Source organism: Lolium rigidum, chromosome 7 (assembly GCF_022539505.1).
Source record: "Lolium rigidum isolate FL_2022 chromosome 7, APGP_CSIRO_Lrig_0.1, whole genome shotgun sequence".
NCBI lineage: Eukaryota > Viridiplantae > Streptophyta > Magnoliopsida > Poales > Poaceae > Lolium > Lolium rigidum.
This window is the reverse complement of record NC_061514.1, coordinates 329,957,067-330,029,155: the sequence shown is the minus strand read 5'-3', so window position 1 is coordinate 330,029,155 and position 72,089 is coordinate 329,957,067. Positions and strand designations below refer to the sequence as shown.

The following is a 72,089-nucleotide window of genomic DNA, read 5'->3' as shown; positions in this document are numbered from 1 at the left end:
CTTGTTGAGTACGCTCGTACTCATCCCACTCTTAAATCCCTCGCTTAGATATGGAGGCATCGAAGGAGGATCTACAAGTGCAACTCGAAGGCCGAGGAGTCAACAACTACTTCACGAGACAGGACCCTGTCAGAGAAGTCAGATACCACATCCAACAAGGAGAAAACCTAGTTTAGCCATAGAAGGGAACTAGCTTCCCAAACCTAGCTCCTATTTAGCTAGAGTCTCTTAGCCTCTGTAGTTAGTGAAATACTCTACAAATAGAGTTCGTGATAAGACTAAACTACGAGTCGTTCTTCTGGAGTTTATTTGCAGTTTTACCTCATTGTAAAGTAGGAGGCTGTGATGATCTTATGTAACAGAGTCGATGTTGTAATTCTATAGACATGCCTTGGACCCGCATATGTTTCTTTTGTACCACTCTGAGCGATATAATACTCGTGGAACGGTGTTTCATTGGTGTTATATCAGACTTGCATACTACACCATGTAGTGGTATGCCGGGTCACCACAGATATGTACGCAACTTTCATTCAATTTGAGAATTTTCATCTGAGCAAGTCTGGTGCCATTTTAAAATTCGTCAATACGAACTGTTCTGTTTTGACAGATTCTGCCTTTTATTTCGCATTGCCTCTTTTGCTATGTTGGATGAATTTCTTTGATCCACTAATGTCCAGTAGCATTATGCAATGTCCAGAAGTGTTAAGAATGATTGTGTCACCTCTGAATATGATAATTTATATTGTGCACTAACCCTCTAATGAGTTGTTTCGAATTTGGTGTGGAGGAAGTTTTCAAGGATCAAGAGAGGAGTATGATGCAACATGATCAAGGACAGTGAAAGCTCTAAGCTTGGGGATGCCCCGGTGGTTCACCCCTGCATATATTAAGAAGACTCAAGCGTCTAAGCTTGGGGATGCCCAAGGCATCCCCTTCTTCATCGACAACATTATCAGTTCCTCCCCTGAAACTACATTTTTATTCCATCACATCTTATGTGCTTTTTCTTGGAGCGTCGGTTTGTTTTTGTTTTTTGTTTTGTTTGAATAAAATGGATCCTAGCATTCACTTTATGGGAGAGAGACACGCTCCGCTGTAGCATATGGACAAGTATGTCCTTGGTTTCTACTCATAGTATTCATGGCGAAGTTTCTCCTTCGTTAAATTGTTATATGGTTGGAATTGGAAAATGATACATGTAGTAATTGCTATAAATGTCTTGGGTAATGTGATACTTGGCAATTGTTGTGCTCATGATTAAGCTCTTGCATCATATGCTTTGCACCAATTAATGAAGAAATACATAGAGCATTCTAAAATTTGGTTTGCATATTTGGTTTCTCTAAGGTCTAGATAATTTCTAGTATTGAGTTTGAACAACAAGGAAGACGGTGTAGAGTCTTATAATGTTTTCAATATGTCTTTTATGTGAGTTTTGCTGCACCGGTTCATCCTTGTGTTTGTTTCAAATAAGCCTTGCTAGCCTAAACCTTGTATCGAGAGGGAATACTTCTCATGCATCCAAAATACTTGAGCCAACCACTATGCCATTTGTGTCCACCATACCTACCTACTACATGGTATTTTCCGCCATTCCAAAGTAAATTGCTTGAGTGCTACCTTTAAAATTCCATCATTCACCTTTGCAATATATAGCTCATGGGACAAATAGCTTAAAAACTATTGTGGTATTGAATATGTAATTATGCACTTTATCTCTTATTAAGTTGCTTGTTGTGCGATAACCATGTTTACCGGGGACGCCATCAACTTTTCATTGTTGAATTTCATGTGAGTTGCTATGCATGTTCATCTTGTCTCGAAGTAAGGGCGATCTACACCGAGTTGAATGGTTTGAGCATGCATATTGTTAGAGAAGAACATTGGGCCGCTAACTAAAGCCATGATCCATGGTGGAAGTTTCAGTTTTGGACAAACATCCTCAAATCTCTAATGAGAAAAGAATTAATTGTTGTTGAATGCTTAAAGCATTAAAAGAGGAGTCCATTATCTCGTTGTCTATGTTGTCCCGGTATGGATGTCTAAGTTGAGAATAATCAAAAGCGAGAAATCCAAATGCGAGCTTTCTCCTTAGACCTTTGTACAGAGCGGCATAGAGGTACCCCTTTGTGATACTTGGTTAAAGCATATGTATTGCGGTGATAATCCGGTAGTCCAAGCTAATTAGGACAAGGTGCGGGCACTATTGGTACACTATGCATGAGGCTTGCAACTTATAAGATATAATTTACATAATGCATATGCTTTATTACTACCGTTGACAAAATTGTTTCATGTTTTCAAAATCAAAGCTCTAGCACAAATATAGCAATCGATGCTTTTCCTCTATGGAGGACCATTCTTTTACTTTCAATGTTGAGTCAGTTCACCTATTTCTCTCCACCTCAAGAAGCAAACACTTGTGTGAACTGTGCATTGATTCCTACATATTTGCTTATTGCACTAATTATATTACTCTATGTTGACAATATCCATGAGATATACATGTTATAAGTTGAAAGCAACCGCTGAAACTTAATCTTCCTTTGTGTTGCTTCAATGCCTTTACTTTGAATTATTGCTTTATGAGTTAACTCTTATGCAAGACTTATTGATGCTTGTCCTGAAGTGCTATTCATGAAAAGTCTTTGCTTTATGATTCACTTGTTTACTCATGTCATATACATTGTTTTGATCGCTGCATTCACTACATATGCTTTACAAATAGTATGATCAAGATTATGATGGCATGTCACTCCAGAAATTATCCGTGTTATCGTTTTACCTGCTCGGGACGAGCAGAACTAAGCTTGGGGATGCTGATACGTCTCCGACGTATCGATAATTTCTTATGTTCCATGCCACATTATTGATGTTATCAACATGTTTTATGCACACTTTATGTCATATTCGTGCATTTTCTGGAACTAACCTATTAACAAGATGCCGAAGTGCCGCTTGTCGTTTTCTGCTATTTTTGGTTTCAGAAATCCTAGTAAGGAAATATTCTCGAAATTGGACGAAATCAAAGCCCAGGGGCCTATTTTTCCACGAAGCTTCCAGAAGTCCGAAGACGAAACGAAGTGGGGCCACGAGGTGCCCAAACTACAGGGCGGCACGGCCTAGGGTTTGGCCGCGCGGCCCTGTCATCTGGGGCCCCCGTGCCGCCTCCTGACTTGCCCTTCCGCCTACTTAAAGCCTCCGTGACGAAACCCCCAGTACCGAGAGCCACGATACGGAAAACCTTCCAGAGACGCCGCCAACGCCGATCCCATCTCGGGGATCCAGGAGATCGCCTCCGGCACCCTGCCGGAGAGGGGAATCATCTCCCGGAGGACTCTACGCCGCCATGGTCGCCTCCGGAGTGATGTGTGAGTAGTCTACCCCTGGACTATGGGTCCATAGCAGTAGCTAGATGGTTGTCTTCTCCCCATTGTGCTATCATTGTCGGATCTTGTGAGCTGCCTAACATGATCAAGATCATCTATCTGTAATCCTATATGTTGCGTTTGTTGGGATCCGATGAATAGAGAATACTTGTTATGTTGATTATCAAAGTTATATCTACGTGTTGTTTATGATCTTGCATGCTTTCCGTTACTAGTAGATGCTTCGGCCAAGTAGATGCTTGTAACTCCAAGAGGGAGTACTTATGCTCGATAGTGGGTTCATGCCCGCATTGACACCGGGACAAGTGACGTAAAGTTCTAAGGTTGTGTTGTGTTGTTGCCACTAGGGATAAAACATTGATGCTATGTCTAAGGATGTAGTTGTTGATTACATTACGCACCATACTTAATGCAATTGTCCGTTGCTTTGCAACTTAATACTCGGAGGGGTTCGGATGATAACCTGAAGGTGGACTTTTTAGGCATAGATGCGGTTGGATGGCGGTCTATGTACTTTGTCGTAATGCCCAATTAAATCTCACTATACTCATCATGATATGTATGTGCATTGTCATGCTCTCTTTATTTGTCAATTGCCCAACCGTAATTTGTTCACCCAACATGTCTGTTTGTCTTATGGGAGAGACACCTCTAGTGAACTGTGGACCCCGGTCCAATTCTCTTTACTCGAAATACAATCTACTCGCAATACTTGTTCTACTCGTTTTCTCGCAAACAATCATCTTCCACACAATACGGTTAATCCTTTGTTACAGCAAGCTCGGTGAGATTGACAACCTCACTCGTTTCGTTGGGGCAAAGTACTTTGGTTGTGTTGTGCAGGTTCCACGTTGGCGCCGGAATCCTCGGTGTTGCGCTGCACTACATCCGCCGCCATCAACCTTCAACGTGCTTCTTGACTCCTACTGGTCCGATTAAACCTTGGTTTCTTACTGAGGGAAACTTGCCGCTGTGCGCATCACACCTTCCTCTTGGGGTTCCCAACGGACGTGCCAACCACACGCATCAGAGAACTACTCCCTCCTCATCATGGGAGACAGCGATGGCGATGAAGATGGCGGTGGCATCGATGGAGATGACTCCGGGGGCAATTCCCCGTCCCGGCAGGGTGCCGGAACAAAGACTTCTGTCCCCCGAATTGGAGTTTCGCGATGACGGTGGCGTCCCTGGAGTCTTTCTGGAGTTTCGTCAATCGATGTCGAAGTTTTAGGTCACGAGGAGTCTTATAGGCGAAGAGGCGGAGTCGGAAGGGCGCCAGGGCTCCCTCCCCATAGGCCGGCACGGCCAGGGTGGAGCCCGCGCGGCCCTGTTGTGTGGGCCCCCCTGGCCCATCTTCGTCTCCCCTTCGGACTTCTGGAACCTTCCCGAAAAAATAAGATATTTGGTCTTTGTTTCGTCGAATTCCGAGAATATTGCCCGAACAGCCTTTCTGGAACAAAAACAGCAGAAAACAGGAACTGCCACTGTGGCATCTTGTTAATAGGTTAGTTCCGGAAAATGCATAATAATGACATAAATTGTGTATAAAACATGTGAGTATCATCATAAAAGTAGCATGGAACATAAGAAATTATAGATACGTTTGAGACGTATCAAGCATCCCCAAGCTTAGTTCCTACTCGCCCTCGAGTAGGTAAACGATAACAAGGATAATTTCTGAAGTGACATGCTATCATAATCTTGATCAGTACTATTGTAAAGCACATGGGATGAATGCAGTGATTCGAAGCAATGATAAAGACAATGATTTAAACAACTGAATCATATAACAAAGACTTTTCATGAATAGTACTTTCAAGACAAGCATCAATAAGACTTGCATATGAGTTAACTCATAAAGCAATAGATTCATAGTAGAAAGCTTTGAAGCAACACAAAGGAAGATATAAGTTTCAGCGGTTGCTTTCAACTTCAACATATATATCTCATGGATAATTGTCAACACAAAGTAATATGATGAATGCAAATAAGCAAGTATGTAGGAATCAATGCACAGTTAACACAAGTATTTGCTTCTAAGATAGAAAGAAGTAGGTAAACTAACTCAACATAAAAGTAGAAGAAAGGCCCTTCGAAGAGGGAAGCATGGATTACTATTTTTGTGCTAGAGCTTTTCATTTTGAAAACATAGAAACAATTTTGTCAACGGTAGTAATAAAGCATATGTGTTATGTATAAGACATCCTATAAGTTGCAAGCCTCATGCATAGATTACCAATAGTGCCCGCACCTTTTCCTAATTAGCTTGGATTTACATGGATTATCATTGCATAACATATGTTTCAACCAAGTGTCACAAAGGGGTACCTCTATGCCGCCTGTACAAAGGTCTAAGGAGAAAGTTGTTATCACCAGATTTTGGCTAAATCAGGAGGTGGGCCGCGATCAAGATGGGCTTGGGAGATTACATATGGAAGAATTATGAAGCGGCCTGGCACGGAGAATTTGGGCTAGTTAGCCCGTGTATCTTAATATAATAGATTGTATATCGGTTTAGAAGTTAGATTTTATCTCGTGCACGGTTTGATGCACGCCCACATTAGAAAGTCCGCCGGACTATAAATATGTACCTAGGGTTTATGGAATAAACAACAACTCACGTTCAACCCCAAAAACAAACCAATCTCGGCGCATCGCCAACTCCTTCATCTCGAGGGTTTCTATCGGTGAAGCGACATGTTGCCTAGATCGCATCTTGCGATCTAGGCAGCACAAGCCCCACGTTGTTCATGCGTTGCTCGTACTGAAGCGCTTTTGATGGCGAGCAACGTAGTTATCATTAGATGTGTTAGGGTTAGCATTGTTCTTCGTATAAGCATGCTTACGTAGTGCCGCCCTTGCATATCTAGCCGTCCTCACGCCTATCTCAGGTGTGGGGGCGGCACCCCGCTTGATCATTATTTAGTAGATCTGATCCGTTACGATTGCTCCTTGTTCTACAAGGATTAGTTTAATATCTCGCAATAGTTTGGCCTTACAAAGGGGGAGGATCCTGTGGCACGTAGGGTGGCGTTCGCAAGTCCTAAACGGGATGTTCCTAGGATCAACTTCATGTTGGTTTTTTGGCCTTGTTTAGGATCGGCTTACGAGCACCGTGCGTGGCCATCCGGCCCAACCTCGGAGTAGGATGATCCGATTATGTGGTGAAAACCCTAAATCGTCGTAGATCTCATTAGCTTCATCTTGATCAAGCAGGACCACCAAGTATTCGTACACCCCGTACGGATCATGGGTGGATCGGCTCTTTGAGCCGATTCACGGGATAACCTCGAGAGCCGATCGAGGCTCGTATTTAACGTTTACATGTATGCCCTGCAGGAAACTAAGCGAGGCAATCTCATCACCTTCCCGACCGGGTATAGGTCAGGTGGCACGCCCTTGCACTTCGCAACGCCGCGTGTGACCGTAAGAGCATTGCGGGCCGTCGCTCGGAGGGGTCTCAGCCGGCCCGCAGCTCTAGGCTCCCCCGGCTCTACAGGTGTTGACAAGGCCGCTGCCCGCCGGTGGGTTTTGGCAGTCAACACATTCTGGCACGCCCGGTGGGACATTCGTCTACATCAACCACGTCGCCATCTACATCTGAGATGGTGGACGGCACGCCAGTCACATGCGACGAAATCAAAGCCATCCTCGAAGCCGCAGCTCTAGGCTCCCCCCGGCTCTACAGTGTTGACAAGGCCGCTGCCCGCCGGTGGGTTTTGGCAGTCAACACATTCTGGCACTCTTCAGCTCCTCCCACCGAACCCACTCCCATGGCGTCAGGGGGAAGGGCTCCACACCCGAAGGCGCACTTGATGGGAGAAATCTCCCCACCCCGTTGGAGGAGCGCACCAAGTCTCTGAAGCATGGGGATCTGCCCAAGGAGCTCAGAAGGGAACATGACGGGATCAAGGCAACCCTTGGAACCGAACTCATCGGCTCCGCTGAGAAGACCCGGCCGCACGGTATCGGGCTTGGTAGAAACCCACGTCCGGGTCCCGGTGTCGACACGGTGGATCTCAGCCACCCCATAGATCGGCCAAAGTCTTCCTTTGGTGTCAATGTGGCAGGATCTGCAAGCCGCCATGACAAAGAGGAAACAGAAAGCAGCCACTCCCGTGGCAAGGATGAAGAGGGAGCCGATCCGCGCGGCCAACCCCGAGGTGAGGACATGCGGTGCCTGGCGAGGGAGGGAATAAGAAGCATGCGGTATCAACGCCCACACTCCAAGCACCCTCTCAGCAAATACGAGCAACACCAAGACCGACGTCGGCGCTACGACGCCGACGATGAAAGGAATTTCTGGTCTGATGCCGAGGTCGGAAGGTACCGCCAACATGGTAGAAGCAACGATGGGTACGGTCGTCGCGCCGAAGGGAGGCCAAGGGGGCAGAGTGACATGGATAAGCACTGGGACTGCCCGTTTTTCAAACATTGCTGGGATTCGGGGATGAGCCGATTGCCAACAATCGAGGACTGCCCAGAATGCAAACAAAGGAAGAAGGGTGCCGCTAACGTGTCTGTGTTCAGCCGGCTAGGGCCTTTCCCGCATCGGGACAAGCGTGCCGAGTCCCCTCAGATGGAAGATCTCGAGGAGCTAGAGGACGGTAGTGAAGAATACAAATATCATCAGCCCAGATGGTACCCTGATGGGCTCAGCCGTTCCCAGAAGCAAAGAGTCCAGCGTCTGCGTGAGTTGGAAGAAACTGAAAGATTATACTTGCGCACGCTAGGGAGGGCACGGCCTGATCTGGCCGCCAAAATTCTGCGAACCCTGGACGAGGAAGGTCAGCCACAAAGAAAAGAGTGGCGCCCGAACGAGAGAAAAGCCGATGATGAAACATCGGCTGGCACAAATATGGTGTTTATCCTCCTTCGGAGTTCAATGCCCCGGGGTTAGACGAGACCTCCGTGGCACAACTTGACCGCGGCCCACGGCCGGTTATCTTTGAGAAGCCACGAGACAGGAGCTACGAGCATCCGAAGGCCCTGTACTTACGAGGGTATATTGATGGGAGGCCTCGTAAACAGGATGCTTGGTGGACACCGGAGCGGCGAGCTAATATCATGCCATACTCTATGCTACGTCGGCCGGGACGCTCGAGTTCGGATCTAATCAAGACCAACGTAACGTTGAGCGATTTCAACGGCCAAGCGTCCGAGGCACAAGGAGTTCTGAACGTGGATCCGACCGTAGGAAGAAAAACCATCCCTACGGCGTTCTTTATCGTTGATAGCACGAGCGATTATGCTCGTTTTGCCGGGAAGAGATTGGATCCACGCCAACCGCTGCATTCCCTCCACGATGCACCAATGCATAATACGATGGGATGGTGATGAGGTGGAGGTCGTCCAAGCCGACGACTCGGCTGAAGTCTCAACGGCCGGCATGAATGCATGGGAAGCAGCGAGGCCAAGAACCCCTCTCGGGCATCAAATTGGACGACTGCGAGCGCATCGATGTGACGAAGGGAAGGGTTAAGCTAGTTTTATCCACCGGCCCGACCATGTAGTTTAAGCCAAGCGATGTGCAAGGCGGCGAGGCCGATCCTTGTGATCGGCCCCAAGGATCCGTGAAGGAGCATTACAAAACCTTCACCGAGCAAACAACGTGGAGGCCGATTCCAGTATCGGCCGTGAATATCCTCACCCACCGTTCTGCCTGGGTTCAACATGTTATCCAACAGAGCCGATACCATCAATTCTCTTGACAGAATCGGCTCGGGGGGGCACCCAGGTAGATAAAATACGAGGATATGCAACAGAACCATTTCACCTTCTGTTGATGGGTATTGGAACATGGGGGCCGATATACAAGTCGGCCGAAAAATAAAAATTTTCGAAAAATTTCAGGCATAGCCGATGTACAGACATCGACTTAAGAACAGAGGGGGTAGTTCCCTCCAAGAGTCTGGAGGGCGTCAGAAATACGAAGACGTTCTCACCGGAAGTTGCTTCATCCTGCCGAAGATGATGGGCTGATCTGATCAGCAAGGCGCAAGGTTTGGACTAAAGAAGCTCGGGGGAGGGCGGCTCGCCCTGAAATTCCCTCACTCTGAAGAGCCGATTTGTTTTGAATCGGTTGATGCGGCGTTGCAAGTTGGAAATCAAGGATGATTGACGTGATCAGCTCGCTGCTATTCTCACCTTGAAGGCCCGGGGGGCAGCTCGCCGTGGAGGTCTCTGCTCCGAGGAGCCGATTTCGTTGGGATCGGCCGAACTCTGCACCGCAAGTTACCTGAAGAACGGTGCTTATGTTGCAAAATTATCATAACTTACTGGATCGGCTGTATGGACCCTCAACGGAAGGGAGGTGATCGGCTGGTGGCCCTGCGGGATAGCTCTCTTGGACAAGGTTGAGCCCGCCCCGAAATCTCAATGGTGATGATCCATCCTTTACCCTCGCCTTGGCTAAGGCTCGGGGGGCAGCTCGCCCTCGAGGTCTAACCAACTCTGTCAAGGTGGGCCCGCTCTTCGTGTCGGCTCGTTCGAAAGACGGTGTTTATTGTAGAGGGAAGTTGTCGGAGCTGAACGAGCAGAATTCGGAGAGAATAAGGAAGGGGAGACCTGACATTATTTCAGGAGTTTTGCCGCTAGGTCCAACATGTCATCTTAAATGAGATCTGCGGATTCGCGCGAATAAGGCTTGGACTTATGTGGCAAGGAGTTTGGGTCTGGATGGATCTATTTCGAAATCTAGTGTGGGAGGCCGATGCGATGCCATCGGCTTGTTGGGCATGGTCTAGTGTGGCGATCGGCAGAATCAGGAGGGAAGACAATCGGCTAAATTATCATAAATGGAATCGGCAAAATCGAGTTGGGGAATTTCTTCATTGATGAGCCAGATTTCTTACAGAGAAGAGCTGATTGCCCTCAAAAGAGAAGACCAGGGGGATACATTGCCCCGTCCGCTACTGCTAGTCCTATGCTAAGCCCCTATCTAGGGGCCGCTGCCGCCCTCGTCGTCGTCGTCGTCGCCGTCGTCGCCACCGCCGGTGCTACTCCCCGCCGGCTCGTCGTCGCTGCTCCGGCCGGCCGCCGATAGGACCCTCGTCGTCTTCGTCCTCTTCGTCGGCGTCGTCGTCACTGTCGACGTCGCTGAAGTTCCCGGGCCAGAGGTGGCGGCGTTTGGCCGGCGGCTCGTCGGAGGAGCTGTCTTCATCCTCCTCCTCCTCTCCCTCTTCCTTCACCTCCTCGGAGGTGGTGAAGTCCGCCCAGGAGAGGCGGTCGTCTTCGCTCTCCTCCACTACTTCCTCGTCAGCAAGGAAGCGGAGGTCGCTCTCCCCGTCGGTTTGGGATTTGTCATCCTCGGACCAGACGGAGGAGTCATGGTCCGCTTTGTCCCACTTCGTCGGGGCAAGGATGTCATACGCCGCTTGTGTACCCCACGAGGGCGTCGACTCTCGGATGGGAGAAGACACGTGGGAAGGATCCGACGAAGAAGAAGAGGAAGAGGAAGAGGACATGGTTGCAGGGGAGGGTTTTTTGGAGCACTACTGCGGAAGGGGTAAAGAAGAGAACTGTTCGTTGTGGCTAAATAAAAGGAGGTGGGGGTTTTAATTTCCGAGCAGTTCTCGAGGACATGGTGCCAAAACTGTCAAATCGTGCGAGAAGTTGGGAAGGCAAGTCGTCATGATAAGGCGTGCTGCGACAGTTCCGCTCTGCCGTGACACGACCCTCTCGAGAAAAAAAAACAGAGTGGTTTTGAAATTATCATTACCAAAACCAGGGGGGCATGTGTTATCACCAGATTTTGGCTAAATCAGGAGGTGGGCCGCGATCAAGATGGGCTTGGGAGATTACATATGGAAGAATTATGAAGCGGCCTGGCACGGAGAATTTGGGCTAGTTAGCCCGTGTATCTTAATATAATAGATTGTATATCGGTTTAGAAGTTAGATTTTATCTCGTGCACGGTTTGATGCACGCCCACATTAGAAAGTCCGCTGGACTATAAATATGTACCTAGGGTTTATGGAATAAACAACAACTCACGTTCAACCCCAAAAACAAACCAATCTCGGCGCATCGCCAACTCCTTCATCTCGAGGGTTTCTATCAGGTAGCGACATGTCGCCTAGATCGCATCTTGCGATCTAGGCAGCACAAGCCCCACGTTGTTCATGCGTTGCTCGTACTGAAGCGCTTTTGATGGCGAGCAACGTAGTTATCATTAGATGTGTTAGGGTTAGCATTGTTCTTCGTATAAGCATGCTTACGTAGTGCCGCCCTTGCATATCTAGCCGTCCTCACGCCTATCTCGGGTGTGGGGCGGCACCCCGCTTGATCATTATTTAGTAGATCTGATCCGTTACGATTGCTCCTTGTTCTACAAGGATTAGTTTAATATCTGCAATAGTTTGGCCTTACAAAGGGGGAGGATCCTGTGGCACGTAGGGTGGCGTTCGCAAGTCCTAAACGGGATGTTCCTAGGATCAACTTCATGTTGGTTTTTTGGCCTTGTTTAGGATCGGCTTACGAGCACCGTGCGTGGCCATCCGGCCCAACTCCGGAGTAGGATGATCCGATTATGTGGTGAAAACCCTAAATCGTCGTAGATCTCATTAGCTTCATCTTGATCAAGCAGGACCACCAAGTATTCGTACACCCCGTACGGATCATGGGTGGATCGGCTCTTTGAGCCGATTCACGGGATAACCTCGAGAGCCGATCGAGGCTCGTATTTAACGTTTACATGTATGCCCTGCAGGAAACTAAGCGAGGCAATCTCATCACCTTCCCCGACCGGTATAGGTCGGTGGCACGCCCTTGCACTTCGCAACGCCGCGTGTGACCAGAAGAGCATTGCGGGCCGTCGCTCGGAGGGGTCTCAGCCAGCCGCAGCTCTAGGCTCCCCCCGGCTCTACAGTGTTGACAAGGCCGCTGCCCGCCGGTGGGTTTTGGCAGTCAACAAAAGCTCGCATTGGATTTCTCGCTTTTGATTATTCTCAACTTAGACATCCATACCGGGACAACATAGACAATAGATAATGGACTCCTCTTTTAATGCATAAGAATTCAACAACAGATAATATTCTCATAAGAGATTGAGGATTGTTGTCCAAACTGAAACTTCCACCATGGATCATGGCTTTAGTTAGCGGCCCAATGTTCTTCTCTAACAATATGCATACTCAAACCATTTGATCATGATAAATCACCCTTACTTCAGACAAGACGAACATGCATAGCAACTCACATGATATTCAACAAAGGTGAAATAGTTGATGGCGTCCCCAGGAACATGGTTATCGCTCAACAAGCAACTTATAAGAAATAAGATACATAAGTACATATTCAATACCACAATAGTTTTTAAGCTATTTTTCCCATGAGCTATATATTGCAAAGACAAAGAATGGAATTTTAAAGGTAACACTCAAGCAATTTACTTTGGAATGGCGGAGAAATACCATGTAGTAGGTAGGTATGGTGGACACAAATGGCATAGTTTTTGGCTCAAGGATTTGGATGCACGAGAAGTAATCCCTCTCAATACAAGGCTTTAGGCTAGCAAGGTTGTTTGAAGCAAACACAAGTATGAACCAGTACAACAAAACTTACATAAGAACATATTGCAAGCATTATAAGACTCTATATTGTCTTCCTTGTTGTTCAAACACCTCACCAGAAAATATCTAGACTCTAGAGAGACCAATCATGCAAACCAAATTTTAACCAGCTCTATGGTAGTTCTTCATTAATAGGTGCAAAGTACATGATGCAAGAGCTTAAACATGATCTATTTGAGCACAACAATTGCCAAGTATCAAATTATTCAAGACATTATACCAATTACCACATGAAGCATTTCCCGTTTCCAACCAAATAGCAATGAACGAAGCAGTTTTCAACCTTCGCCATGAACATTAAAAATAAAGCTAAGAACACATGTGTTCATATGCAACAGCGGAGCGTGTCTCTCTCCCAAACAAAGAATGCTAGGATCCGATTTTATTCAAACAAAACAAAAACAAGAACATAAAGACGCTCCAAGTAAAGCACATGAGATGTGACAGAATAAAAATATAGTTTCACTAGAGGTGACCTGATAAGTTGTCGATGAAGAAGGGGATGCCTTGGGCATCCCCAAGCTTAGACGCTTGAGTCTTCTTGAAATATGCAGGGATGAACCACGGGGGCATCCCCAAGCTTAGACTTTTCACTCTTCTTGATCATATTGTATCATCCTCCTCTCTTGACCCTTGAAAACTTCCTCCACACCAAACTCAAAAAAAAATAACTCATTAGAGGGTTAGTGCATAATCAAAAATTCACATATTCAGAGGTGACACAATCATTCTTAACACTTCTGGACATTGCACAAAGCTACTGGGAGTTAATGGAACAAAGAAATCCATTCAACACAGCAAAAGAGGCAATGTGAAATAAAAGGCAGAATCTGCCAAAACAGAACAGTCCGTAAAGACGAATTTTTCAGGGGCACTTAACTTGCTCAGATGAAAAAGCTCAAATTGAATGAACGTTGCGTACATATCTGAGGATCACTCACGTAAATGGCAGATTTTTCTGAGTTACCTACAGAGAATACTACTCAAATTTGTGACAGCAAGAAATCTGTTTCTGCGCAGAAATCCAAATCTAGTATCAACCTTACTATCAAAGACTTTACTTGGCACAACAATGCAATAAAATAAAGATAAGGAGAGGTTGCTACAGTAGTAACAACTTCCAAGACACAACAAAACAGTAGCAAAATAAAGACATGGGTTATCTCTCAAGAAGTGCTTTCTTTATAGCCATTAAGATGGGCTCAGCAATTTTAATGATGCACTCGCAAGAAATAAGAGTTGAAGCAAAAGAGAGCATCAAAAAGCAAGTATGAAACAATTTTAAGCCTAACCCACTTCCTATGAAAAGTAATCTTGTACACAAATAAATTAATGAAGAACAAAGTGACAAGCATAGGAAGACAACACAAGCGCAACTTCAAGATTCTCAACATAAAGAGGGGAAACTTAATATTATTAAGATTCATATAACCATGTTTCCCTCTCTCATAATAACTTTCAGTAGCATCATTGATGAAATCCACAATATAACCATCACTTAAAACATTATTATCATGGTTCATATGCATAAAAGTATCATTAATTTTGGCATAAGAAGAACTCTTTTCATTAATAGTAATTGGAGCAGGATTATTATCAAGAATTTGAACATGATAAACAAGTTGCATACTAAGGGAATTGTTTTTGGCAATCCCACCATAACTATGACAAGTTTAATAAGGGTAATTATAACCTATGTCATAGCATTCTTTATAATAATTATCAAAGATTGGAGGCATAGTGTCATCATAAGAAATAGAATAGTTATCCTCCACAGTATGTTCATTTGTAACCTTACCATCCTTGTTACTGGAAGGAGATGTATCAAGCATATAATCATCAGTAGCAAAAGGATTTTCAAACACCTCATCCCCAAGCTTAGAGCTTTCTATATCATTATGGGAAGAAGCATGGATAGTACTAATACTATGGCAATTATTAACATCATCATTTTCAGAATTAGTTTTCCAGAGATTTTCAATATCAAAAGTAGTGTGCTCTTCTAAATCATGATCACTAATGTAGGTAAAGGGCATAGGAAGATCATTGTACTCAGATTCATTATCATAATAATCATTAGGAGCAACATACTTACGGTTACCTATTGTTATCTCATACACGCGGGGATATGCCATTACCTCTTTCTTTTTATTTCCCCTCTTCTTGTTCTTCGTTCCCTTCTTCTTCTCCTTCTCCTCGTTCCCTTCTTCAGGAGGGAGAGGCTTGATGGGAGGCTCCTCCACATAACCTGATTTATTTCCAGAAACAATACAAGAAACTTGGGAGGATTCCTCCTTTTCATTAATAAGTTCAAAACACACAGCGGTCCTATCATATTTTGGCAAAGTGTCATCTTCTAAAATATTTTGTATGTAAGTATTTGTATGGCAATTATTAATGCAATAAGAAAGACACCCATGCAGGACATCATCAATATCAAGATCGTTAATATCCAACAAAGAAATTTTTCTTGATAACTCTTCACACTTAAAAAATAAAGTAAGTTCATCATGCTGATTAGGAGTAATTTCATCATCACAATACAAATTTGCAGCGCTCATGGGGTTCGAATTATCATTGGAAGAGCATTGAAAATTAAAATGACCCACTCTATGGCAAAGTTCACAAATAAAAGGATAGAGGGCACAAACTTTTTCACCAAGATCATCTAGAGCCCTAGACCACTTTCTAGTTTTTTCATTCCCATGATGGATACAATATTCATCTTTGATTTGATTAATTCCACAAGGTCTATGCATTCCACAAAAATTAACATGCTTATAAGAAATAGCATTTTCAGAAGTTTGGGCATGTTTATTGCAATCATTAACAACAATTTCATCCTTCATGCAAGCATCTTTAAAAGGTTCATGATACTTATCAAAATTCTTCCTAGGAAATTCAAAATGAGAGGCAAAAGCTTTATAAAGATTTGCAACAACTTGAGAGTCAAGACCATAAGTAGCACTCATATTTCGAATTTTATCAGTATCCATGAAAGTTTCAATGCATTCATAATCATAATTTATACCTGACTTTTTACCTTTGTCGTTCTCCCAATCTTCAGCATTATCCTCAATCCGATCAAGAAGGTCCCTTTTAAAATCTTCTTTGTTGCGCGTGAATGATCCAGAACAAGGAGTATCCAGCAAGGTTTTATCTTGAAAAGAAAGTCTTGCATAGAAATTATCAATGATGATATTACCAGGAAGCTCATCAATGGGACATTTGAGCATTAAAGACTTCAATCTTCCCCATACTTGGGCAATACTCTCTCCATCATGAGGCCAGAAATTGTATATGCGGTTTCGGTCTTTGTGAATTTCGCTTGGAGGATAGAATTTAGAATAAAATAGAGGCATAATATCCTCCCAATCAAGAGAATGCCTATTCTTCAACAATTTATACCAATGCGCCGCTTTACCAGACAGCGACATAGAGAATAGTTTCTTCCTCACTTCATCCATAGAGATACCTTCACACTTGAATAACCCGCATAATTCATGCAAAAACAGTAAATGATCTCCAGGATGGACAGTTCCATCCCCTCCATAGCGGTTATCCATAACACGTTCAATAATTTTCATGGGTATCTTGAAAGCAGTACTTTCAGTAGGTGGATTTAAAATATCACAAGCATCATTAGAGTTATCGCATATGGGAGATAAAGTATTATCAGAGCAAATTTTCTCCCCTAAAGATGGGAAGCTAAAAAGATCATAAAAACTAGCTTCCCCAAGCTTAGACTTCTCCATAGCATTAGCAGTAATTGCGTTCATACTAATAATATTGCTACTAGCATGCAAATAAGGTTCCATAGGTTTTTTAATTTTCGCATCACACAATTCATGTCTTAACTCAGGAAATAGATTAAAAAGCTCACTATTATTTTCCATTATGCCTAACTAGTGAAAAACAAGAAACAAAAAGATGCAATTGCAGGATCTAAAGGAAATAGCTTCGAGCACTCACACACCGGCAACAGTGCTAGGAAATAGCCTAGTAGTCGGAGGATGTGAATACCTTTTACCTTACCTCCCCGGCAATCGAGCGCCGAGGAAATAGCTTGATGTCTACTCACGCTTCTTTCCTCGTAGACAGTGTTGGGCCTCCAAGAGCAGAGGTTTGTAGAACAGCAGCAAGTTTCCCTTAAGTGAATCACCCAAGGTTTATCGAACTCAGGGAGGAAGAGGTCAAAGATATCCCTCTCAAGCAACCCTGCAATTACGATACAAGAAGTCTCTTGTGTCCCCAACACACCTAATACACTTGTCAGATGTATAAGTGCACTAGTTCGGCGAAGAGATAGTAAAATGCAAGTAATATGAATGTATATGAGCGGTAATAACAATCTGAAATAAATATGGCAGCAAGTGAACATGCAGTAGAACAGTAAATAAACGGAGATTCGATGTTCGGAAACAAGGCCTAGGGATCATACTTTCACTAGTGGACACTCTCAACATTGATCACATAACAGAATAAATAAATGCTACTTTCTCTACACTCTCTTATTGGATGACAAACACCATTCATTGTGTAGGGCTACAAGAGCTCCCTCAAGCCGGAGTTAACAAGCACCACAACATTCGGTGTTCATATTTAGGTAACCTTAGAGTGCATAATAGACCATTGCAATTATACCGAGTACTAACATAGCATGCACACTGTCACCGTCTGGCTATGAAAGGGGGAATAGATCGCATCAATACTATCATAGTAATAGTTAACTCCATAATCTACAAGAGATTACAATCATAACCTATGCCAAGTACTACATGATGCACACACTGTCAACATTACATCATGGAGGAGGAATAGAGTACTTTAATAACATCACTAGAGTAGCACATAGATTGATAGTGATACAAAGCTCATCATATGAATCTCAATCATGTAAGGCAACTCATGAGATCATTGTATTGAAGTACATGGGAGAGAGATTAACCACATAGCTACCGGTACAGCCCTTAGCCTCGAGGGAGAACTACTCCCTCCTCATCATGGGATACATCGATGGAGATGAAGATGGCGGTGGCGTCGATGGAGATGACTCCGGGGGCAATTCCCCGTCCCGGCTGGGTGCCGGAACAGAGACTTCTGTCCCCCGAATTGGAGTTTCGCGATGGCGGTGGCGTCCCTGGAGTCTTTCTGGAGTTTTGTCAATCGGTGTCGAAGTTTTAGGTCACGAGGAGTCTTATAGGCGAAGAGGCGGAGTCGGAAGGGCGCCAGGGCTCCCTCCCCATTGGCCGGCGCGGCCAGGGTGGAGCCCACGCGGCCCTGTGGTGTGGGGCCCCCCTGGCCCATCTTCGTCTCCCCTTCGGACTTCTGGAACCTTCCCGGAAAAATAAGATATTTGGTCTTTGTTTCGTCGAATTCCGAGAATATTGCCCGAACAGCCTTTCTGGAACCAAAAACAGCAGAAAACAGGAACTGGCACTGTGGCATCTTGTTAATAGGTTAGTTCCGGAAAATGCATAATAATGAAATAAAGTGTGTATAAAACATGTGAGTATCATCATAAAATTAGCATGGAACATAAGAAATTATAGATACGTTTGAGACGTATCAACGCGCCCCACAGCGATGGTGTCGTCATAGCTTCCCATGGCGGAACCCTCCCGGTTCCGGCCTCCAGACGCCGCAGGCCCCACGGTGGGCGCCAACTGTCGTTGCCTATTCGACGGTGCCTCGGAGGAGGGATCCTCATAAGGGGGAGAAGAAGTAGGGACCATAGGGGGGAGTGCACACGGGACGGTGGTACGCGATTTACCCAGCTTCGGAACACCTGCACGATGACAGGGCCTACTGCTGCTTGTTTGGAATTATCTGGGCGCTTTCGCATTGTTACAATGAGTTGTGGTTGTGCCTCTAGGGCTCCCGGGATCCGGCTTATAAAGGCGCACGGATCTAGGGTTTATATGGAGAGTCCTAGCCGGATTACAGGTTGCCTAACTACGGTACAATGTCCTGCCGTGTACGTTAAGGATCCGCCTTCCCTTATACGTCGTACTGGATCCGGGTTCCACATGGGCCTCCATGGATCCGGCTTCCTCCGAAGCTCAGTTGGGATCCGGCTTCCCCATCCTGGGCTGGACTTCATCCTTCGAGATCAACGAAGAATCGGGCCGCCCGATGGGCCACATGCCACATCACCATCTATGGGCCACCCGGGCTTGCCGGATCTAGGCATTGTCGATGGTATACCCATGAAGTATACCCACAACACTCCTCCTGCTGGCACGTATGGCTCCGATATGTATGGTTCTGGCGGATAACTGTAGGGTCCTGCCCTTCTCTCCATTGTGCGAACTCTTGACATGGCCTCAGCTCTGAGGTCGTCGCAGAACTGCTGAATTTCCAGAAAATGTCGACAGTTCCTTAGCAGGTGGTTGGATTTCTCTCGACCATCCTTCGGATCGATGTAAGAGTGAAGATAACACGGTGCCTCAAGCTGCTCCGTAGCCGATAGATACGGTGAGCGAGTGCGACCCTTGATCGATTGCGTGTCCTGGCATCCTCGTTCGAACTGATGAAGGTGAGTTGCTGTTCGTTCTTCCTCTTCGCGGCGCGAGTCCCTTCGTCTTTTCCTTCGCCCCGTCGTGACGTCGAAACTTCCTCGGTTGCTCTCTTGCATGTTCCTGGATGGGACTTCCAGGGTTGTCGTCGGAGTGACACCTTCCGAAACTGAGGTCCTCGGGCTAGATGCGCTGGACCTAGGGAGGCGAAGGAAGCCTCCGGAGTCGATGATGAAGTGGACACCACCAAAAGTAGTATTCATGCCGCCGCACGACTCTGCAGGGATCAGGTGCGGCGCCTCGGATTGAATCTCTTGGATCTGATGGCATTGGTGACTCGAGTAAGAACGTCGCAGATGTGACTGGTACTGCCGATGACCTGCCTGGTGCCGACAGGCTTCCCACAGACGGCGCCAATTTTCGAGGGTACTCCTCGGCAATGCCCTCCGATTGGGGCTTAGGGTTGATGGAATCCTGTAGGCTGACACGAGACATCGGTTCACAGACAAGCGGGGAGAGCGATTTACCCAGGTTCGGGGCCCTCGATGAGGTAAAACCCTTACGTCCTGCCTGTCCGATCTTGATTATGAGAATATTGGGTTACAATGGGGTGCCGAAGGGTTCGGCTGAGATCTCGTCGAGAGGCTAAGTGCGCTGCGGCGACCTAGCTCTAGACTTCTGGTGGCTAAGATTGCTATGATTGATCGTGTCCCTCGGTAGTCCCTCTCCTGGACTTTATATAAGAGGCCAGGTCTCAAGAGATCCAACCGGGCACGACTAGGTTTACAGTAGTCCTAGTTCTAAACTTTCCTTGTTCGGCTCCTTTCTTGTCTTGTCCGCCAAGGAATCTTCTGCTGCACCATCCAAGTGGTCCGTCTTGCCATCGAGTAGCTTCATGGGCCTCCAGTTAGATTGTACAGGATAGGGCAATGTCGGTTACCCGAAGGGTAATGCCCACGTCAGCGTGTCAACGCGGTCGGGTCGGCTTCCTCCTAGGCTATACAAGGAGACCGATCAGGTCTGGAGAATAGTGCTCTTAGATCTCTCTCGAGAAGTTCCTTTTGCTGCGCTACTCTCTAGTCTTCCCCATCCCGGCGACTGCGTGAACAGCCGTCCGGGAGAGCAGGCCTCCAAAACCCCGTCTGTTGAGATCCTGCACCGGGAGACGGGTGATAAGGTTTTTGGGGAGCGTCTCGGCACGACTGCTCGCTGCTGTTCGTGCTCTTCGTCGCCGGATCGACTGCTTCATCGACAGATCCGACTACACCATGGGCGACATCAACAACTCCCATGGTGATGCTGGTGCTGCTGCTGGTGCGACCTTCCCGGTCGCGATGTACGTGTTTTTCCTCCCCTACCTTGCACTGCTACTTGTTTCATGTTCAGATCTGATGTATGTGCTTAGTCTGATGTGTGTGGTTAAGTATGCTTGTGCATCTGTAATGTTGCTTTCGGTAATTAAACTTACACGGAAATTGGCTAATAATCCAACATTTTCTTCTTCTTTAATAATGTGGTTCTGGTCTTTCATTTATCTCCTCCATGGCTTCGTACCATCCACTTTGAGCTCTGTTGCCTTAAGAACAACCTCCATTGTAGACCATCCAATGCTGCTCTGCAGATTTGATGTACACATATCGGGATCCCATCTTCGCATAGTCCTCTTCTCGGCTGCTGCAAGATGCCACCATGATAATGAATGTCTTCTCTGCATGTTCTACCTGTAGATAGGAATGATGAGCTAGGGGTGCACATGTATTAAGCAAGGTCATGCGCCTCTATAACCGAGCACACGTGAAGGCTGTGGAAGATGTCGGTACAGCTTTCTGCTCCATACATATTTTTATTATCTTTAACGCCTCTCTTACATCTAAATTAGATCCGAGCAAATATCCTTCAGCTTCCTATAGAAGATCACTTCATGTTTCGTAGCTTTCAGCACTTCCATGTCTATTTTTTTATGAAAAATGACAACCCAAGAAAGCAAGCTCCCTGAAGTACCTTTTGTAGCTTCTACCTTGTATAGAGATACTATTTTTTTCCCATTGCGCTACTACACCTTAAAAAATCCCAAGTTCCTAAACTAGCGACGACATTGGAACAGACCGAATCGAGTCGGGGCTCCACAACGACGCCCCCCAAGAGGGTAACGACGCATTACGCCGCCTTCGTCGAGACCGCGAGGTCTAGGGTTTTCACCCGGAGCCGTACCGCGGGGAGGGTACCCACAACGATGCCCCAAAGAGGGTTACGACACCCGCGGGCATCACCGTCGTTGGCGCCTCGGCACTGAGCTTTCGCCCGGAAGTAGCCTCACACCACGCCCGAGAACTCAGCCGCCCGCTGCCCCCTAGGAAGGTTCCCAAACCACGATCCGGGAGCCGCCACGGCCGAAGTGCCGCCAACATCGGGATCTCCCGCCGTCCGCTCCACGCCATCCTCATGGCCGAAGAGTGAGACCACCACCACCGCAACGTTGCCCGCCGTAGAGCCAACCGCGCAGTCCACCTTCCAGGGCCGCCACCCCGGCATCCCACGAACTCGAGCCCATGGCCTAGCCACAACACCGCAAGACCGGCGGATTGGACAGGGTAGGCCGACACATAGCCAGAAGCCATCAGGCCAACGGCAGCCAGGGGAGGGGATCCGCCCTCCGCCACGCGAGGTGACCGCCGTCCGGACGCAGTAGCACTACCAATTAGGCCAAGATCATGCCCAACCGCCTGCTAGGTATCGATCAAGTCCCATTAGTTGTGCCGCCGCGCTGCTACACCCATGCCGCCTAAGCCATCTATCTGCAGCTCCGTGCCAAGCCTAGCCAAGTCGCCCCCAACCGAACCGCAATCTGTTAGCCAGGTACCATGCATAGCGTCACCGTGACCTCACTCAACGCAAGACAGCCCTGGCCAAGGCCGCACACCGCCGCAAAGAAGCACCCTCGCCGCAACGCCCGGGGACATCGCCGCGCCGTTACCGACACCGCCACGCCGCCGATCGAGCCGGTCACTTTGTCGGCATCCAAGATCTCGCCTTCGAATGGCAGCAAGAGCATCCCAATGACCTTCCCGAACGAGAGAGGGGTCGGACGCCGCGCTGCCAGGGCCGCCAGATCTAGGCCCGCCTGGCCCAGACCCTAGCACGAGCAGCAGTGCAACTACGGGACCGCCCCGCCGGTTGGCCGTACCGACACCCTCCTGGCCCTGGACAAGGCCCGCAGTGCCCAGATTGGAGCCCAACTGGCCCCAATCCGGGTCGCGCCGCCAGCATGCCCCCTCCGCCGTCGCCCTCCCTTGCCGCTCATGGCCACGCACTGCGCCCGCCACCGCCTCCGTCTGGAACCGCCGCTGTCACGCCCTGCCGCCACCGCCGGACCGAGCGCCTGAAGCCCTGAGGAGCACCGCCGCAAGCCGAGCCTGCCCCGCGCAGACCCCCTCGTGCGCGGGTGAGAGAGAACCCACCACCGCCGGCACCGCGCAGGCTTTTCCTGGCAGCGCTCACCGGAGGCGGCAGGGGAGGAGGGGAGGAGGAGGGGTGGCGGCGCGGGTGGAGCTAGGGTTCTCCCCGGTCGCCCGCGGGAGCCGACGCGGAGCGACACCGCTTCGGGATTTTTTCGTTCCGAAGCTTAACTATACAGCTTTTTATGCTTCTCCTTTTGAAACTCAGGTATAACGACCAATCTAATGGATCCATTACAAAGCCTTTCTTTAGATGAATCATTACAAAATTATTCCCATTCCTCTGTTTAAGAGCATCTCTAACAGAACCCGTAAACCCCGCCGGAACCAAATTTTTCCGGCGGATTTACGGGTTCGGGCCGAATGTGTCGCATATCAGTGACCAAAAAGATGGGTCGGCTCGTAAAATAAGTTCAGGGGCCCGAACTAATCTCCGAACGGCCCCTATTAAAAGGGTTCACGGAGGGGAGTTCGGGTCGCAAACCCTACTCCCCTCCGCCGTTCCTCTCCCTCCGCCGCCGCCAAGCACCATCTCCGGCGAGCAATCCAGCGAGCCCTAGGTAGAAATCCACCGGCCGACGGTGGGCGATGGCGTCCCGAGGCGGCTCCGCAGGCCGTGGCGCCGGACTGGGCGGCGGCGACTCGCCGCCGCGTCCGCCCGTCTTCTGCACCGACGCGGAGCGGCGCAAATGGAACCGGTCGGAGGGCGCGCGCAAGCGCAACGCCCGCCGGTGGACGAACTGGGGGCTCACGCCCCCAGGGAAGCTCGCCAGGTACGGCAATGCCGGCGAGGGCTCCTCGTCCGGCCAGTCAAGCCACGCACCGCGGCTCCCCGTCGCGGACAGCAGCGACGACGACGACCTCGTCCCCGCGCGGTCGCCCACCTTCTCCGCCGGGGACTATGTCCACGGCAGCGACGAGGAGGACGCCGTCCTCGCGCAGACCAAGGCCATCAGCGAGGCGGAGGCTCGCCAGCGTTTCCGTCGGGAGGAGGCGGAAGCCGTCCGCCTCGTCCGTGAATACGAGGTGGCCCGCCGGGAGGCCCGCATCCGCCGCGTCAAGCTCGAAATAGTCGAGCTTGACGCCGACGACGCGTGAAGCTCATCCTCGACAGCGTCGGCACCATCTGCCGCCGACACACTGCGCCACCACCGGCACCACCGCGCGCGTAGGCCACTTTATAGGCCGCATTTTGCTTAGCTTAAGTAGCGCTCGCCGCTGTACCAGTACTATATGTTTAATTTTACGAACAATGTATGTTTTGATGCTCAATCGGGGCATCAATTTGATGTGGAACTATGATCATCGCCGAATTTACACGCGCCCTTTTAAATTCTGCTTTTCAGTTCCAGTTTTACGGTTTCTAATCTACGCCACTGCCAAATTCGCACGAACTATCGTTTTTGGAAGACTGAAAACCACCTTTTCGGTTTGCATTTTTTCGGACTCTATTAGAGATGCTCTAAGGCCTCGTTCTGTTCTTGGGGTTTTAATACGCCCAGGGAAGCATCCACCCGGGTATCTGGGTGATCCCCGATTGTCACCCCGATCCCGTCGGAACCACCTCTCCATAAAGTCCTACGTTTCCGGAAATATTGTATGTTCGGTTATTCCCTTCCCCAACAACCCCTGCCGGCAGCAGCAGGCAATTCTCAGTACCAAATAACAGCACGTCAAACTGGCCGCTAGTGTTTTTTTTCCTTACGTGAATTGGCCGGTGTTGCATAGTACTACCTCCGTTCCAAGGAATAAGACGCACGCGTATTCCAAGACGAACTTTGACCATAAAAATTGAGCAACAAAATTTTGGTTATATTATATGTAATTATTAATCGTTGGATTCATATTGAAAAGCACTTTCTAATGATGTTAATTTTATAAAAACTATCTTTATATATTTGAAGTAATACTTAGTCAAACAAAAAACACGTAAAACGAGGACGCCTTATTCCTTGAATCAGAGGTAGTAGCAACCTGTACAGATGTAATTTTATAAAAAAAAGCCTATACAATTACAATTCTTCACAAATTAGGTTCTTCAATCTAAAATCAAAGATCGTGTTTGTGGCTGGCCGTCCCTCGCCGTCTGCACCCTTCGCTGCCCTACATCTCATCGGACCCTCAGCGTCCGCAGATCCTTACACTCGACCAGGAACTTCGCCAGTGGGGTGCATAGGAGGAGCTCTGCATCCTTCTCACCCTACTCCACTCGAGAAGGAGATCTGCCTCGCCGAGTGTTTCGTCCTACTCGAGCCACGTCCGTCCATCGGGAAGCCATGGAGCTCGTGCTGCTGTTGCTCCTGCTCCCACTCCGTCCGCCGTTTCCCTTCATGAGCTCGACGCCGTCGCGCCTTATTAGGATCACCTAGCCGTCGCACCTCCTCCTGGTCCTCCAGGAACCTTTTCCCGTCCGTCGTGCTTTCGTCGTGCTTGCTGGTTTGCCCGGCCGTCGTGGTCTGCCGCTCGCCACCGCTAGAGATTATCACCGTAGCTCCTTTGGTGATCAAAAACTGGCAGCGCAGCCACCCAATTGTTGGCCACGCTCGCGCGGGTGCTGCTTCTCCCCTACCGCCGATGGAGCTTGTATTGCTGCTCCTCCCGTCCCTTCGAGATTCGAAATTCTATTAGCTCTAAAAAAGAAGGTAAAGGGCAACACTGTACCTTCAGTTGGAATGATAAATTTTCAACAATTATCTTTTGCTCCTGGAAACATATAATGTGGAGTAGCCAAAGTGCTTAGCAGATGACTAGTACGAACATTGTGGTAGTTTCCAACAATTAAATTGACACTTCAGTTTGAATGATAAATTTGCTGACATCCATCTAAACCATATCAAATGTGCAATAGTGCATCACGATCATCCCTTAAGTCCAAGCAAGACGACTTATCTTTTGCAGCAAATCAGTCGACTGCACTTCCTAAAGCTACGTAATCCAGTATGTCTGAATTTACTGAATTGGTTCAGATGCTCAAACACAAGAGACTGTACTCATATGATAGGAAATGGCTACCTTTTTGTATGTACTTGTGTGTTAAGGAGGAGAAAGCAAATGGCTACGTTTTTCTGTGTATACTTGTGTATATTCGACAATACACAAGATTATAGTGCCTATGTTAACAAGAAAACTTATGCACAAGCTTATGTTAAAGCGTTAGTCTAGTCAGTCCGAAGAAAGGATGTGCAATTCTCAAAAACAACTGCAATAAATCCGAACATGTAAGCCATATCTGATGCACACTAGATGTCATCCAGTGCACTAGTATCAATAACACAGAAGCTAATTAGCACCAATGATTGCCGAAATTCTGGCTACATCATCTTGAGAAAATATATAGACAGATGAAATTGATGTAAACTATGCATCAATGATTGCAAATTGGACATCTTTTATTCACAATATTGTGGTTAACCACACATCTTTTCATTTTGCTGTGATCACAGCAACAACAGCAACCAAAACCAAGGCTTAGCGGTAAATGACATGATTTCACTCAATAATATGCTAATTAGGCATAATAGAAGATACGAAATTGGTATGGCACCACACGAGCACTAGCACAGACGCATTGCACAGGTACAGATAAGATGAGACAAATAAAACCTAGTTCCCCCAAATACATGGCAACAGCGTCCACCACCTCGAGATCAGATCCAACCAACAGCTCAATATCGTGTAGATTGCAAGAACAAGAAGAGGGTAAAGGGAGGATAAGAATGAGGATCTTACCTTGTAGCTGCCGGCGTCGGGGGCTTGCAAGGGCGAGCTACCGGAGATCTTGATCTTCCCGGGGGGCTAGGTCTTCGGTTCCAGCTCCGTTGCGGCGTCAGTGTTGGGGAGGGCGACGAGGCTAGAGGATCTCCTCTCCTCCAGTTGGTTGCAAGGCCGCTGTCGTTCCAGTAGCCGCCGTCATCCCCTCCTTCTCGTCGCCTCGCCGCCGCCGCTATCGCGAGAGGACGAATGCGCTCTCAGTTTTGTTCTGTGTGCCCTTTCGGGATGCTATCCACGAGTGGAGTGGGGATTTTCTGGGAAAACCGGGCGGGATGGAACACCGATAGGTTTTAACCGAACGCGTTTTAAGTTGGGGCCGGGATTAAAACGCGGGGGCCTGATCCCGGCCCATCCACCGGGTTTGTGCGCCGATACCGGCCGGTGCGGGAGGAAACGAACGAGGCCTAAGCGAGTATGCCTCTGGTTCGCTAGCGCCAGTTGATAGATCTTTCATATAATTACTGCTACAAAATGTAGGATAATACCCTTTGTTACAATTGACAATAATGATTGTTATTGTGCATTCCCCCTTTGAAAAAATGTTCAAGTTTGACAACTTATGCGGCCTGTGCAACCTGCTTGGTTTAAGAGTTTCATTGAAGTGTTATATAAAATTCTGAAGGTTGTCAAGCTTAAGTGAATACAAAGATTGCTATCGATGCATGTTTTTTTCCCTGTGTTGGTTGGCTGTGCATGGTCTTATTACCAACATCTTGATCCTTACTTTTACTGTTTCTACTGATGTTGAAGAGTCACATGCTTTATTGCCAAGAATCCCATATTGAGAAACACGATTGCTCTTATGCAGGGAACTACGTCTGCCAAAAAATCGGAAAAAAACATATGAACACAAGGTGAAATGCGACGTAGAATACACGCAGACAAAAACACATGATCAAACCAAAATGAGAGAACAGTGACCAAAATGCAAAATTTGTTTCTTTTTCTGTTTCCAAAATGAGAGAACCATTTCCTTTTTTCTGTTTCTTTTTCTGTTTCCAAAATTAGTTCAAAATTTTCTGCATATAGATTTTAGAAATGTACGATTTTAATTTTGTTCAAAGTTTTAAAATCGTTCAAAATTTAAAAATTGTTTAAATTCGAAAATCATTCAAAATACAAAATCTGTTCAAAAATTCAAAAATCGTACAAATTTTGATATTCATTCAAATTTCAAAAAATTCGTTCAAAACATGAAATTCATCCAAATTTCGAAATTCATTCAAAAATTCATTCAAATTTCGAATATGAACATTTTTTATTTTAAAACTTTTTTCAAACTTGAACATTTTTTCAAAATTTAAAAAATTAGAAAATTATTTTAGAACGGAAATATAAAATGAGAAAAAATAAACACAGAAAAAGGAAACAAAAAGGAAAAAAACAGAAAAGAAAAGCCAAAAAACAAACAGAAAAGTAAAAAAAATGAAGAAACCAACAGCAAATGGAAAAATCGGAACGAAAAAACCAAAGGCGAGATATATGGGCCAAGCCCATGCCCCGCAGAGGGTGTGTGGCGATCGCTATACACCGACCTGGTCGGTTTATAGGATCCGTCAACCACCAGCGCAACCGAGAAACTCGCCACAATAATAGGATAAAGATCATCATTGCCAAACTAAAAACGCACCATCTCCATGAAGGCCTTTTAAGTCCAATAAATACCAAGCTGCCCATGAGGCGAGGCCATGTGCGATCCAGGCCCTAGATTTGCGATCCACAAACTAGCTTCCATGCTTTAGGGTCCCACCTTCAACCGCATGCCGCCACAACCATAGGCAGTAGCCGTCGGACAACACCTGAAAAAATCATCCTTGCTCTACCGTGGATTTAGAGACAATGCCATAGCAACAAGGCCAAGCAAGAGGACATGTATCTCTCATGGAGTCGCCGCCGCCTCACAGAAGCTATCCACGAACCCTAAGGATGTTGATCCGTTGGACCGAGGAGCACACATTGCCATCACTTCCAAGAGGCCACCATTAAGGACGCCACCGATGTGAGAGTGGATTTAAGGCAGATTTATTTGCTCGGGCGCCATTCTCACCACCCCGACGATGCACCACGACAGACTGACCCTAACCCTAACTACCAAGCCAGAATAGAGGAACGTGGTTACCCCTCCCTCCTATCGCTGATGCGGGAAACAAAGGGAAATAGGACGACTGGCACCCTAGCCAGCGGAGATCACGGGAACGGTTTCAACTCTCTTATCGCCTTTGCAAGAGGGATATGGGAGAAGGGCGAACAAGATTGTTCCTACTGTGTATTGTTATTATACTAGCACAAATGCCCGTGCGTTGCAACAGGAGACAAAAAATGCATCGCTGTTCAGACCCGGCGCCACTACTTCATTTGCATGCCGCACCAATATTTTGTATTATAACGTGGCACTAAATCAGGAACCCTCTATGATAATTTAGACTATTTTATATTAAATTTTGAACCTCTAAATAATTCAGATACATGATTTATTGATTTGAGATCCGGCGAGCTAAAACCCATGAAATAAAAAATCCAATATCCGACACTAAATTCTCCTTGCAGCGTGATCGACATGAAACGAAGTACTCAGGGTGAGCATGTAATAGGCAATTAGGCACCATTTACTAATCATAACATCGGATGGCATCTGTCTTTTCTTTCAGAGTAGCTTAATTAATTTTTTCTAAGAATGTCTGCATTCATGAAAAATAATGGTATTACAGCAAACTGTATGCAACTGCACATTTTCAAATATACATACGGAGATAAGATATTGAGACCTTACCCCAAGTTGTGGAGCTATCTTACCAGTAATTTTTTTGGATAATAAACCTAGGTAGCATACATGTTAAAATGACCGCACTGGTCGCTTTAAGTATTGTAGTAGCCTGTACGTACGACGGTCATGCTCGTGAAAAAAACAGTTCGTCATAGCCATGCTTATGTAGAGTCTAACAAACACCATCGGCCCTTTCTCTCAGTCCAGAGGTTGGCCTCGGATCGTAGGACGACCGGGGCGAAGGAGGCCATGCGGACTCCTTTCTTTTGCTCTCCTTTGCATCGCCTCTGGTCAATGGCGGTTGGGACGTTCCTTTCCTCCCTCCCTGTGCAGGCAGTGCTGGCCCGGGATTTTTTGTTGAATCTCCTCGCTCGGTAAGCAACGTGAGCCGACCGGACCTTCATACCTCTCACCGCCAGCCATCGTCGCCGCCGGGGATGCGGAGGAACATAATTTATAGTACCTTTTTGTTTACCAACAGGAAATCAACGTGTTTACCAACACGAAACTTAGTGGTAATTGATAGTACCATTATTTTAACAACATAATTTATACCATTCAAACATATTAGGTTCAACACTTTAACAGTTATCAACCAATAAAATATGGTTAGTTGAACGGATGGTGCTTGCTTGCGTAGCATACTTTGCACAGACTCTGAATTTCTACCAACAAATTTGTCACTCTTTGCCTCTTAAAAAACAGAGAAATAAGTAGATCCCAAAACCACAAACAGAGCATTTTCTGTTTGATTAACTCGAACAAACAATACAACTCTTTGACTTTCCACAACCGTATAGGAAATAAGCAGATCCAAGAAAAAAAAACACAAACCGACCGATTCAGCAGGAGAACTGGATTACTTACTTGCGTGCTGCTTACCATTGACGGGATCAGGGTTGGATTCAAGTGGCACAAAGACAGAGAGTTAGAGATTCAGGCGCACCGCATAAACATTGTCACTCTACTTGATGACAGGCCGAGCAACGACTTGTACCTTGCAGTGCGCACCATCCGTACCGTATTGATCTACCCGACCGTAGACAACGGCGTCTACTGCTGCGGGTTTGCGCAGAGCGCAGCGGCGTACCACGGCGCGGCGAGCGAGCTCTTCCCTGCGTAGGACATGCGAGTCCTCGTGCATGTGCACCGCAGGCAGCAGCATGACGCTGGCCAACGTGTGCCTGTTCAGATGCTGATCCGATTGGACCATGTGTACAACCCGCTGCTCCAGACCCATACCCGCGAGATCTACCAGAGGCATCGCCGAGACCTGCGACACGGTCACCATCATCGATGGCTACTTAGGTACGCTCAACCCGGCGGGATCCAGCCTGTCGTGGCGAGCTGCGACCGTGTGGCGATGATAAAATCTCATGGGGCGCGGGCGAACGACATGGACACGCCGCCGAGCATGCAATTCTCCCGATCTGCGCCGGCGTACTTGGTCTCGACCACGACCTGAGCAATCCTCCACCATTGTCACGCAGGGGCTAAGCTTGACGGCGAGCTTGACATCGCAACTTCTAGCAGGGCAGGAACCAATCACCAGATCAAGACCCAAGGTACCTCCATCGCCCACCCAAAAAATCGTGGTCTCCATCGTAGATTAGGGCAGGTATTTGCGGTGGTTTTCATTGTTGGTGGACCTATCTACATGATTTGCCGCGATCGCCTATATATGGAACCATGGGTAGAAGCTTGGAACGTGCCCGCTACGAAAGCCTATACCAGATTGACCTGGACTTCTTTTTTATCACGGAACTACGTTAGAGGAAGGCGAAGCAAAACAACCGACCTATGACCAACCGTATCAAGGAAACAAAAACAAAAGGACTTTCCTAAAAAAAAGGAAACAGAAGACTCCCAATCCGGCCACCCGACCAGGCCCAGAACTACCTCATCCGACGCACGTTGGCCCAACCCGGAGCAAACCCCTTCTGATATTCGCACTTTCGCAGAGAAAAAAAAAGCGAGGCATCAGGAGCAACATACATACGGGCTTCAGGGCATCTCCAACCGGCTGACCTAAACGGACGCGCTGGGCCGTCCGTTTTGGGCCGTTTGCGTGGCCGGCCGGACACGCGGACACCGCCCGCGTCCGCGTGTCCGTTTGGGTCGCACTGCTGCGCCCAACGCAGCGGCCACCCATTTGGCCATTTGGCCTATTTCTTTTGGAAATAGGCCATCGGCCACACATACTTATAAATAGTATGTAACAAATATAGAAATAATATCTAACAATTATAGAATAATATCAAATAGCATAAAACAATATCAAATAAAATGTTGCATGATGAAGAAATAAAATGTGCCATAGTTCGAACAAATATAAAAATTACAAATTGAGATTGTCAACTCAATTTGGACGCTCTAGGATCTCCTTACGCCTCTTCTCGAACCAAGCTCTCTTCGCCTCGCTCATGTTGCTCAAGTCGGCGTTCATGATCGGGTTGTCCTCGGCTTGGCGTTTGAGCTCAACTTCCTTCGCCTTCAACTCCACCTCTTGGGCCCTTGCCGATGCTTGTGAGCTCAAGTTCTCTCTCTTTGAGCTCAATTTCTCTAGCTTTGGTCTTGGCCTTGACCTCTTCTATCTCAAGCTTCTTCTTTTGGACATCGAAGTAGTTCTTCCTGTCCTCCTCTTTCTCCCGGCGCCTTCTCTCATCCCTCTTGTCCGTGGACACCTCTCTATCGGCATGCAACTCCTTCAAAGTACCAAACAATAACATGGACGAGGCATCACGCTTCAAGTCGGCTTTGGTTGCCTTGTGGCCGCGAGGACGACTTGCACGAGAAGCGGAGCTACCGCAAGGCTGGCCACCATCAAGGTCAATGACCGTCGGATCTTTGGCGGTCTTGGTGCCAGTCAAGGTCGCCATGTACCCCTCGTACCCCTCCTGGAACTTGGGGGTGCCATGGAGTATCTTCCAACAATGAGGGAAGGCAAAGGTCTTTTCTCCATTGACCGATTTGTACCAATCCAAAGCTTGCCACGCCTAGAGCAAAGCGAGACAAGAACGATAAACATATGTGCAAACACCGAATGAACGAGTTGAGGTTAAGAATCATACCAAGTCCTTCATGCCCATGCCGCTAACGGGGAGCCGCTTCGCGTGATCATACGCCGCCTGGAATTTGTTGCATTCCGTTTGAATTGTTCCCCACCTCTTTTGGAGCGATATTTCGCTGCGGTCGCTCTCAAATGGATCTTGTCCGTATTTGCGATGCTCATGAAAGTATTCATAGATCCGGCGCCAGAATGCGGTCCCCTTCTGCTCGGCACCCGTCAATGCATCTTGCCCGATGATCAGCCATCCTTCGACCAGCACCTTGTCCTCCTTCTCCGTGTAGTTGGTGGTTCGTTTGCTTACGCGGCGAGCTCGAGCTTGTGCAGCTGCGGCTTGCGTCAACTCTGAGCGAACAACGGCTCCTCCTCGATGTTAATGCTGCCGGGACAGGCAGTGCTGTCCTGATTTGTGTCAACGGGAGGCGGCTGGGGAGCCTGCTCGGTCGAAGCAGAGGGCATGGTGGTCGGCATTGCCTGCGTGTACACCGGAGGGGCCTGCACGGTGGACAATTCGTCGAGCAGGTTCCGTGCGCCGGCCATCGCTGCTGGTCCCACGTGCTTGGGGCCTTTGGAGTTCGCCGGCGCACGATTCAGGTCAATGGACGAAGGAGACGGCCCCGTGAACGACTCGCCCACCTCCGGTGACCCATCCCGTGACGGGTACGCGTACCGCGCCGATGGCGTCCCCAATTCGTGCGCGCCGGGCGTGTACCCAAACGGGGCTACCGGCAGGGATGTTGACCTTGGAGGAAGGGGCCGGGTCGAGGACGAGGACGAGCTCCCCCCCGAGGCCGTGCCGGTGGCAGGGAGGATCAAGTGCCGAGCGAGCGCTTGGTGGCCATAAAAGAGCATGGCATGCTCTTGCAAGACGTCCGCCTTGGCCTCCGTCTTGAGTTGGAGAAGCTGCTCCACCGCCCGCTGCCGCTCCTCCGCGGCAGCGATATCCCTCTTCCTTTGGTCGAGCGCCCTGCGGCGGTCAGCCCTCTTCTTGCTCTCGATCTTCCTCTGCTCCGCGGTGAGGTCGGGCTTCGCCTTCTTGGTCGCCGGCCCGGGCTCCACGACCACCGGCCCGGCCAGTTGAGGAGCCTCCGCCAAGGGAGGACCGGCAACGGCCGCGACCTGTGCCTCGTCTCCGATGGTGGCGGTGGCGGCGGCAGTCGCTTCGTCGGCCATCTCTAGGTTTTGGGAGTGGAGTGGACTGGGTGTGTTTTGGGAGACAGACATGCGGGCCAGGGGCGGACAAGGGGAGGACGCGAGCGACCAGCATCCGGCGTCCGCGGCCACGCAAACTCGTCCCAGATTTGGGCCGGGTTTGGGTCGTCCCGGACGCCGCGGCCATCCGTTTTAGGGATGGGTCCGCGCGCTGGGCCGCGTTTTTGTCCGGCTCGACCCAAACGGACGCGCGAGCGCGGTTTGGGTCGCGCGGTTGGAGATGCCCTCAGACCACTCAAAATCCCCAAATCTTCCTGCTGTGTGCTTGCTCCGCTGCAGGCCGCCTTCCAACAGCACTACCTTCGGCCGTCCTCGCCAGCGCCTCCACATCCCCGGCTTCCCTCTTGCCTGTACCACGCCTGGGACGACCACCGAACGGCTCCACCATCGCCGACCTCTGCACCTGCATGTGCGCGTCCTCGACGCCAGGGGACCGCGCCAGCTCGCCTTCCTCGCTGGCACCTATTGCACCTCGTGCGGCCGCTCGCCTCCAGGCTGGCCACTCCTCAAGCTCATCGCCATGGACCTCCCCTCGTCGACATGAGCGAGCCCCGCCTCTTCCCAACTCCCCACTGCTCCCTCGCGGGCGACAAGCCTTGCGGTCCCCTGTCACCTGGACAACCTATCCCGACGGGCGCCTCCGATGCGGGATTCAGGAGAAGCTTATAAGCGGGGGGTGGGGGGACTGGGTCGGGACACAGCCAGACCAAAAAGCAGGAACGGGCAGCGGATGCAAGGCGTCTCGGGTGGCTTAGAATTGGAGCGGAGGCGGATCTGAAGGGTCTCGGTGGAGAGGAGGGAGCCGGAGGCGGCCGACGGCGGGCAGCGCCGCGCGGTAAGGTCCCAGCCAGAGCCAGCGGCCTGTGAGGATGGGGCGCACACGAAGACGAAGCTGTCATGGCACAAAAAAAAAATGAACCGAACCGGTACCTGGCACTTTGATGTATTATGTGAATCGGTAGGAGGGTAAAAGGGTCCAATGAAAAGTTGGAGGAAAATTTTGGCAGAAACCTTAGCTCCTTTATTATTATTAGGTATAGACTGTAAATTTGCCCGTGCGTTGCACCGGGAGATACATCGTTAAAACATTATGTTGAAAATTAAAATGAGAAAGTAATAAAATAGAAAAGAATCATATGTGTTTTTACATCCTCGCCACTTCCTAGTAATATTTTTGGAGATCAAACTTCATCTATTCCTTCACTTGGCGATCGCTTCATATCAAAGAATGGCTCTATCAATTCGATTGAGGTTCACCTTGGGTTGTCTTGCAATTCTACGGTGGTAATTAAGCAGTGAAGAAGGGGCTTCTGGAATTTTATACCAAATGACAAAAACTGTTTTGTTAATAAATTGCATTTACAAGTATGAAAAATATAGAAACATTGAATACATAAAACACATAGAATGTAATTTTGAACCTTAAAGGATTACAACTCGTAAGAGATTGAAGTCTACTTATATTGGGAAGCTAGTAGTGCAAAAACAATAACACGTTGTGTCAGTTTGCTGTATGTGAGCTTCAGAATCAGACACATGCATTTAAGATTGTAGCATAAGATATGGAGTGATAGCAGCTGTGAACCCGTTTTTCTCACCTCTCTGCTGGGTTATTTTGGTGTCTCCAGCCTCCATCGCATCCGTCCCGTCTAGCCTGTAACGCGTGGCCCCTCCTCGTTCCCCTCCTCATCACACGCGAAGGGATAAGGATCGCTACTCTGTCTCCCATGCCGCGACTACCAGATGGTGAGCACGGTGCCAACGCTTACGTACCCGACTCTCGCCATGCGAGGGAGCACGGAGAGACAGTACCATGGGAGGATGAGTCGACGAATTTCGCCGTTTCTCGCCATGGAGGCGGGGCTTCTTTTTTCTTTCGTTCCTTCTCGGCTGATACTATTCTTCCTGAAATCCGCCGCCACCTACCCTCTTCTTCTATGGAGCTGTCCGCTGCGGGTAGAACCGTCTCCGGCGGAACGGTGGCGGCGGCCATGGTCTCCCGCCACGAACATTTGCCTTGCTGTCGGATGGGTTAGATGGGGTTAGCGAGGAGGAGCGCCAGAGAGGGGAAAGGCTGAAAGGCCTCGCGGTCTTGCCTCTGCGGGCCCCAGGCGTGGGTAGAGCCTAGTCAGGCGGCGGCAGCCTGGTTTAAGGGAGGAAGAGGAATAGAGGATCCCCTGAGGCTGAGAGGCGTTGGCGTCCTGGTCTGCGGAGGGGAACGGAGGGCGGTGGCAACGCAGAATGATGTTGATTTGTTTTTGGTCGATCTATGTGTTTTCCCCCGCGGGTGTGAAGAGGGACGGGATGAAGCGGTATGTTAACTTGGCGGTGGCAGGGCAGGTAATTATGGCATAAAAATAGGGGTAAAAATAGACGGACGAACAAGAAGCCTTATTTTTCTTTATTATTAGGTATAGAGTATCTATATCTATACCTAATAATAAAGGAGCTAAGGTTTCTGCCAAAAAGTTTCGTCAACGCTTTTTTTTGGACCGTTTTGCCCTCCCACCAAAACGCATATTACACGCTTTTACCACATACCGGTTCGGGTTGGTATTTTCGTCCATATGGTACCGGTTGGTTCTTCTATTTTCCTCCCCCACCCCGCATCATGCATGGGCCAGAGAGCCGCGTTTGTTGGCCTTGTTAGCCTGCTCGGCAGGACCAAAATCCCATGGTGATGTGCGTTCATAAGCTGAATATTTTGTGCAAAATAGTCCCACCTCGCTTCATTAGAACACATTTGGCTGGTTTATATACGTCAATTTCGCTGGAAACAACAAGCCTCGTCACTAAGATCTGATTAGAACTATCGGATGGCCGCAGTGGCAGTAAAGGGCGAAAGGATGCGAAAGGATAGCGAACGATGCAAGGAAACCAACAGAAAGAAGCTTTCCCGAGGAAGGAAATAACAAGAAAGGAATAGAGAAATCGACCAGCAAAGGTCTGCGGGCCAAGAACTCAGAAACCATGACCCAATTCAAGTGGAGGAAATAGTCGCGCGGTGTGCCTGCGAGCAAGCTGGCGACGGGCGCTTGGAGGAGGCCAGAGCAGTAGAACGCGTGAGTGGGGTGGCGCTGAAGAGGAGAAATCTAGCGGCAGGGGGGGTCCTACTGTCGTCCGCTGGCCCGACGGCGGAGCCCTTCCCGACCTCTTCCTCCTAGATCCTGTCGGCTGAGCGACAGGCGCGACGCCGGTGCCTTCTCAGCGCCGCCCCGGCCCGGGGCTGAAGGCCTTGGAGGAGACGGAGGTGCGCAGGCCCGGAGCTTCGTCCTCCGCCGCCGCCCTGGTCGGCTGGTCCGAGTGCTTCTTGCGGCGCATCGCGGAGACTGCGGGCCGGCCTGCATATGCCGTTTTTTTTTTATTCATTTTCTGTGGGAGCTCGCGTATGTGGTTAACTGGGCCCAAACTGCGGCGCCGTAGACGGACCGCTGCCGCTTGCACCCTGAAACTCGCCCATTGATTTTGATCATCCGTTTGGCTTAATTCTTAGAACCAATTGTATTCCGATGCACACTCCCATTTAATAAAGTGACGGCTTCTTTCACCCTCAAAAAGCAAAAGAAATAAAAAGGGGGTTTGGGGAAAATAAAATAAAAGGGAAACATTTTTTAAAATTCGTGAAACTTTGTGGCAGTATTTTTTTAAATACAACGAAATCGAAAAATAAAAGCCCCACATCTACCAATCATCCAGTGCAAAGTAGAATGAAGTAGGGGCAACAAAAAAGGGTTCACCCCACATCTACCAATCATCCAGTGCAAAGTAGAATGAAGTAGGGGCAACAAAAAAGGGTTCACAATAGAGGTATTGAATTGGGATGATGGCGAACTTTGAGGACACATTATTCTCGAAACGTCTAGATGGGAAGGATGAAATGGTGGTTCACTAGGTTAAAGACACTATCGGCGTCGAAGGTGAAACCGTAATTGGGGCGAGGATTACTGCGACTCTAGGAGGGTCGCACGTGCAAGAGCTAAAGCGGCGACGTGCCAGCCGAGCAGCCCAGGCAAGGGGGTGTCGTGGCCCCTGTGGCACGCCAGACATACGGGACGGGCTGGTAGCTGCCTAGCGACGGGGTAAAATATGTGTGGATTGATGTGTTATATATAGCACCGTAATATATATAGTGTAATTTAGAAAATCCACCATATATACGTGGATATATAGAGAGAGCTATTTCAGTCCATGATACTTTGGAGGAGAAAATGGGAAAAGGCAAAAGCAAGACTAGGGTTTACCTAGATTGTCAGAAAAAAATTAAGTAGTACAGATGTTTTGAGTCCTAAATTTCTGAGCTGTTAGCAAAATATTATATGCGTCCTATATATAATATCGTTTGAATTCATATATTAATGAAATTTAAGAATGATACCCACCATGTTACCGGTATGCGGTATTGCAAGTTTATTTTTCCGGTGCAACGCACGGACACTTTTGCTAGTAGATATAAAAAAATACTGTACATGTTATCACCGAAGCAGAAAAACCTGCATGCCAATGGTTGCCACTTGCCACAACATTTCGGACACACTGTAGATGGCGCAGGGAAGCACACCTAACCATCTAGTTGAACAAATCACCGACGAGAAGAATGCATAAAGCTGTATGGTCGGGGTCGGAGACTCGGAGTAGGCTACAGGTGATTTACACAAAAATAACCCTTTGTTCAACCTCCGGGCAAACTATTTCACCCATCTAACCCTTTTGTGTGGCGCCCCTCCCATCGGCGTCATACATGACTGTGTGGCGCCCGTGCCTGCGGCGCCACTCTCCCAGTCGACGTGGCGCCCTCGACGCTGAGCTGTGCACCGATCCGACGTGACAGGATGTGTGGCGCCGCTCCCATCGGCGCCACACATGCACTTGTAATTGCCCAAACCATACTGTGAGACAAATCGTCTGGGACTTAGCCGTTTTGGCGAGGCTGTTTGTGTGGCGCCGATGCCATCAGCGCCACACAAATAGCCTCGCCAAAACGGCTAAGGACCAAGCATCCGGAGCCCCTGGATGTTTTCGACATATAATCAACATATGTGGCGCCGACGCCACGGGCGCCACATAGTGAGGTGTGGCGGCAGCGTGAGGGGCGCCACTTGTTGACTTGTGTTAAACCATGAAAATTCTTGCCGTAGTTAAACAGTTTTCAACACAACAATTTCATACACATAGAATATACACATATAACACATCATAACTCACATCGTAGCACATAGATTCAAACAACACGTAGCAACAATAGACATGGTTCAAAGTGTGGCGCCGGCGAGAGCGGCACCACACATCCTGCCACGTCATATTAGAGCACACCTCAGCGTCGAGTGCGCCACGTCGGATGGGTGTGTGGCGCCGGCAGCACGGGCGCCACTCGGGCATGTGTGGCGCCCATGAGAGGGGCGCCACACAAAAGAGTTAGATGGATGAAATAGTTTGCCCGAGAATTCAGTCTGTGCTATAGTTTCACAAAAGGGTTATTTCTGTGTAAATCGCCTAGTCGCCTAGGCTACAAGCATGCTTAGCATTGCACTGCCTTAACTTTTTTTTTTTGTGATAAAAAAGAAGGAAAAACTACTCGACTGGGCAAGGAGGCTGCAGCCCATTGTGGCCCAAGAAGAGAGCAGTACATGTCTACAGGTTATCCTGAGATGTTGGCATGTTGAGATCTCATTGTCCAGTCTAGGGTTATCCTGAGCCGCCGTCTCGCAGGCACGGCCGGAACGCCGCCGCCCTCGAAGAAGGAGAAGGTAAGGCCCTCGCATCCCTGTTCTAGTCGCCGTCGACAGGGTTTGGTGCTTGGATTGATTTTCAGGCGCAGAGTAAAAATTATTCTGGGAGACGAAGAGGATCCATTTACCTGCCTCTAGCCGTCTAGCGAACGCCGTGAGATGACCCACCACCTTATACAGAAATCGGCGAAGGAAATCACACACCTTTTTTAGAATCGGCGAAGGAAATAACACGTGGTTGCGGATTCATCTCGTGTCAGCGCAGTCGTAAGGCTGAACGAATCGATTTCAGCTCGGATAAGTCGGAGGTTCTCTACTTCTGGTTCTGGTCTGACACGTCTAGAGCCTCCTGGTTCTCTCTTAATAAAATAGAGACGATCGATCTCTTGAGAGACAAGCGTCCAGAAATAAAAGACTAGCGCTCATGGCATCCTGGACTCGGAGGCAGGATCGGAGGTTATTATCTGTCGAGTCAAATAATGTGCATGGCCATGTAAGTTCTTTGATACCTTCTGTCTAGATTTCGTGTTTGCTGTACTCTGCCTTTGGTGTCCTGTTCAGCTGTGCCATGATTTGTAATAATGATGAATAAATGATTTTAGATATCAGAACAGTAGCAATGCAATGTTCTTGGCAACTATTACTTTTGCTTCAATCTTAACATGTTGACTTAACTGTATTCATGGGGATTGTATTATTGCTGCAGAAAGTAGAGCAAGAAGATAGTCTCAGCTCGCTGGCCGATGACATCTTAATCTCTATCTTGGGGACAGTCGACCTTGCCATGGTAGCAAGGACTAGCGTGTTGTCGACGCGGTGGAGAAACTTGCCTTGGTTACTTCCTGAGCTTAAACTTCATGTCATGGACTTCCTTAGTGCGCCATGCCCAGGGGCTGCACAGCAGATCGATCAAGCAATGGCAGCTCTAACAAGAGCTACTAGCAGCTTGTTAGCTCAGCCCCGCAGGAAACAGATCATCACTAAGCTATGCCTTAAGCTCTATCTCATGGGCAACTACTCGCGTGACATTGGCCTGCTAGTTAGCAATGCCATTGACAGCGAGATTGTAAAAGTATTGGAACTTGCAATCTTAAACGAGAAGGCCCCCGAGGACTCAAAAAACGAGGTTATGTTACAGCAAGCATGGGATGTGTGTGGATTTTTCAATATGTATCCTAGTGTTCTTCGTTGCCTCACAAGACTCCATCTACATAATGTTCGCCTTGCTGAATGGGATATGAATTACCTCCTGTTTGGCTGGTGCAAGCAACTGCTGCACCTTAGTCTGGACCACTGTGACACCGGGGATGGTTCTGTATGGAAGATCAATGCGCCAGATTCAGTTATCAGAGTTCTAGAAGTCTACTTGCCCTCATTGAAAAGAGCTGAGGTGCTCTGCCTTCCAAAACTAGAGTGTCTCCGTTGGCAGCACTGGGTGTATTATGAGGCTCCCTTGTGTTTTGGTTCTGTCCGGTCGCTGAAGGAAATGTGCCTCCTCTGTTCTGCAACTCTCCGCCACCAAGAGTTTAGTTTAAGCCAGGTTCTACATGGTGCCACAAACATACATACTCTAACTTTAAGCTTTCAAGGAGAAAAGGTAACTTCAGTAGATAGTTGTTATATTGTGGTTGTGCTATTTCATAAAGTAGGATCAGGGCCAGGATTTTTCTAGTTTTGCTGGTTCACTCCTTGATCAAGTTATTTCCTTTTATTTATGATTTATATTTATCAGGAAGCATTCCATTACTTAGCAACTGACTATCCTAGTGCACACTAACTTGCCTCTGTGTACATACAATCTTTTTCATTCTTACCTTTTCTTTATTTATTTTTATCATTAGATCTGGATGCAACCAGAAGGAGAACAACTCTGCACTGCATTCAATAGTCTAAAGAAGCTGTCTATTCATGGCATCTATATGGAATTTGACCTGTTATGGATATTAAATCTCCTAGAAGCTGCTCCATACGTTGAAATGTTTGATGTTGAGGTACTTGTACTCATTCTTTTTAACTTTTAATTGGAATATATTTAACTCTCGATCTAAGAACACCAATGTACTTTAGAATAGGCTTAGGTGGGAATTCTACTATACCGTTTTTAATTTGGATGTTGGTGGTTGAATGCAGATGTTCTTTCATCCATGCCGTGAGGGTAACGAAGAAAGAATAAGATATTTTGGTGCTGAAAAAGTTAAACCTTCATGGAAGATGCCTAGGTTCATGAACTGTAACAAGTGGCAATTGAAAGAATTCCAGTTTGCTGGTTTCAGGCCCCAACTGCAGCAACACTTGCTATTTGTAAGAAACGTGATGGATCGAGCTCAGGACTTGAAGTCGGTTATTCTGACAAACGGTTTAGTGTCATGCAAGCGCTGCAAGGCAATGGTTACAATACTTCCCCCTGTAGGAGGCGTCTTTCCAACAAACAGGGATGAGCAGGAATTAGTAGCAAAGCAACTTAGGGACAAGGTCTCGTCCTCGGCACGGATAATAATATTTCGTAGTGTTGGTTCAACATTTATATTGTAATAATCTATTTCTCTCTCTATATATATACCTCATTAATATTATTATTATACACATACACGCTACTAGCAAATATGTCCGTGTGCTGCTACAGATTGAATTCTATGAAATATTCTTCTGTGCTTTGCATGTTGGAGCATATAAACAGAAGAGTACAACTTTAAAAAGTAGTGAGTAAGGACATATGGTGCTCTGGAAAATAACGAACTGAGATCCTTACATTTTCTCTATCTCTACTATCTAAACATAATCCCTATTCTCCCCACCCTCAATACCGTCACCAATTTGGTCGTTCGTCGATCTCATCGAATCTCACCAAAACAGGGAAAGTCAAGCTACTACTTTCCCTTAGGGTTTCTCGAACCCACGGACACCGCCGCCGCCTCCCCCTAGCAGCCTCAGCGCGTGCCGCCGCCCATCTCCGTCGCTCCACCACGCGCGTTGCCGCTTGCCTCAAACGCTCCACTACACGCGTGGCCATCGCCGGCCTCATTTGCTTCCCCACGTGCGTGGCCACCGCAGGCCACAATCGCTCCACCACGCGTGCGGCCGCTGCCGGCCTCATTCGCTTTCCCACGTGTGCGGCATCCGCCGGCCACAATCGCTCCACCACGCGTGGTGGCCATACGTGCGAGATGCCTTCCCCGACTAAGCCCTAGAAGTAGGTGCGGGGGGGCCGTCCGAGGTGGCTGGTGCCGCGAGGAACGACGGCGTCGGCAGCCCCTTCGCATCCTCAGTCTATGCCAATCTTGCCGCGGAGGCCGAGCGCAATATCCAACTTGCCGCTGACTGGCTCCACATGGACATCATGGTACGATCCATCCACTCCCGTCTCCACATTTATATTTCCTTAACACACCCAATCTTGGTTCGGTCAATCATTTCTGTTAACTTGGTTCATATAAAAATAGGATTGACAGGCCCACTGCTGTGGTAGCTTGAATCAACTACCGCTGCGAGTGGTAGGGATAATATAGGATTGAACTACTGATCTAGAAAAGTAGACATGGTCTTTTGTTTTCTGCACACCATTGATAATCCAGTAACACCGGAATTGACTGTCTTATGGAGGACTACTTTCTGCTACTGAAACTCTCAAGGTTCATCTCAACATCGTTATTCGGAGCAGGACTATCATGTTTGCATTAGTTTCTGGTTGAGATGTGCTATTGTGCAGGTGCACTAATACTATTCAGCGATGGTGTCTCATTTTGCGAGTATTTTTTTTAATCATGGACATTCAACCTTATAATTCACTAAAACTGATATGTTTGCTTCAGGATTTGCACTGGCACAAATTATATGCATTTAGGTTAGTTTCTTATAGCTTTTGCAATAGCGTTTGACTCTGTTTGGAGTTCTGTCAATAAATCATCTTACCATTTAATTTTGCTATCGGTTGTCTCCCGTGAGCTTATGTATGTTCTATTAATGTACAGGACTGCAGGTCGCTGGGTTGCATAGGCCTGGCAGTTTCTTGCTGGAGTGACTCAGCCAAGCAACATTACATTATGAGTAAAAGTTAATGCTATGTTGGTGAACCCTGTTTCATGAAGGATGAGCAAATTGAGCTGTGCAGATGGAGTGGTCTATGTGTGCTTGCTAGTGATCAGCTTAGCCTCTCACCGCTGATTCTGCTCAAGCTTTGAATTGTGTCGAGTTATATAATGCGTGAAACCATACTTATCAGCTTAGCCTCTCACCGCTGATTTTGCTGAAGCTACGATTTGTGTCGAGTTATATAATGCGTGAAACCTAACATCGGTATATATGTAACTTAACATGTTCAGTTTACCACAACAAAAAATAAAATAATTTAGTTTTTCAGAATATAACCTTTTCCTGTCATTGTGTTAAGATGTTGAGAATACTTAAGAAAACAACCAATATGTCAAATCAAATAAGATTATTCTTAGATACACTTTATTTCGAAGAATTGGATACCTACTTTTACTGGTGTTTCTTAGAATTTGACTTCATTTCTTCAACTATAGCCATTATTATTTGCTAACATCCATCTTTTATTTGATATATACAGATATGTCGTGTTCGGACTTGACCACATCGATTGCAACAGTTTAGAAGTTGTTATTCCACAATATATGTGCTTATGCTGCGAATGAATAACCAGATGGACTGGAGAGTAGGAAAGGGAGACCAGATCAATATCTGGGAAGATGAATGGATCCCGGGTAATTACCGGAGGGTTTTTACAAGAAGGGGTCATAACATTCTTACAAAGGTACAAGATCTCATTGATCCAATTACTAATCAGTGGGATGAGGATATTATCAGGCAGAGCTTCTTGGGCATTGACGTCCAGAGAATTCTCGTCATTCCCCTACCGACGCATGAGATGGATGACTTTGTTGGCTGGAGCATACATTGCTGAATGGGAAAGTCATAATCGATCTAGAGTACAAGATGGAGAAAGGAGTGGAAGCATAAAATCACACCCTATGTGGGAGAAAATATGGGGTTTAAGAGTACCATCAAAAGTAAAGATCTATCTATGGCGAGTGATGCAAGAAACCATCCCTTGTAGAGCGGTATTGGCTAACAGACACGTCAAAGTTAGTGCCCAATGCCCTCTCGTGAGATCGGAGTGGAGGATGTGAAGCACATGCTCTTCCAATGCGATCGGGCGAGCCAGGTCTGGGGAAATCTTGGGCTGGAGGAGTTGATCACTGAAGCATCAGAGGTCGACCGATCGGGCCAAGCGGTCCTGGAATATCTTCTATTTCATCGGAGTTCGACGCAGACAATCTTAGGCCGGCCGTTGATACCTGAACTTGTGGCGATCACATGCTGGTACTTATGGTGGGAACGGCGGCAGATCACGCATGGCGAGCAAGTTAAGAGGCCAACAGATACGGCATTAGCCATCGGAGCCCTATATACTAACTTCACAGCGGCGCATTCACCAAAACCGAAGCGGGTGAACAGGGGCTGGGTAAAGCCAACGACAGGTTTTGTCAAGTTAAAGGTCGATGCCTCTTTTGATGCAGATGGCCTAAGGGGCTCGACGGGAGCTATTCTTCGGGACTGCAAAGGTAACTTTGTCGCCGCTAGTAACAGCAGATTAGACTTTGTTTATGATGTGATGTCGGCAGAAGTCCATGCTTTGAAGGAAGGTCTGATCCTTGCCCAAACTATGGGGTGCAACAGAATTATTTGCTGCTCTGATAATATGGACGTGGTCAAAGCAATGACAGATGGAGGCTTCTCGAACGGAGCTGCTGCAGCTATTCTAGATGATTGCTATCATATGGCAACAGAGTTTGTGAAGATCCAGTTTGAACATAATCCCCGTGAGTCAAATACAGTAGCACATGAACTAGCTAGACTTGCTAGAGGACACGAGCAGAATGTTTGGCTCGGCGATCCCCCTGCTTCTATCATTCCTATGCTTATCAGAGATGTAACTTTCGTGATAAATGAATAGAAAGTATGGTTGTATCAAAAAAAATAAAAAAATAACCAGATGGACTGTGCTGTTGAAGTCACCTGCCAGAATTGATGCATGTATGGCTTTCAGATGCACTTGACCATTGTAGACAACAGTGAAGAGGTCTTTGAATGGTGCGTTGGGCAAACAGGTGCAGATCAATTCCTTCAAATATCTCCTAATGAATATGTAGTACTCCCTGAGGTATTAACTCATCAACTTATCAAGCACTTATACAATGTACCGATATTTGAGGCAACACTTTGCAGTATCCGCTTAAAATAGTTAACTGGAACTCTCCTTGGAGCTTGAGCTCCATGTAGCTCGACTTTTCGAAAAAAATGGAATCCACATTTTAAGATTTCAAAAATATTCCCAAAAAATTATGGATGTAGCTAACGATGGTATTCTATAATCATGTAAAACCTCAATGCTAAATACCTTATACTTTGGGATAGACCAAAATGACAAGTTCTGACAAATTTTCAGACTTTCAAAATGTGTACTATTCACTATATTAGATGTTTAGATCTACACATTTGTCATTTTTTATAGCCCAAAATATAAGGTATTTCGTATTTGTATTTTATACAATTGTAGGATACATCTATAACTACTTCCAGATTTGTTTTCAGATTGTTTTTGAAACTTCAAACATGGTTTTCGATTTTTTCAAAAAGAAGGAGCTATGTGAAGCTTGAGCCCCAAAATGCCACTTTTACTCTACCATCCCGTGGGTGCTTTTGTTTCTTCTAACACATAAGCAATAGTGCCCTGTTTTAACAAGGCCATTTTATTTCTTACTTATGAGCAAATGTATGTTTTCTTACCATTACTCAACATGAAAACACGTGCATAACCCATCATTTCGCTTATCGAAATATTGCCTTTGAAATTTTTATGAGCTCCATTATGTGCATCATTTGAGATGCAGCCTCCACTCCAGTGGTCTGATGTACAGGTCTTGTCGGCATGTCAGGTTGCTACTGCTTGCTAGCATGATTTGTACCCAACTATGCTCGTACTGAAGTTTGGTGTGATGATGAACCACCAGGTCGAACATGCAATGTATCTCTTCACTCTCCCAAACATGAGCTTTACGGTCTCTACAGCAAACACCGGCAAGTGGGTCAGCATGTATGCCGAGAAGACTGGGGACCTCCTGGTGTGGGAGATCACAAGAGCCCAGAAATGTGAATTAGCTCCTCATGTCGAGGCTAGCGGAGAAGGATTGTCGGTGTGAGGACGAAATATTTTGTGTTGCAGTGTGTCGGGATGATGGCCTTGAGCCCTTGCCTATGTTTGGTGACACATGCGTTAAGCATGTTATGCAAATAGAGTGCTGACACATCTGCCACCGGGAACCATATGCTTTTTTACTCCTTGATGAAAATATGTTTCTAATGGTTCTCTGCTCGGACAAGCATGTGGTTCAATCTAGAAAAAATGTGAGTAGCCTTTCCATGGCGCTGTCTGTTATTGACCATGTCTACTATATTGTGAATAGCCTCTTAGATATTCTTTCTGGATAAATTTAACTTTTTCTCTCATCCTCTTAATAAGAAATGCATCTCCAGCTCTTATGAGGATACATCACTGCCTGAAAAAATTAGCATCCGCACCACCGGCTTGCCCGATGGAGCTTTTTTACCCCAACCATTATTGAAGACTATGATTGTTTTGTTGAGTTTAAAGTTATGACGGAGCTTTTTTACCCCAACCATTATTGAAGGCTACGGTTATTTTTTTGAGTTGAAAGTTATGACAACCGAGAACATAGGTGCTTACCGCGGTAGAACTTGGAACCACGCAGATGCATAACAATGTTGTCTTGTTATTGCGTTCGTTATTATCATGTTGTAGTACATTATGATATCATTGATTTGATTTGAAATTTTATAGTGAGTTGTGAATTATATATGTGCATTTTGAGAAATAAAATTTAAACCCGTAGCAACGCACGTGCATTTGTACTAGTTGAAATATAATGTAATCGTTTATAATGTGACACTTTTTTATGGTCAACTTAAGGTGAGCATGCATATGATTATGATTAGATCTTGAAAAAAAATATTATGTTTTGTGTCTACTAACTTTTTAGTAAATTTGATTCCTTACTTCAAGCGAGTTCTTGATAAGAGGTAACGGCCAGCCAAATAATTGACATAATTAAAAAATTAAGGACTCTAATTTGGCCTAAGCCTACACGCAACTCTGCATGGAAGTTGCGAGGATAAAAGTAGTTATTGGACCGGTAACTTAGCCATTTATTTTGGGAGAAATCATAAGTTTCAATGCAACCCGTCGTTTTCAAAATCGTGTGATGAGATCGCGTTGCGCCGTGAGACTAAAATCTGTACCGATCCAATATTTGTGCAAATTTAAAAACATAGACATAAAAAACCAAAAAAAAAAAAACTAGTAACCGCCGTTGCCGCCACGCCCTAGGCCTAGGTGCCGGTGCATCATTGCCGCATAGTCCTCCTCGTTGCTGGGCTCCTCCTTCGGCTCCGGGAGGTAGCTGCAGCCCTGGCCGGCGTCCCCGCGCGGGCAGCATGTTGAATTGGCCAGCGTCGTCGTCATTCAAGTTGATGACGAGGCCGAGGCGACGACGGCACTCCTCCTCCGTGCGGAGATGATCGGCCACGCTCCAGGCCTCGGCGAACTCGTCCGTCGCCTGGAACGATTAGAGTTGGGCGAGGCGTAGCCTCGGGAACTGGGTCGTCCTCCGCCTTGACGATGGACGCCACCGCCTTGTACTCCGGTGGTGGCGTCCACTCCCGCTGCCGCGGCGGAGAAGGTTGGCGCCCCTCACGGATGATGCTGCCGCCGCCATGGCGGCGCCTGCGAGCAGTAGGAGCCTCCTCCGGCTCGTCCTTCACTGCCGCCAAGAAACGTGGCAACGACGTGTTGTACGACGAGGAGCGCGAAGAGGAGCGGGAGGAGGAGGAGGAGAGCGATGACGAGGAGGACTGGCGCCGCGCCGCCCAGTGGCCGTTGCCTCGCGAGGACGCCAGCTGGAACTGCCGTGGCGCCATTTGCAGCAGGGGGTCTTTCCCATCGGCAATGTAGCTAAGGACCCACGCGAGGATCTTCCCGGGTGTCCTCCACCACCAACGCCGTCCACTAGCATTTTTGTTCACTGGTGGATCGCCGTTGCCGTCGTAGGAAGCGAGGCGGTCCTCGCGCTGGTGCTGGAAGAAGGCGGTCTAGGCGTGGTCGTTGTCGGGGGAGCTACGCGGGTCGTTGCGCTGCTCCGGCGTCAACTAGCCCCAGAAATGATCATAGATGGCGACGGCGCACGCCGACCCTGTCAGCAGCGGCGGGACCGCCAGGCCGCCACAGCTGAGCGCCCATCCCCCCGGACATCGCATGTCCGGTGGGATGGGGTAGCGTGCATTCCAGAGGACGCGCCTCGGCGACTTGAAGCCAGTGGCGGAGCCAGCAGGGTGGAAGGGTGGGGCGGGCCCCACCCTAAGATTTGGCCCAATCCATATATATTCTATAGAATATGGAAAAAAATATAAAAAAAAACCCAACCTAGTTAGGCCTGCCCCACCCTAACAAAATGGGCTGAATTCGCCACTGCTTGAAGCCAACGGCGGCCGAAGCCGTTGGCGGCGGTACCTTCCTGTTCTTGGCGGTCCTGGCGAGGGCGCCGGTGCTAGAGAAGTTTTGGAGGAGATGGTGAGGGCGTCGGTGCTGAAGAAGTTTTGGAGGGCGTTAGCTGGAATGTGCGGCAAGGGAGCGGCGCGCGGGGTTTATATGGTGCCGAGGGGGCGTTGGAGAGCATTAACACCGCCGCTGAGGACGAGCAGGCGCTGAAGACGAGCAGCATTAACGCCGACGCTGAAGGCGAGCAGGCGCCGGAGGCGAGTAGCCTTTGACGGGCGTGGAAGGTGAGGAGGAAGACGACTCCGCTGACACTACTGCCCGGAGGCGTTTCCTGCGCCTTCTTCCCGCATCGTTCCGCCAACACACGGGGCGCCGGCGCCTCGCTAGCTTCCCTTCCTACTGGGTTCGGCCTGAGGACGCAGATGGATAGTTGAGCCGCGCTGGCTGAAAAACTATTTTCAGGGCCGCGGCTGGGTGTGATACACTCCCGAAAGGGCTTTGGGGGACGAGTGGAGATGCTATAAATCGTAAGGATGTTGTTTGTTTGAATCGATTTCGTCTCGGACAAGTCGGAGACTCTGCTTATGGTTCTGGTCGGACCCGTCTGGAGCTAGAATTGTTTGCTGTCTCCTCCTAGTCTCCTCTCTGAATAAAATTTAGACGATTGATCGCTTGAGAAATAGTAAAAAGAGGAGCACCTTGGTTCATGGCATCCTGGAATCGGGAGCAGCGTCGGAGGTTATTATCCGTGGAGTCAAATATTGTGCACGACCATGTAAGTTCTTTGCTAGCTTCTCCTTTTGTTGATTTTGCTGTGCTATGCCTTCCATTTGCTGTTCAGCTACCCCATGTGATTTCTTTTTTCGATAAAGGGAATATATTAATATCAAGAAGATACCAATTACACCCAGCTTCTGCAACAACGCACCACCCTAATGGCACTACGGATGCACACAGCCAAAAACAAGAAAAGAAAACTAAGAAATAAAAGTCCCGCTAGAGTATCTCGGGCCTAACAACAGCAATACATCCACCGCCAAGACAACACCTGAATTACAGACTAGTCCCCGCTCTCAAAACAAATGCCTCCACCAAGGACATTGCCAGGCACAACCAATTAAGGCCAGACCTTGGGTTTTCACCCTGAAAGGTAGGACTCTGCACTTCACCTGTGTTGTCGCCCCCACTTTCATACCGCTGCTGTGAAGCCCGAAACACCAAGCAAGTCCCTCAACATCGCAAAGACTTGAACCTCCCTTAGCTAGTCCTCCCCTCTGGCCTTCATGAAATTCTCTTCTTCCGACTTTCATCATGGATCCATAGTCACTTGATGTCAATCAAAGAAAAAGAGCTTCACGCCGCTCCCTCCACAACCAATCGGTCGGAATAAAAACACGGGTGCGCACGACCGAATACCTCTGATCCAACAAACTCCAGGCAAAAGCACTGTTACATTCATCGGCGGAGCCTTCCGGAACTCAACACTCCGGCCAGATCACGAGTCCAGGCCTCCGGTAGGTCCTCCTCTTCACGCAAGAGAGGCCCTAGGACCGCCGCCTTTATTCAGGTCGGACCCCCACGTCGGCGACCATCCCGGGCTGGCCACTCCAACCCACCACCGGCGACACCGACGCCGGCTTCCAAGCTCCTCCATCATGCCGCCGGAATGCGGTGATAGATCGATGGATCCACCACCACCAACCGCAGGCCGACCCTCTCCGACGAAGAAGATGGCCACCTCCACCGTCGTACCCAAGGCTGCTGCCCCGGGCGACCTCGTGGCGCGAGAGAAACCCGAGATCGCCTCCACACACGGCCGAGAGGCGGGGGCAAAGTGGCGCAGATCATGGCCTGGCCGCTGCCCGCCACCAGCCCCTCCGGCGTGCTGCGGTGAAGATCCGGCGGAAGGCAAGGGACTGCCGCTTCTGGCCGTCGCGCAGAGGTCTGGCCGCCGCCGCCGCCCATCACCAAGTCCGACCGGCCGCAGCGAGCGTCGAGGGATCCCGGTCGCCGTCCCAGCGCGGCAACAAGGAGAGGCCGCCACCGCCGCCACGCCCCGTGGCCTTTGCCCGGAGGCGCTACCGGCGGCGGCGGCGGGGGGGTGTGTTTAGGGTTTGGGAGGGGTGCGGGAGGAGGGGTCCCCCATGTGATTTCTAACTATGACAAACAATAGCAACCCAATGTTCTTTTGAGAGATGACACAGCTATTACTTTGGCTTCGATCTTAACATGCTGATTTAGCTGTATTGATGGATGATGTATTATTGCTGCAGAAAGTAGAGGAAGAAGAAGATAGGCTCAGCGCGCTGACGGATGACATCTTAATCTCCATATTGGGGACAGTCGACCTTGCCACGACAGCAAGAACTAGCGTGCTGTCGACGCGGTGGAGAAACCTTCCCTGGTTACTTCCTGAGCTCGAACTTCATGTCAAGGACTTCCTTAGTTCCCCATGCTCAGGGGCTGCACGCCAGATCGACCAAGCAATGGCGTCTCTAACAAGAGCTACTCGCGGCTTCTTGGCTCAGGCTCCGAGGAAACGCACCATCACTAAGCTATGCCTTCAGCTCTATCCAATTGGCAACTACACGCGTGACATTGGCCTGCTAGTTAGCAACGCCATTGACGGCGACATCCTAAAAGAACTGAAACTTGCAATCTTAAACGAGAAGGGACCTAGTCACCTAGGGACACGGAAAATGAGTCTATGGTACAGCAAGCTCGGGATGTGGTTGGATTTTTCAGTGCGTATCCTAGTGTTCTTCGCTGCCTCACAAGGCTCCATCTATACAATGTTCGCCTTGCTGAACGGGACATGCATCACCTCCTGTTTAACTCGTGCAAGCAACTGCAGCACCTTAATTTGAACCACTGTGACACCGGGGACGGTTCTGTATTGAAGATCAATGCGCCAGATTCGAATATCAGAGTTCTAGAAGTAACCTTGACCTCATTGAAAAGAACCGAGGTGCACTGCCTTCCAAAACTAGAGCGGCTCCTTTGGATGCATTGGGTCAAATATGAAGCCCCCTTGTGTTTTGGTTCTGTCCCATCACTTAAGGAAATCTGCCTCTACTGTTCTGCAAGTCTCCGTCACCAAGAGTTTAGTTTAAGCCAGGTTCTACGTGGTGCCACAAACATACATACTCTAACCTTATGCTTTCATGGAGAAAAGGTAATTTCAGTACATAGTTGTTATATTGTGGTTGTGCCCATTTCATAAAGTATGAAGTTAAGGTTGGATCAGGGCTAGGGTTTTTGTGGTTTTGTCGGTTCATTCCTTGATCGAGTTATTTCCTTTTATATGATTTCATTTGTCAGGAAGCATCCCATTACTTAGCAAATGACTATCCTAGTGCACACTAACTTGCCTCTATGTACATACAATAATTTCATTCTTACTTTTTCTATATTTATTTTGTTCATCAGATATGGATACAACCGGAAGGAAAACAACTCTGCACTGCATTCAACGGTCTAAAGAAGTTGTCTCTTCATGGCATCTATATGAAATTTGACCTGTTATGGATATTAAATCTCCTAGAAGCCGCTCCATCTGTTGAGATATTTGATGTCAAAGTACTTCCACTCATTCTTTTCAACTTGTAGTTGGAATATATGCAAATTAAAGTTCCAATCTAAGAACACCACCGTACCATAGAATAGGCTTAGGTATGAATCCCACTATATTTCTATAACTTGGGTGTTGGGGGTTGAATGCAGATGTTCTTTCACCCATGCTGTGAGGGTAATGAAAAAAGAATAAGTTATTTTGGTGCTCAAAAAGTTAAACCTTCATGGAAGATGCCTGGGTTCACAAGCTGTAACAAGTGGCTGCTGAAAGAGTTCCGGTTTGCTGGTTTTAGGCCCCTACTGGAGCAGCACTTGTTATTTGTAAGAAACGTGATGGATCGAGCTCAAGACTTGAAGTCGGTTATTTTGACAGATAATGAAGTGTCATGTAAGAACTGTGAGGCAATGGTCACAATACCAAGTCCGGTGGGAAAGACGCCGCCCACCGGAAAGACGCCGCCGTCGCCCGCCCCGGCACCCTGCCTGTTGGAAAGACGCCGCCCACAGGACTTGGTATTGTGACCATTGCCTCGCAGCCGCCGCCGTCGCCCGCCCCGGCACCCTGCCGCCGCGTCCGGCCGCCGCCGCTGCCTCTTCCCCGTCGCCCCGGCCCTCTCTGTCCCCGGCCTCCCGTCTCCGTCGCCTGCCGCCTCTTCCCCGGCCGCTCCTCTCCGCCGCCCCCGTCGCCGGCCGCCCTCCTCTCCGACCCCGGCTTGCCCGTCTCCGCCGTCGCCCCGCCGCCCCGCCCCCGGCTGCCCGTCTCCGTCTTCGCCGTCGCCCCGCCCCGGCCGATGCCGGCCCGCCCCGGCCGCTCGTCCGACGTCCCGCTCGCCAGCCGCCAGGCCTTGGCGTCCCGCAGATACCGTGCGTGATCTTATTTGAAAAAAGAGAGAGATATGTCTTCCTCGCCGGGCTATGTTGCGATTCCTCACTGCCCGGTGATTTTTGATGGCGCGAATTATCCTGATTTCACTGCCTTCATGCGCGTCCACATGCACGGTCTTCGTCTTTGGGGTGTGCTTTCTGGCGAGGTCTCCTGTCCTCCGTGCCACGTTGCTCCTACGACGCCTATTGCACCAACACTCGTTGCCCTTGCCCCCGATGCTACTCAGGCGGACAAGGATGCAACCAAGAGTGTTGATGATACTGCTCTGGCTGAGTATGACCGGAAGGTCCAGGACCACTCTATTGTCTTTGCGACATACCGGCTGGATCTGACTGACTACACTCAGTGGATAGATGAGGATGCTCGTGCTGCTGCTGTTCTCACTTCCAGTGTTCTGCCTCAGTATGCTGCTGAGTTCATGGGTCTTCCCACTGCTGCTCCTCAGTGGGCTTTTCTTCGTCAGTGCTATCAGCCGTCTGGGGATGCTCTTTATCTGTCTGTGGTCCACCAGGAGCATGCCCTTCAGCAGGGTGATTCTACTATTGATGAGTTCTACACTCAGAGTGCTGCTATTTGGCGTCAGCTTGATTCTCTTCGTACAGCTGTGTGTGCCACCTGTCCCTGCTGTCTGATTGTGCGTGTGAATCTGGAGTTTCAGCGCGTTTTTGAGTTCTTGTCGCGGCTCCGCAAGGAGTTTGAGCCGCGTCGTGCACAGCTGCTTGCCCGTGGTCGTGTTCCGCTCTCTGAGGTACTGGCTGAGCTTCGTGCTGAGGAGACTCGTCTTCGTGGTGCTGGTCTTCTTGAGGTTCCCTCTGTACTTGCTGCTCGTGGCCCTCCTGTGCCGTATGCTCGTGGTCCTCCTATGCCTCCGGCTTCGTTGCGGTCTCCAGTACCGCCGATACTCTCTACTCCTCCGATCCAAGGCCAGAGTCAGCCTCAGCAGCCTCGTGGTGTAACAACACCTCCATGCACTGTGGCAGGTCTGGCCACGATGTCTCTAGCTGCTGGAAGAGGGATCCCAGCTTACGTCAGCGGTACCATGCTCGTAGGCAGGCTGGTTCTTCAGGATCTTCTGCTGTTGCGCTATCTGATTAGGACATTATCCGTGGTCTTTGTGGTCTGCTCGCTGCTACAGGCTCTTCCTCGTCGGGTACTGCTAGTTCTGTGCCTAGCTCTTCTGGCACCACGCGACCACCAGCTTCTACACAATCAGGTACGTCATCCCCGTGGTATCTGGATTCTGGAGCTTCTTTTCATATGATTTATGTGTCTTATATTCTTTCTTCTCTTCGCTCTCTTGTTTCTCCTGTCCGTGTTATCGCTGATGGTACCTCTCTTCCTGTTTCCAGTCGAGGCACCCTTTCTACTTCCTGTTTCTCTGTTCCTGATGTTTCTTATGTTCCTAGTCTTAAGATGAACCTGTTTTCTGCTAGTCAGCTTACTGATTCTGGTTGTCGCGTCATTCTTGACGCTGATTCTTGTGCTGTTCAGGACCGCCGTACAAAGACCCTGGTTGGAGCTGGCCCTCGCAGCCTTGAGTCCCCGGGGCTCTGGGACTTAGACTGGCTTCGCGTTCCTCCCGCTGACACTTCATCTGCTAGTTCTCCTGCGGTTGCTGCTTCTGTCACTGGATCTTTTCAGCAGTGGCATCATCGACTGGGTCACCTTTGTGGCTCCCGTTTATCGTCATTAGTTCGTCGTGGTCTTCTGGGGTTTGTCTTAGGAGATGTGTCTTTACCTTCGTGTCAGGGTTGTAGGTTAGGCAAACAGATTCAGCTTCCATACCCTACTAGTGTGTTTGTATCTCAGCGACCTTTTGATTTAGTTCATTCAGATGTTTGGGGTCCGGCTCCCTATCCTTCAAAAGGGGGCCATCGATACTATATTTTGTTTATTGATGATTTTTCACGGTACACTTGGTTGTTTTTTATGCGCTCTCGCAGTGAGGTGCTCTCTATTTATCAGCGCTTTGCGGCCATGGTTCGTACTCAGTATTCCACGCCTATTCGTGTGTTTCGTGCTAATTCTGCGGGAGAGTATATCTCCCAGCACCTGCGTGGTGTACTTGCTAAGCAGGGCACCCTCGCTCAGTTCTTGTGTCCCGGCGTCCATGCTCAAAATGGTGTCGCCGAGCGTAAGCATCGTCATATTCTTGAGACTACCCGTGCTATGATGATTGCTTCCTCCCTTCCGCCTCATTTCTGGGCTAAGGCTGTCGCTATGTCGACTTACCTCATTAACATGCAGCCTTCTGCTGCCCTTCCAGGTGGCATTCCTCTCGAGCGTCTTACTGGTAGGTCTCCAGACTACTCGACTCTTCGTTTATTTGGTTGCGTTTGCTATGTCCTTCTCCCTCCTCGCAAACGCACCAAACTGACCGCTCAGTCTGTTGAGTGTGTTTTTCTCGGATACAGTGATGAGCATAAGGGCTATCGCTGTTAGGACCCCGTTGGTCGTCGGATGCGCATCTCTCGTGATGTCACGTTTGATGAGACGCGTCCCTTCTATCCTCGCCCCACCACTGGTACTTACTCGGTGGATGATATCTCTTTTCTTCTTTTTTCGGATGCACCTCCCGCTGTCCCTTCTCCTCCACCTCCTAGTTCTGATGCGCCCCCTTCGATTTCGGCGTGATCCTCTCCTCCGTCTAGTTCCCCTAGTACTCATCGTTCTCTGGCTTCGAATCCTTCCTCTGTTGTTCCTTCTTCCTCTTCTTCTGATGAGTCGTCCTCCATCGATGAGCTTCCCTCTTCACGGCCTGTTTGTCAGCGTCGTGCTCCAGTCCCTTACTCTCCTAGTCAGTATGGTCTCTCTGTCGTCTCCGAGCCGACTTCTTATCTGAATGCCGAGCATCATCTTGAATGGCAGCTTGCCATGGCTGAGGAGATCGTTGCGCTTGAGTGCACTGGCACCTGGGATCTTGTTTCTTCCCCTTCTGGTGTTCGTCCTATCACGTGTAAGTGGGTCTATAAAATTAAGACCCACTCAGATGGATCTCTTGAGCGCTATAAAGCGCGTCTTGTGGCTCGTGGCTTTCAGCAGGAGCACGGCCGTGACTATGATGAGACTTTTGCCCCTGTGGCTCATATGACCACTGTGCGTACTCTTCTTGCTGTTGCTTCTGTTCGACGCTGGTCTGTATCCCAGCTTGATGTTCAGAACGCTTTTCTTAATGACGAGTTGACTGAGGAGGTTTACATGCAGCCTCCTCCTGGGTATTCCGTTCCCGATGGGATGGTTTGTCGTCCTCTTTATGGCCTGAAACAGGACCCTTGTGCCTGGTTTGAGCGCTTTGCCTCTGTGGTGACTGCTGCTGGTTTCTCTCCTAGTTTTCATGATCCAGAACTTTTCGTTCACACTTCTCCTCATGGACGCACTCTTCTCCTTCTCTATGTTGATGATATGATCATTACTGGTGATGATCCTAAGTATATTGCCTTTGTCAAGGCTCGCCTTCGTGATCAGTTTCTTATGACTGATCTTGGTCCTCTTTGCTATTTTTTTGGGATTGAGGTTTTCTCCACTTCTGATGGCTTTTCTATCTCTCAGGAAGAGTACATTCATGATCTTCTTGCTCGTGCTGCTCTTGGGGATGAGCGCACAGTTGACACTCCTATGGAGCTTAATGTTAAGCTTCGTCCTACTGATGGTGATCCTCTTCCTGATCCCACACATTATCGCCATCTTGTTGGGAGTCTTGTTTATCTTGCTGTCACTCGTCCTGATATTTCTCATCCTGTTCATATTCTGAGTCAGTTTGTCTCCGCTCCTACCACCGTTCACTATAGTCATCTCCTCCGTGTTCTTCGTTATCTTCATGGAACGATCACTCGTCGCCTTTTCTTTCCTAGTTCCAGCTCTCTCCAGCTCCAGTGCTACTCGAATGCTACGTGGGCGAGTGATCCTACGGATCGTCGTTCACTTTCTGCTTACTGTGTGTTTCTTGGTGGTTCGCTTATTGCTTGGAAGACGAAGAAACAGGTAGCGGTTTTCCGTTCAAGTGTTGAGGCTGAGTTGCGGGCTATGGTTTTGTTGATTGCTGGGGTGACCTGGTTACGGTGGTTGCTTGGAGATTTTGGGGTATCTGTTACGACACCCACTCCACTTTTGTCTGACAGTACATGTGCTATCAGTATTGCACATGATCCGATCAAGCATGAGCTGACGAAGCATATTGGTGTTGATGCTTTTTATACACGTGCTCAGGTGCAGGATGAGGTTGTTGCGGTTCATTATATGCCTTCAGAGTTGCAGTTGGCGGATTTTTTACAAAGGCACAAACTCGAGCGCAGCACGAGTTTTTACTCTCCAAACTCAGTGTTGTGGATCCACCATGAGTTTGAGGGATGTATATTGTAGTTTTTTCATATATTAGGGGGCTTCATGCGTATTTGCAGATGTACATGTACTGTATATTGTGGCATTTGGCGCTCTGGTAATACAACAAGCACATTACGCTAACACTATCCTCTGGGAAAAACAACAGTCATGGTACATGTTGTGTCTGGCGATCGAGTGAATAACTTGCAAATACTGTCTTAAGGATGGAGACTCTGTATGTACAAATTTCTTCATTATCGTTGCTGATATTATTCAACAGTAGATCAATCACGCCCACTCTCTACGCCTCATACAAGAACTAACCACCATCCCTTCTTCAGTACTGACGACACCCTAGTCCTTGCAAAATCTTCCACCACAGCCTCCAATGTCATTGATTTTCACCTAGGTCAAATTCCGAAGACATTTAAATATGTATTTAGTCACCATCTTTTATTTAAGAAGAGTGAACTTTTTATCCAAGTAGCAACTGGCTCATCTTTGTATTACAATGGATGTATGTGGATGTATCGGTCAACACTTTTTATCCAAGTAGCAACTGGCTCATCTTTGTATTACAATGGATATATGTGGATGTATCGGTCAACATAGTGAAGATCAAATGCTGAAAAGTTGAACTAAAGTTAGGCATGGGCGGCACACTGAGCGCACCTTCGGATCTCATTCAGGAAGAAGAAACCTCTCGGTGTGTCACGTGAAGGTCATTATACATGTTGTGATTTACTTGTTTAATTACACCATTATACATTTGGAAAGTGAGCCTAGCTCAATTTGTTGGGGAAGTGCACACCTGAGTTCAAATCCTCACGAACGCGAACTAAGATTCCTATTTATACTTAAGGCTCAGGCTGGTCCTGGTACTCATGCAATTTATTTTGAGAACTATGCTTTAATCTTAACCAAGATTAAAAATCTTAGTACTCATGCCCCTGGTTGGTGTAGAGGCCAGGAAGTGAAATAAGGGTGATCTGGGGGCGACCCTCCTCCCCCCTCCCCCCGCGCCGCCGTCGGAGGAAGCTGCTAGGCGGGCGAGCGTTTCTCGCGGCGGATCGGGGCAGGATCTGGTGGGGTGCTGCCTTGCGCGCGGTTCTCCGGGCGTATGGCGTCGCGGCCCGGCGAGCGGTGGTGGGCGCCTCCGGCGGCGTGACTGGCCGGCGGCAGTGGCGGAGCCAGAACATCAATATTGTGTAGTCAGTTGAAACTTGTGTAGTGGAATACATGTAGTTGTATGTATTTCTTATTTTTTCTTATTGCCTACTTGAAGCATGTATTGCCAAAAACTGTGTAGTCAATTGACTACACAACTAAGACGTGGCTCCGCCACTGGCCGGCGGCAGAGGTACGAGTTGGGGCGGGCTGGATGGGGTCAGACCCTAGGTCCTTTCCTCCTTGCCTTCTCCGTGGTGTTGGCAGCCGACGATGGAGGGCTTGCTATGGGTCTGCAGCGTTGCCCCGGCGGGTGCGGCGTCTTCGGACTTCATCTCCGGCCGGCAGCCTTGGCAAGCCTAGGATGGTCGCCGGCGTGGGGGCCCGACCTGAATAAAGGCGGTGGTCCTAGGGTCTCTACTGGGCAAAGATGAAGACCTGCCGGAGGCCTGCCCTTCATGATTTGGCCAGAGTGTTCAGTTCCGGAAGGCGTCGCCGGCGAATGTAACAGTGCTTCTATTGCCTGGAGTTTACTGGATCAGTGGTATTCGGTCGTGCGTGCCCATGCTTTTACTCCGACCGTTTAGTTTTGGAGGGTGCTGCGCGAAGCTCTTTTCTGTGTTGACACCAGCTGATCCATGGTGAAGTTAGAAGAAGATAATATCATGAAGGCCGGATTTGGAGGACTATCTAATGGAGGGTCAAGTGTTTGCGCTGTTGAGGGGCTTGCTTGGTGTTCCGGGCTTTGCAACAATGGTATGAAAGTGGGGGCGGCAACACTTGTGAAGTTTGGAGTCTTACCTTTCAGGGTGAAAACCCAAGGCCTGGCCTTAACTGGTTGTGCCCGGTAATGTTCTTGTTGAAGGCATTGTTTTGACAGCGGAAACCATCTTCAGAGTGAAAATCTAAGATCTTTGACCGGGCGACGATAGCGCTGGTGCACTGTTACCTTCTTGGAGGCGTTGCTTTTGAAGAGTCTGAATTTCAGGTGTTTTCTTGGTGGTGGATGTATTACTGTTGCTAGGGCTAGGATACTGTAGCGGGACTTTGGGAGGCGAACCCAGTGATTGTCCCGTGCACGATTTCATTAAGTATAATTGCATTTCATTGTGTGTGACAAAATTGAAATAAAATGAATCTCAATGAAACTTGAGGAAACAATGTGGCACGAATCTTAAAGCGAGAAATCAACGGCACAAACATGCACATGCACGTGACCTCCTGTGCACGGGATAAGAGCATGTCTAACAGGCCCCGTATTTTTTCGCCCCGTAAAACCCGAGTAGAGGGCCCTGTATCCGGTTTTCACCGGCCGAAAACTCGGACGAGCTAGCAGAACCCGTATCCCCACCCCGTAAAACAGAATATTCTGTTTTACGGGGTGGGGATACGGGTTCTGCTAGCTCGTCCGAGTTTTTGGCCCCTCAAAACAGGGTTTTAGACAGCAATTTGCACAACAATTTCACATCAAACATAGCACATCCAAAATATGTGATGCATAATTCATAGTTTTAACATCACAACGCGATCATAGGCAATGTTCAAGCCACGGAAGTTCCCAAATGTGATCAACCATCAAGGGATCCATCGCCACCGTGAAAGATCGAGATGTCGCCTAGAGGGGGGGGTGAATAGGCAATTACAAACTCTTGCGGATTTGTCTTGTATGAATGCGGAATTAAACTATCGTTTAGTTTACAAGCACAAACCCTAAATATGCTAAGCTCAACTAGGTGTAACAATAGCAACTAGAGCTAAGCAAGATATGCACAAGATATATGTAGCACAAGTGATAGCAAGATATATGTACTTCAAGCACGATGGCTATCACAAGGAAAGAGAGCTCGGGTATAGAAATAACCGAGGCACGCGGAGACGAGGATGTATTCCCGTGTTCCCTTGCTTTGCAACAAGGTACGTCACGTTTGGAGGAGTGGAGGTCCCACGAAGGATTCCCCGCGCCACGAAGGCTCACCCTATTCTCCGAACCACACCCACGAAGGATTATGGCCCTTTCCTTATGGTTAGCTTTTCCTCCGCTCCGGAGATGGCAAGCTCCACAACCACTTCACAAGCTCCACGAAGGAGAAGCCCGGGCCCCTTCACAATCTTCCACGAAGAGATCACCGGGACACCCACCAAGCCAACTAGGAGGTCACCCTCCAAGAGTAACAAGCTCACGGTCTCTCACTCGAACAAATCGTGGTGGAGAGCTCAACACTATGCAATGATGCAAAGCAAGAACACCGGAGGTGTTCAAGTCCTTCACACTCAAATCCCACCAAAGCAACGAATGCTAGGATGAGATTGGAGAGGAAGAACAAGGGGGAAAGTCAACCAAAGACTCCAAGATCTAGATCCCAAGAGATTCCCTCACTTAGAGAAGAATTGGTTTGGTGGAAGTGTAGATCTAGATCCCCTCTCTCAAATCCTCAAATATGAGCAAGAATGGTTGGAGGAATCAAGGGGGAGAGCAAGTTCTTCAAATAGTAGCAATGGAGGAGAGAGAATAGGAAGAACTACTTGGGCTCAAGGTGGAAGAAAGGTATTTATAGCCCAAGTGGAAAAATAACTGTTGGGGAAAAAGACAGAAAAAACGGGCAGAAAAAAGCTCCAAAAAGCAGCCCAGCCGGCTGCCAGGCCGGCCGACCGGCCTGGGCGCTGAGGAGCCCAGCTGAGGGTCCGGCCGGACCGGCCCAGCAACCGGGCGGAGCTGGGCGCGCGCACGGGCGGCGGGGAGCAAGGCAGCGCGCGGGGGAAGGTGGGCCGCGCGGGGCGCTAAGGCCCAGCCGGGCGGGAGGCCGGCCTGGCCGGGGCGGGAGCCGGGCGGGCCGGCGGCTGCCGGGCTCGTGGCCGGACCGGACCGGGAGGCCCTCTGGATGCGGCCCCGGATGGCACAAGCCTCCAGGCCGGATTCGGCCGGGTGGGCCGGCGCGCGGCCCGGCAGGCCGGGCGGCCAGCCGGCAGCCTCTCCCCTTTTTTTTTTTAAATTCTTTTCTCTTTTTCCCTTTTCTTTAATAACTAATGCTCCCGAACTCCGAATCGCATGAAACCAATTTTGTTTGGAAGATAACAACAAATGCTATCTTATAGAAAGTGAAAACCCAAGAATCTGTAGGAGGGGATTTTATCATGAGTATAAAAGGTAGAACCTTATATTATGAATAACCGGTAAAATCGCCCAACCTTGAAAACGCAATAGAAGATGCATGCGAACTCCGTTTTCGATGAACTTGGGCTTGTTGTAAAGCTAGCAACAAGCTCAAGAACCTCACACCGAGAAATACCAAGAAGCAATAAGAATATGCAAAGTATGCAAAATATTGAGCTCCCTAAGACGATGTGGTCAAGTTACCCAACCGAAAGCCCCTCTTAATAGTGCGGCTATCTATCCTATAATCCGGTCTCCCATCAACCACCTCGAGACCGGTAAAAGGAAAACCTATCAAGGTCATACCTTTGCCTTGCGCATCCCATCACTTGATCATTTGTCGCTTCGTGTATACTCACAAATGCTCCCCCATACACTATGATGGGAAAGCTTCATTGAAGCACATCTTCATATGTCCACTATCACCAAATGGACGGCAAGCTTCAAGCATGTGATCCACTCAAGATGCTCATCTTGAACTTGCCCAACTCAACCTTGTATCTTCTCATACTCACTTAAGATAGAGCATGGCTAATATTGAGTTCCACATAAGAACTCCATCTTCATTTCATCTTCTTGATCATATCACATATATATCTTCATACCGATGATCTTGATGCCAATACACAAGGTATATCTTTATCTTCATGGCATCCATACTTGAATCCAACACATGGAGAGCAAGTAGATCCTATGGAATATTCCTTCATATAAACTCAATGAAAATATTAGTCCATAGGGGTTGTCATTGATTACCAAAACCACACATAGGGGCAATGTACCCTTACAATCTCCCTCATTTTGGTAATTGATGACAACCACACTAAGAGGGTTTATATAATGAATATTAGAAACAAGTACGCAACTTATCCGAGAATAAGTTGTATACAAGAGGTTGTATTTGATATGGTCAAGTAACACAAAGCTACTAGCCCATCTCAAAACCGGCTCTACTCACACAACTACAACAAATGCAAGAGATGTGAGTAAAACCAATATATATAGAGAAGACTCCCCCACAATATATGCACGTGTGATGAATATGAATTCATTGCATATATTGTCAAGATTAACCTTTGGGATAGTTTCCACTATATATATACAACCATGCAATACATATAAATATGGGATGCATGAGAGGCAAAACACTTAAGCACAAACCAATCTTAAGTATAAACCATTCCCTTAAACCCTCTAAACTTCTCCCCCATTGGCATCGATTGTCAAAATGGGTGAAAAATTTAGAAGACCAATATAATGTGAGTTCCTCCCCAAAGTGTGCACTTCTCATAATTTGAGTGGAATCAAATGCACATATCCAATGATGAATACTTGAAGGAAGTCAAACTATATTGAGGATCAAAGATTGCATAAGAGTCACATGATGGAGAAAGTTTTCACAAATAAATCAAGCAAACAAAGATCCAATTGGACAAACAAAGATATCATGATAAGAGAGATATAGTGCTCTAAATAAAATAAGAAAGCTCCCCAAGGTTCATGTGCAATTTATAATGTTTATATTTGAATACAATATGCACAAACATGAAATCCTCACTCCCTATATATCATTTAGAACACAACTAAGATAAAGTGAATATGCTTATCAAGAACAACTTGAGTCCAACAATTACGAGATATGAGTGCATGAAGAAAAACAAATAAACCAAGCACTCATAAATCTTCTTTACCAACAACACTAAAATCAAAAGGATAAGAAGATGGTTGGCAAAGAACAAGGATATCAAGGTGATGGATTAGCCCTCTTATGTATATGAGTTTCTAAAGTGGACAAAGTGATCCATAAAGAAACATGCACACACGAGAGGTTAATAAAGTAAATAAGACAAGATATCCAAGATGAAGTCATAGAATATACCAAAGGATGTTTGCTTAAAAAGCACATATAGCCTATGGCTCCAATTTTCACTTATGGTATATGAATGAGCTTCAACCAAGTAAAATCTCAAAAGCATCACAACCAACAATAAGGGAAGTAAAGCTAGTTGGAGTGTTTCGAGAAAAGCAACAAGTATCATAAATACGGATTTATTTCGCAATTTCATCAATCTTGCACATAAGAGTTCTTTGAGGAATTAATATGCAATAAATTGCTAGAGGGCATATTTGGGATAGGTGAATCATCAACATGATTTATATATATCTATATATCCCCATCATATGCATCTTCTCAAATTACTCAAGTGTACAATAAGAAGTTTTCTTTAAAAGGATTTTTCAAGAACCTCAATATTTTCGAAATAAGGAATTTCATGCCAAGATGCAACTTACAAGAGGTTGGATGATATATGAGTATGCATGAATAAGATACTTGTTACCGAGATAGCAATGGCTTGATGTAGTAGATAAGAGTTCATCGATCATCCTAGCTTGACTCCAATTCTCATATGGTGATAACACCTTCCTTATAGATGAGACAAGCCTCCATTGCATCTCCAATGTACCTAAAACATCATTCAAGTACATCTTAGCCCCCAAACTTATTGGGTCCAACATGGTTAGACAAACCACAATATATAGGACACACTCCATATAAATATGTGCATATTTAGATGAAATTTGAATTTTATGCACATCTTAGCCATTTAGGATTTGATGGAGTATACCCTATATAATGGATCAAACAAAGCAAGCATGCTACAAATATAAACAAATTACATATAAGCACACATAAAGACTTTAAAGATCCAAGAAAGATATACTTTGGACAAAACACCAAATGAATCGAATAAGGCATAAAGGTGTAACCAAACAAATTTGTTGTCCAAATTATATCAAAGACGCAAATCACAAAAGATTTGTTCAACAAAGTTCAACAAATGAACTAAGAGGAAACCATTGAGCATAAAGGATGAAATAAAGCAAACATGCTCAAGGATATATCTCATTCAAGCAAACAGAATATGTAAGAAGGAATGAGATAGCAAACTCCCCAAAAGAGCAAGGTTCAAACAAAATAAACCAAACCCTATACACTTTTCACAATGGCACAATGTACCGTAAGGAAAAGGTTTGTCTTCCAAAACAAACACTTGATGTGAATCAAGAGAATTTATCAAAAGATTTTTCAAAGGGACACGGAAGACACGTGGGAGCAACAAAGATTTCTTGGAAATAATATAAGGAAATAAGAAGCAATCCAAAGTGAAGGTGATCCATAGATTCAACCACATACAAGATTGTCAATTGTCAAAGACAATGAGAATATTGGAATTAACTTCCGGTGGTATATTAACAAGGATAGTAAGGATCAATTTCACAATAAAAGGCATATGATAAGTATATAGAATTAAGCACTATGCAAGGATGAAGATTCTTGATAGCTTCAACTAGTCAAACAATCACGCACGGCAATGATTAGAATAACTTGAAGCAAACGGTGTCCCAAATAAGATATAGAGATATGTATTTGAGGAAAAATGTACCAAGAATTTCTTACTCAAACAAGAACTCATAAGATGAGTAATAAAAGATTTTTTTTTAAATAAGAATGGAGCTTGTTTGAGCAAACATGCCACTTAGGAACAAGATAATTAAGAGTATCAACTATAAGTGGCAAAACCTCATATGTTCACATTTCCTAGGTTTGTGATATGTACAAAACATATTACTCCCCCATAATGTGATAAAACATTTCTTCTTAATCAAGAGGCAATTGAAATTCGACTAGAGATAATTAATGGACATTTAGAATTTGAATTTCTCATGAGTATGACACACCACATAGTGACTAGATAATCTTGCAATATCAATACTAAGTGGTGATACCCATATACACACATTTTATAGAAGGAGAAATGCACAAAGCATAACACTCCCCCAAAATGGGATGTTCCATTAATCACTCAAAGAGAGCCAAATAAGATGTCATCAAGATGCATTAGGCTCACAACAATACACAAGTATATGAAGAGTCAAACAAACATACTTGAATACACAAGATAGGCAAGTAAGACACAACACATACAAACACATATTTGGTACAAAACCAAACATGCAAAGGGGCAAGTAACTTACAATAAACATGAAGATTTGAAGTATAAGTTACCGCAAGGAGGAACATTGGATATAAGATATAGATGATGATCCATATGACTTGGCTTGGTCAAAGTATAATATATGAAGATCCCTTAATTCTTCATGAAGTAGCCAAATCTCCAATGCCCTCCACATGTACCTATTGTTCAAGTTTGAGATTGTTGGTCCCCAACCAAGTTGGGTCCTAAGAGGTTAGTCACAATAGGCTTGGCAACCCAAATGGTTCTTTTCTTGAAACCACTTTGAGTTCCAACAAACTTGGCAAACACATTGCCATTCTTATCCTTCCCTAGAGAATAATCATCATCAACAATTATAGGGTTAGATAAGGTACCACCTAAGCAAGAAGAAGCAAAGTGCCCCTTCTTACGACATAAGTAGCAAGTGTTCCCCTTTTTCTTCTTTATTGATTTCTTCTCTTGGGGAACAATATCTTGATTCTTCTTGAGAAGTGGCCTATCTTCAACTTGAGGTCGAGCATGAGCTTGACCTTGACCTTGTGGCCGTTTCCCTTGTTGTTTCTCACTCAAATGCTTCTTCTTCTTCAATGGGCATGATCTAACATGGTGCCCTTCAACTTTGCACTTGAAGCAAACAATCTTGGCCGAATCCTTGACTTTGTCTTGGCCCTTCTTCTTGTTGTTCTTGCTCTTGGACTTGTTCTTGTTATTGGAGTTGAATCCAAGTCCACTCTTGTCATTGGGGGATTGTTGCGCACTCAACATCTTGTCAAGTGCGGATTTCCCTTCATGACGCTTTTCCAAGTCTTTCTTCAAAGAAAGAACTTGAGCCTCGAGCTCTTTTATTTCCTCTACATGGTTAGTAGAAATACAAGTACTAGAGGAAGTAGAAGCTTCATTGTTAGAGCAACAAGGCAAAGTGAGTAATCCAACACAAGGTGTATCACTAGTTTGACTAGATGGATTACAAGGAATAGCACATGGCAATATAACATTTGTAGTAGAGATTGTGCTAACATCCATATGAGGCTCACAAGATGTTACCTTAGTGATACTTGCCTCATGAGCTAACTTTAGCTCATCATAGGAAATTAGAAGATCATCATGAGAGCTTGAGAGCTTTTTATGACTTTCTTCCAATTCCCTATAATTGCTAGTTAGCAACTCAAGTTGAGCCCTTAGCTCAACATTCTCCTTTAAGGTCGATGCTTCACAAGAATTAGAGTTAGTAGCACAAGCATCAACAATAGTTTTCTCATTTTCATGCATATAGGATTCAATTTTTTGTGTAAGCATGAAATTAGCATGCTTCTCATCTTTTAGCTCATGCTTGAGGAGAGTGAATCTCATTTCCCCATTTTCAACATGGGACTCCAACTCCACTATGGTTTCCCTATATTTATTCAAGGTATCCATAGAGTGTTCAAGATAAGCACGAGCTTCTTTATTACCATGAAGAGAAGCATATACCATTGCCATATCATGCACCAAGATATTATGTTCTTCATCATTATCATCATCATCACTCTCATCATTAGAGGATGTGTTAGGAGTCAAAGTAGGAGATACCTTTGGTCCATTTGCCATAAGGCACATGTGCATACCGGAGGATGAAGACGAAGATATTCTTGAATCCTCATTTGAAATCATGTCTTGATCCATAGAGTGTTCGGTTTCCTCTACAATGTTAGTCAACAAGCAACTAGAGGAAATAGAAACATTTTGATTATGGGAGCAAGACAAGGCAAGCATATCCTCATGAGATCTATGTAAACAATTTACACATGATATGCAAGGACTATCAACACAAGCATGTAGATTATTTTCAATGCAAGATGTGTTTAAGTCCAAAGAGGAAACATTGCAATGAGATAGAGATGAAGAGTCATCACTATTGAGCACAATATCAACATTGCAATTTCCCTCACCACTCACCATATCATTACCTTGTGTCTTGCAACACGTTGGTGAAGTGGAAGAAGATGATGACTCATCACGGCCGGAGGTGGAAGCAACTTGGAGCTCTTCATGATGTGAAGAAGAAGAGAGCTCCTCGGAGTCACCACCGACCAAATGAGAAGTGGATCCACCAAACATTTCCTTAAGCTTGATCCACATCTCATGAGACGACTTTCGCTTTATATATATCAAGAACCTACGAAAATCGGGTCTCAAGGAGAATAAAAGCTCATTAGATACTTGAGCTTCAAGATGTAAGTTTTCTCATCCTCTAAAGATAGATTTTGAGGATCCATCGGAGGAGAAAAACCTACATCTAGAAATTGCTCAATGTTTGGACACAAGGTCCGAAGTTTACAAAGCAAGCAATTTCGCCACAAATGATAATTTGTGCCAACAAAGATAATTGTGTCATTATGCACTAAATTACTAGCCGACATCTTTACTCTCAAGGCGGTGAAGCCTAAAACAAGGAGAGACCTTGCTCTGATACCAATTGAAAGATCGAGATGTCGCCTAGAGGGGGGGGAGGTGAATAGGCAATTACAAACTCTTGCGGATTTGTCTTGTATGAATGCGGAATTAAACTATCGTTTAGTTTACAAGCACAAACCCTAAATATGCTAAGCTCAACTAGGTGTAACAATAGCAACTAGAGCTAAGCAAGATATGCACAAGATATATGTAGCACAAGTGATAGCAAGATATATGTACTTCAAGCACGATGGCTATCACAAGGAAAGAGAGCTCGGGTATAGAAATAACCGAGGCACGCGGAGACGAGGATGTATTCCCGTGTTCCCTTGCTTTGCAACAAGGTACGTCACATTTGGAGGAGTGGAGGTCCCACGAAGGATTCCCCGCGCCACGAAGGCTCACCCTATTCTCCGAACCACACCCACGAAGGATTATGGCCCTTTCCTTATGGTTAGCTTTTCCTCCGCTCCGGAGATGGCAAGCTCCACAACCACTTCACAAGCTCCACGAAGGAGAAGCCCGGGCCCCTTCACAATCTTCCACGAAGAGATCACCGGGACACCCACCAAGCCAACTAGGAGGTCACCCTCCAAGAGTAACAAGCTCACGGTCTCTCACTCGAACAAATCGTGGTGGAGAGCTCAACACTATGCAATGATGCAAAGCAAGAACACCGGAGGTGTTCAAGTCCTTCACACTCAAATCCCACCAAAGCAACGAATGCTAGGATGAGATTGGAGAGGAAGAACAAGGGGGAAAGTCAACCAAAGACTCCAAGATCTAGATCCCAAGAGATTCCCTCACTTAGAGAAGAATTGGTTTGGTGGAAGTGTAGATCTAGATCCCCTCTCTCAAATCCTCAAATATGAGCAAGAATGGTTGGAGGAATCAAGGGGGAGAGCAAGTTCTTCAAATAGTAGCAATGGAGGAGAGAGAATAGGAAGAACTACTTGGGCTCAAGGTGGAAGAAAGGTATTTATAGCCCAAGTGGAAAAATAACTGTTGGGGGAAAAAGACAGAAAAAACGGGCAGAAAAAAGCTCCAAAAAGCAGCCCAGCCGGCTGCCAGGCCGGCCGACCGGCCTGGGCGCTGAGGAGCCCAGCTGAGGGTCCGGCCTAACCGGCCCAGCAACCGGGCAGAGCTGGGCGCGCGCATGGGCGGCAGGGAGCAAGGCAGCGCGCGGGGTAGGTGGGCCGCGCGGGGCGCCTAAGGCCCAGCCGGGCGGGAGGCCGGTCTGGCCGGGGCGGGAGCCGGGCGGGCCGGTGGCTGCCGGGCCCGTGGCCGGACCGGACCGGGAAGCCCTCTGGATGCGGCCCCGGATGGCACAAGCCTCTAGTCCGGAATCGGCCGGGTGGGCCGGTGCGCGGCCCGGCAGGCCGGGCGGCCGACCGGCTGCCTCTCCCCCCTTTTTTTTCTTTTCTTTTCTTTTTATACTTTTCTCTTTTTCCCTTTTCTTTAATAACTAATGCTCCCGAACTCCGAATCGCATGAAACCAATTTTGTTTGGAAGATAACAACAAATGCTATCTTATAGAAAGTGAAAACCCAAGAATCTGTAGGAGGGGATTTTATCATGAATATAAAAGGTAGAACCTTATATTATGAATAACCGGTAAAATCGCCCAACCTCGAAAACGCAATAGAAGATGCATGCGAACTCCGTTTTCGATGAACTTGGACTTGTTGTAAAGCTAGCAACAAGCTCAAGAACCTCACACCGAGAAATACCAAGAAGCAATAAGAATATGCAAAGTATGCAAAGGATTGAGCTCCCTAAGACGATGTGGTCAAGTTACCCAACCGAAAGCCCCTCTTAATAGTGCGGCTATCTATCCTATAATCCGGTCTCCCATCAACCACCTCGAGACCGGTAAAAGGAAAACCTATCAAGGTCATACCTTTGCCTTGCGCATCCCATCACTTGATCATTTGTCGCTTCGTGTATACTCACAAATGCTCCCCCATACACTATGATGGGAAAGCTTCATTGAAGCACATCTTCATATGTCCACTATCACCAAATGGACGGCAAGCTTCAAGCATGTGATCCACTCAAGATGCTCATCTTGAACTTGCCCAACTCAACCTTGTATCTTCTCATACTCACTTAAGATAGAGCATGGCTAATATTGAGTTCCACATAAGAACTCCATCTTCATTTCTTCTTCTTGATCATATCACATATATATCTTCATACCGATGATCTTGATGCCAATACACAAGGTATATCTTTATCTTCATGGCATCCATACTTGAATCCAACACATGGAGAGCAAGTAGATCCTATGGAATATTCCTTCATATAAACTCAATGAAAACATTAGTCCATAGGGGTTGTCATTGATTACCAAAACCACACATAGGGGCAATGTACCCTTACACACCGGCGCCACCGCTCGCTGGAGACTCACCTTGAGCACGAGCTTGACGCGCAGCCTTCTTCCTCGCAATGATGTCCGCCTTGGTCTCGTTCCACCACGCCAGCTGATCCTCGTCCATGCCGTCGGTGCGCATCATCATGATTTACCTCTTGTTGCGGTCAGAAACCCACCGGCGAGCAGCGACGGGCAACACAGTAGAGCCGGGAACAACTTAGGGCTGCGGCTGGCCCTGGTCCCTCCGAGCGACGGCCCGCAAAGCCTCCGGCACGCACGTCCGATGCCGGTGCAAGGGCGTGCCACCTGACCTATACCCGGTCGGGAAGGTGATGGAGATGCCTCGCTTAGTTTCCTCGCATGGCATACACGTAAACATTAAATACGAGCCTCGATCGGCTCTCGGGTTGTCTCGTGAATCGGCTCAAGGAGCCGATCCACCCATGATTCGCACGAGGTGTACGAATATATGGTGGTCCTGCTTGATCAAGATAAAGCTAAAACGATCTACGACGATTTGGGGTTTTCACCGCATAACTGGATCATCCTACTCACGATTGGGCCTCGCGGCCACGCACGGTGATCGTAAGCCGATCCTAGACAGGGCCTAAAAACCAACACGAGGTTGATCCCCGGAGCATCCTGTCTAGGGCTAGCAAACGACACCCTACGCGCCGCTGGATCCTCCAACCCTTTGTAAGGCCTAACTATTGCAGATATTAAACTAATCCTTGAAGAACAAGGAGCAACCGTAACGGATCGGATCTACTAAATAATGATCAAGCGGGGTGCCGCCCCTACACCTAAGATAGGTGTAAGGGCGGCTAGATGTGTAAGGGTTGTACTACGACAGCATATGATACGAAGAACAATGCTAACCCTAACACATCTAAGATAACTACGTTGCTCGCCATCAAAAAGGCTTCAGTACGAGCAACGCATGAACAACGAAATAAGCTTATGCTGCCTAGATCGCAAGATGCGATCTAGGCAGCATGATGCTTACCGGAAGAAACCCTCGAGACGAAGGAGTTGGCGATGCGCCGAGATTGATTTGGGGTGAACATTGGTTGTTGTTTTTTTTCATAAACCC

General features: G+C 47.5%; 2 pseudogenes; both read left to right on the top strand.

The window, feature by feature from the left end:
* The first annotated feature begins 39,901 nt into the window (after window positions 1-39,901).
* LOC124673416 lies at window positions 39,902-41,126 on the top strand (annotated as a pseudogene).
* Window positions 41,127-49,775: 8,649 nt separating this feature from the next.
* Window positions 49,776-52,292, top strand: LOC124673415 (annotated as a pseudogene).
* The last annotated feature ends 19,797 nt before the right edge of the window (window positions 52,293-72,089 follow it).